Source organism: Sminthopsis crassicaudata, chromosome 5 (genome assembly GCF_048593235.1).
Source record: "Sminthopsis crassicaudata isolate SCR6 chromosome 5, ASM4859323v1, whole genome shotgun sequence".
In the NCBI taxonomy this organism is placed as follows: domain Eukaryota; kingdom Metazoa; phylum Chordata; class Mammalia; order Dasyuromorphia; family Dasyuridae; genus Sminthopsis; species Sminthopsis crassicaudata.
The window spans coordinates 1,116,884-1,167,511 of record NC_133621.1 but is presented as its reverse complement, the minus strand read 5'-3'; the positions used below and the strand labels follow the sequence as shown (position 1 = coordinate 1,167,511).

At 52.4% G+C, this 50,628-nt stretch overlaps 1 protein-coding gene and 1 long non-coding RNA gene across 2 annotated transcripts; both read right to left on the bottom strand.

Moving 5' to 3' along the window:
* Nucleotides 1-263: 263 nt before the first annotated feature.
* Nucleotides 264-1,396, bottom strand: LOC141544326 (uncharacterized). The gene is made up of 2 exons (XR_012482579.1): nucleotides 785-1,396; nucleotides 264-492 (listed from the first exon to the last, which is right to left on the bottom strand). It is a non-coding gene; the product is annotated as an uncharacterized LOC141544326 (long non-coding RNA).
* Nucleotides 1,397-4,375: 2,979 nt separating this feature from the next.
* Nucleotides 4,376-47,388, bottom strand: GLCCI1 (glucocorticoid induced 1). The gene is made up of 8 exons (XM_074271047.1): nucleotides 46,836-47,388; nucleotides 30,766-30,917; nucleotides 28,468-28,554; nucleotides 18,980-19,102; nucleotides 16,191-16,322; nucleotides 14,543-14,741; nucleotides 6,668-6,788; nucleotides 4,376-6,430 (listed from the first exon to the last, which is right to left on the bottom strand). Exons 1-8 carry the CDS (start codon nucleotides 47,104-47,106, stop codon nucleotides 6,094-6,096), a joined length of 1,422 nt encoding a protein of 473 aa, XP_074127148.1. The 5' UTR covers nucleotides 47,107-47,388; the 3' UTR covers nucleotides 4,376-6,093.
* Between the last annotated feature and the right edge of the window lie 3,240 nt (nucleotides 47,389-50,628).

The window sequence follows — 50,628 nt, the reverse complement described above, 5'->3', positions numbered from 1 at the left end:
CCCCTGGGCTTCAGTGGGTGGGCAGAGGGGGAGAGGGAGGAAAGGGGAGAACGGGGGAGGAAGGGAGAGGGGCGGTAGGGAGGGGGGGGGGAGGAAGTCAAGGGGCCCCACACAGACCCACGTGCTCCCAAGAAAGGCGCTCTGCCTGCGACGGTGGTCTCGGTGCCCGTCCGGAGCTGCCCTTGGGCTGCCCTTCTCTGAGTGACGCGTGCCCGCGGGCAGGGGCCCGGCGCACCTTTGGGTTCCCGCCTCTTGCACGGGGCCAGAGAAAAACACGGGGTTTTATTGAACCACATCATTAAAGGATGATGTTTCACGGGGCAGGGGGTCAGGCTGCGGGTCTCCGAAGGCTGGAGGAGCTGCCCCCTGCAGTCCCGCGGCCTCGGCTCTTGGCGCGGGGTCCACCGGCGACACCGTCCGCTGCCTCCCGGCTCATTCCCGGCCCCAAGACAAACGACGCCGTCCTGGAGGCCGGCCAGGTGTCAGAGGCTTCTGGGAGACACGGAGGAAGTAGAAAGGCCAGTGACATCATTCTCACCCTCCCCAAAGCCCTCCTGGCTCCCCTGTCGGGTGCTTCCAGCACATGGACAGTGAGGAAACTGAGCAAAAGGGGAAGCGACTTGACCAAGGTCACACAGCCAGAAGTGCCGCTGCCCCTCCCCCTTCTCTGGGAAGCCTTTCCCCCCTCACTTCCTGTGCGTCCCACATGGAGCTCTCTGTGTAAATGTGTCCCCCTCCCGTCTCCGGGCGCATGGTCACCCTGGCCGACACCACCTTTCCTCACCTTTCGGACCCTTGCCCGGCACTCGGAGGCCCCCGAACGTTTGCTGTCCTGGCAGACATTTCCTCACCGACTTCCCGGGCTTTCACTCGTGGCTGATGGTCGTGGGGGCTCGGGCTCTCCAGCACCCTTATGAGGAGACCAGGCGGAGGTGGGGGTCTGGGCCCAGCAGCTTCTCTCTGCTCCGGGCACTGCGGTGGCCCCCCAGGGCTCGATGGCCCTAAAGGCTCGGTGGCCCTCTAGGGCCCGGCCCTGGCTGACAGGCCAATGGCTGCCATGCTTTGGGGCCGTGAGGAGGGAGCCGCAGCCATCTGTTTGCCCAGGGCGTGGCGGCTGGGCTCGGGCCGGGCTCAGGGCCAGCTCTTCCCACAGCCAGAACCAGCCGGACTTGTGCTCTCCTGCAAAAACAGCCCTCCTCTTCCAGGCTTCGGGAAAGGGGAGAGGAGGTTTTGGGCAGAGATGACCGCTCCAGAGAGACCGGCCCGACTCCCACCTGCCCGGGCGTCAGGGAGCACAACCTAATTCTCTCGACACTGCCCCCAGACACGTCTCATCCGTGCTCTCGGCACCCACAAACAGCCGGACCCTACTGTGCACAACGGACCCCCAAGTGCCTGCTGAAGTCTGGTGACAGTGGCCACGGTCGGGGCTTCCTGGATGCCCCAAAGCCACCAAGGCTCGAGAAGATTCAGCTGCAAGTGCCAGACCACAGGCTCGGGTGGACGGCCGGAGTCTTCTCCCTGGGGCAGCTCCTCCTACCCCGCTGAGGTTTCTGACCCGGGCTCCCAGCTGTCCCCGAGACCAGCACCTTTCCAATGGTCATCACACCGACAAGCTGCCGCCTCTCCCCCCTCCTTTGCCCAGGCTGTCCCCTGGGTCCCTTGGAAGACGGGGCTGTGACAAGGAGCCTTTGCTGGCCCACTCCTCACCCCCAAGGCTGCCACCCATGGAACAGGGGGCACTCTCTGGCATTTGTGAGCTGCAGCTCAGGCACTGTGCCCTTTAGGGCGGGCACCCCAGGGGCTTAAAGTGGTTCACAGGGCTCCTGATTCTACGTCCCCACCTTGACTTGGTGCCCACAGTGATTATTGCAACCTCATTCCCAAGGTTGTCCAGAATTGCTGGGTCCCTCTGCAGCTCCCCCCAACAATGTAGCCATGTGCCCGAATTCCTGAGCCCCTTTGGATGCCTTTCTCCCTATTAACGACCGACCGGGCCGCCCACCTTGCGCAGCTCCTGGGATTGGGCCACGGCTGCTTTGTTCTGGCCGTCGTGTCTCAGTGCCGCCTGGCGCTGCGCTCTCCAGTCCCCGAAGCCCCCAGACCTCCTCAGAACTAACTCCAGTGGAGCCTTTGACAGGCTATGCAGGAGGCCGTGGAGGTGAGCAAACTAGCTGGCCAGCCTCACACCAGCTTTGTGGTGTGCCTGGAGGGAGGCCCCTGACCGTTCCCCCGCAAGTTCAAAGGCTTTTTCCTTTTCTTTTTCTAAATCTAGAAGATAGTAAAGAAACACTCCAGGAAACATCACGGTCAGCTCCCCGACCCAGGACACTGCTTTGCTTCAGGTTAAAAACACTTTATTTCCAGATAATGATAAATTCTGGAGCTGATGAGAGAAATTGGAACACTGAAGCATTGTGGGAGTTGTGAAATAATCCGACTTGCTGTAGAGCGGTTTGAACCGAGGCCCAAAGGGCCAACAACTGCAAGCTCTGACACCACTGGCCGGTATCACAGAGAAACGGCAGAGAAAAAAGGGCCTGTGGGCAAAACTTTGTGGCAGCCCTTGCGGCAAGGAACCGGAAAGTGGCTGCTGCCCGTCGGCTGGAGAACGGCTGAACAATAATATTCTGTAAGAAATGACAACAGGAGGATTTCTGGGAGGCCTGGGGAGAGGGATAGGAACCGAAGCTTAGGGAAGTGAGCAGAGCCAGGAGACCATTATACACGGCAACAAGACTGTACGATGATCAACTGTGACGGACGTGGCTCTTTAATGGCGCGATGGTCCAAGGCGATTCCAATAGACGTGGATGGAAAGAGTCCTCCGCACCCGGAGAAAACGATGGAGACTGAATGTGGATCGAAGCACTGAATTTTCACTTTTTTGTTCTTTTTTTCTTTCTCGTTTTTTCCCCTTTGGGTCTGATTTTTCTTGTACATGACAAGTGAATTGTTGAAAAGAACTGCACATATTTAACCTACAACAAATTACTAGCTGTCTTGGGGAGGAGGGAGATGAGGAAGAAAAACTTGGAACTCGAAGTCTTATGAAACAAATGCTGGAAAATATCTTTATATGTATTGGGAAAATACTGAGGAAAAACCATTTCTTCAAATCCTTTGGATATGAAATCAGGGCTGGCGGGAGTTCTGCTTCTCTATGGGACGCCCTCAAGTCTGTACCAGGTTCAAAATGGGAAACATCAGTCGTCATCCAGTGGCTTTTCTTGGGAAAGCAAGTGTGTGACCTCATGAGACCCCATGCGAGCCTTCCATGAGAATGCACGCTGGAAGTCACTGGGCTCCAGAGGCCGCCTCGGTCCTTAGTGTGCTGCTGGCAGATGGGCCAGAACATGCATCCACGTGTGAGCCCCAAACACAGCCCCTCCCCGTGTGACCCCCAAACAGCCCCACCTGTGACCCCACCAAATAGTGCACCACCCTGTGTGACCCCACCAAATAGTGCACCGGCCTGTGTGACCCCCAAACAGCCCCACCCTGTGTGACCCCACCAAATAGTGCACCACCCCGTGTGACCCCCAAACAGCCCCACCCCGTGTGACCCCACCAAATAGTGCACCACCCCGTGTGACCCCCAAACAGCCCCACCCCCGTGTGACCCCACCAAATAGTGCACCACCCCGTGTGACCCCCAAACAGCCCCACCCCGTGTGACCCCACCAAATAGTGCACCGGCCCATGTGACCCCCAAACAGCCCCACCCTGTGTGACCCCACCAAATAGTGCACCACCCCGTGTGACCCCCAAACAGCCCCACCCCATGTGACCCCACCAAATAGTGCACCACCCCGTGTGACCCCCAAACAGCCCCACCCCGTGTGACCCCACCAAATAGTGCACCACCCCGTGTGACCCCCAAACAGCCCCACCCCGTGTGACCCCACCAAATAGTGCACCACCCGTGTGACCCCCAAACAGCCCCACCCCCGTGTGACCCCACCAAATAGTGCACCACCCCGTGTGACCCCCAAACAGCCCCACCCCGTGTGACCCCACCAAATAGTGCACCGGCCCATGTGACCCCCAAACAGCCCCACCCTGTGTGACCCCACCAAATAGTGCACCACCCCGTGTGACCCCCAAACAGCCCCACCCCATGTGACCCCACCAAATAGTGCACCACCCCGTGTGACCCCCAAACAGCCCCACCCCATGTGACCCCACCAAATAGTGCACCGGCCCATGTGACCCCCAAACAGCCCCACCCTGTGTGACCCCACCAAATAGTGCACCACCCCGTGTGACCCCCAAACAGCCCCACCCCATGTGACCCCACCAAATAGTGCACCGGCCCGTGTGACCCCCAAACAGCACCAGCCCAGGTATACCTCACACATGACAACAGAACTCCTTTTTACTAATAGCTTTATTTAAATAAGACACGGGGATTTCTCTACTGGAAAAGTACAAAACAAAAGCCACATCCGTCCTCACATAAAGAAAGCCCGGTCTTGGGTCCCCGGGCTTCAGAGGACTCAACGGACAAGACCCAGACACCTCGGAAACGCCCTGAGCCCCCAGACGGGACCCCCGGCCCCCCAGCTTCCTGGGAGCTCACGGGGACGGGCGGAGGCTCCTACACGGCACGTCCAAACCTTCAGATGCACTAGACAAACGGGCAGCACGACTACTAGCTAGCTTCTCACGGGGAAGGGGAGGCGTGGAATGGCACCCAATCTCTCCAGCTGAGCTTCCTCCTCCTCCTCCTCCTCCTCCTCCTCCTCCTCCTCCTCCTCCTCTTCCTCCTCCTCCTCCTCCTCCTCCTCGCTCAGCCCGGGACACACAGGCCGCGCAGCTGCCCGGGCCACCCAGATGCTGACGCCACGAGCGGGCCCTTCCTCCCTTTCTTCAAGGCCTGACAGCATTACCGAAAAATTGGTTCCAAAGGTTCCCCCACAAAGATGACAGAAGGGGGTCCCGTCCTTCTGGCGGAACACCGACCATGTTGTGACAGAGCCAGAATAACTGCGGGGGGAATGGCGGCCCCTATTGGTGGGAGCAAGGGAGCGGAGGCTCCCTGAAGAGTGACCAGCAGACAGGCGCCCTCCCTCCTTCCCCGGAGCCAAAGGAAATCCCGCAGGCTTCCCCGGAGCCCGGGCCCTCGGCGGCCACCCGGGGCTCTCCCCCCTCGCACTCCCTCGTGGAGGAGACCGGCAGAAATGGCCGCTGACAAAAGACACGGGGGACGAGACTACAGGAAGCGCTCCCGGCTGCTGCTTGGAGCCCCCGGGACCATCCACTGTCCAGGGACGGAACCGTCTCTGGACCCGAATGTGGCTGCACTCATCTAAAGCCGGGGAGGCGGAGGTGAGAAAGCAGAAGCTTGTTCCCTTCCGGCCAGAAAAGGCAGGAACGATTTCCAAGGCGCCAGGAGCCTGCTGAGCTGTGAGCAGGCATTTCCAGGGAAATCCCTGCCTTCCGGCCCTCCCACCGGAGCACACACTGCATGCCCCCCGCCCCCCTCCTGGAGCCCTGGCTCTCAGACATGAAGAACGCCCCGCTGTGGCCCGGTGCTCCGGCCCCGAGGAGGGGCACTGGCCAGCCCTGCCCGGATCACCCTCCCGCGCGGTCTTCCGAGAAAGTAGGATGGGATGAGGGACGGTTAATGGGAGGGCCGTTACTGGGGCCCCCGTCTTCGCCTTGTGATTTACATTCCAAGTTACCTGAGTTAGACTTCAGCTGAAGTACCTGAAACGAGGCCCCAGGGAGGGCGCGGCGGCCGGGGCTCGGGTCTGGCGGCCTTTGCATCGTGTGCGTCACAAACACCCGAAGCGCGGCGTCTCCCACAGGACACAGCGCAGCCAGACAGCTTCCGTGTGGACAGGCAACTTTTGGACGCGGGAGGACTGGGACGGACCGCAGGACACGGCTGTGGTCCGGGCGGACGCACGGCTGAAAATGCTGGGTGGGCGATAGGCGGGCGCGCGGGCCGCTCGCCACACAAACAGAAGAAAACGCTCGAGTCTGGGCCCGTCCTGGCAAAGAGATGGGGCGCTCGTCCTCCGCGGTCCAGAAGGGCTCCCGCCCTCCCGGGGCTGGGGCCCGGGCCGGCTCCCGGGCCGGCTCCCCTTAGATGGCCACGTAACTCTGGGACGAGGCCCGCTCCTCGGCCTGCCGCTCGCCCAGCAGCGGGGGCGGCGGCAGCGTGACCTCCGCCACCGCGTCCACGGCGCCGGGATCGTCGGACAGGGAGGAGAAGGCCACCCGGGCCGAGAGCTGCTCGACGGCCAGGGCGCTCAGGATCGGGCTCTGGCCGGAGCCCGGGGAGCTCTTGAGCATCAGGTCCGAGGCGGGCAGGAGGGGCCCCAGGAGCCTCACGGGGCAGAAGGCGGATCCGGTGGGAATGAAGTTCACCTTGTTTTTGTCAGGACACGAGAAGAGAGGGGCCGAGATGGGCTGGCGGGCCCTGCGACAAGACAGAAAGCACCGTGACCCCGGGGCCCAGCTTCTGGAGCACAGGGACCCCCGTCTCAACGAGAAGGGGCGCGGCGGCTCTGGGGTGGGGGGGCATTTCAGAATTTCCTATTCCCCTCATAGCTGTGGGGGTGGGGGTGGCGCCTTTCCCAGGCCTCTTTCCTCCTTGACCCTCAATACGCCCAGAGGAGCAGCCTTTCCCCGTGGCCCCCAGGGGGGCGTTACTTACGCCATCTCCTCAAAAACCTTCACTCGCTCGCAGCCCTCCGGCGGCTCCCGCTTGAACATGTAGCTGTTGTTGGGTTTGGGGGAGGAGGCGTACTTGGGCAGCGGCGAGCTGCTCCCGCTGTCTGAAAAGGTAAAACGGCTGTGAGAGGCTCTCGGGAACGGACTGGCCTTCCTGGGGCCCACTGAGGGGCCTGCGCCCGAGTTCCAAGGAGAGACGGGGCCGCCCGCCCCACGCCCGGGGCACCGTAGTCCAAAGCCAGATGAACACGAGGCCCAAACCCGGGCTTTCTCAGGCACTGCCCTCAGCCTGGAGCCCAGCGGCACTTTCGGACAGCCCAGGCCGAGCTGCCCAGAGGGGACCAGCTCGGAACCCCTCCCCCCAGCTCTGGGGGGCCTGCACAGTGAGAGAAAAGCTCCAGGAAGCCCTGTGGGTGGGGGAGTCCTCAGTGAACACGTGGGCTGGAAGGAACCTCAGAGCAGCAGGGGTCGTGAGCCCCAGTCAGCCCTGTCCTAGACCTCAGTGGGAGGGGTTTGTGGTCTCTGGGCCCGCCCCAGCCCCTCCATCCTCCCCTGGGCCACTTCCTTCTCCCCTTCTGTTCGTCCTGACCCCTCGGTGAACCAACTGAACTTGAAAGCACCGTCCCCCTCGGCTGAGCCCCTCACACCCCTGACGGGTCGCCCATCGGGCCCAGCCAGGCCTCGGCCTTGGACCCTTCCCACCATTCACCTATGGCTTTACGAGCCCATGCTGCTGAAAAAACATCATGGCCCCAGCCCCTGCCACTAGGCAACCTTCCCCCCCCCCCCACTCTCCAGTCTCTTCCTGCTCAACCCTCCTCAAGCCTCCCCCTTTCTTCATCTTTCTTCCAGCAAGTGCCTTCGGCTCCTCCCTCCTGCTTCCCCCACCTCCCAGGACGAAGGGGCCTTCCTCCTGGCCCAGGCCAGCCCCAGTCTGAACCATGACCCCACCCCACGCCATCTCCGGCCCCTCGGCTTTCCTTCTCTTTTTTCTTTAACTGAGAAATCATTTATTGATCAGTAGGGTGCAGGACCTAAAAGGCCAAAAGAAAGGAGCTACAGTTTGGAGAAGCAGAAGGGGGCTCCCTTTCTCCCCTTACCCCTGCCTCTAATCCGCCTTTTGTTGGGGGGCAGCCAAGCTGGCTGGAGGCACAAGGAGCGCAGAGGGCCGCCCCGCCCCAGTTTCTCTCTCTCCCTTCCTGTGACGCGTTTGCTCCATGAATGTGGACCTGAGTATGGGGGCCGGAGACTGCCCACTCCTCCCCACGCCTTCCCGGCCTGAGGAAGCCCCCGGCCCCACATCCCAGTGCCCCTGCTCTCTCCCAGGGTCCGGGGGCTCCTTTCTGGTCGCCCCCTCTCCCCCTGCTTCTCCCCCTCTCCTCGGCTGGTGCCCCTCAGCTCCGTCCTGGGCCCTCCTCGTCTGCACCCGTACCCTTCCCTGTCAGCTCCCAGGCTCCATGGCCTGCACGACCACCTCAGTGCTGCTGCTGCTGCTTCCATGTGGCCGTGTGGCCCCGCGCTCTCTGTGGACCCCCAGCCTCGGCTCACAGCTTCTCCGCCATCCCAACCGGCAGTGGGAGAGTCTTTAACTCCCCCCTCCTCCAAAGCTCCTCCTCTTTTCCGGGAAGCCCCCCCACACTTTCCCCATTTCTGTGGAGAGCAAGGACCCTCCCCAGCCCCTCAGGGCAGCATCCCGGCCTCCTCTCTCTCACATAGTTTTGGTGATGGCAGCTACATTGGGAGCCCCTTTTAGCTAAAGTGGATTGACTCCTGAGCTATGACCAGATGGTAGGGATTTTTACACAATAAACCAAGGAATCTGAATTTTTTTCTATAGATGATGGGAAATTATTGAAGGCTTTTGAGTGGAAAAATTAACTATTCACTGTAGTGCTTTGGATGATTACGTACTTTGGAAGCAGTTAAAGAGAATTGGAAGGGGGGGGGGGAAGAAGAAGAATTGATAGGAAACCAATCTGGAAGCACATCTAAGTTAAGTTGCTCTTATTTCCACTTCAATGTTCTTAACTTTTGCATCATTGTTTCTGTCTTATGTGATATAAATGCTACTTTTTAACATCAAAACATTTCACATGGCTACAGTTTCACCTTGTAGTTAATTGTGTTCTCTCCAAAAGAAGAGCAAAATGATTCTGCCTCAGTGCATGTGATGTTTTGCTTAGTTCTTGCAATGATTTTGTACTTCTCTATCAAAGCTGACGGGGGCCAGAGCGCACTCAAAGGGAATGCAAAAAACAGCATAAAACACCTAAAGTCTCAGACACTCTCACCAACCCTGAGGACTAGGGCCCAACTCTAACACAAAAAAGCCACCAAAAACCGAGTCAACCAAAAGAAAGCACCTGCTCCCAGACAGCTACCGTGGGGATGAGCAGCAGACTCAAGACCGTGAAGTGAAAACAGCTACCTCTCCCTCAAAGGAAAAAAATAGTCACAAACCAAAAAAGAGTTCTTGGAAGAGCTTTAACAAAAGCTTTAAAAATCAAATAAGAAAGGTTGAGGGGAAAATTTGGAAACTTTCAAGAAAATTATGAAAGACCATGTGGAAAAATGACTGAAAATCTTATGGGAAAAAAAGGAACTTCTTATAAATTAATAATTGACCAAGGGGAAGCTCTGCCTTTATAAGACTCCAAGAAATAATAAAACAAAATCAAAAAATGAATAAGTAGAAGAGAAGACCTGAGAACAGATCAAAGAGAGAAAATATTTCTGAACTACCTCAAAGTTGTGATCAAAAAGAGTCTAGACAGTACATAATATTGGGAAGATTCTGGGAAGACGATGGAGCAGAAGAACCAGGGTTCCAGCTCCTGAATGGGAAAAACAAAAACAAAAAGGCAGGGGTAGTAATCCTCGATCTTAGAAAAAGTTAAAAGTTAATCAAAAGCAAAAAGGAAACTACGCTGTGTGTCGGCCACATTAAACAATATGGCTTTAGGATATTTGAAATAACCTGATGGATTAAGGTTGGAATACTGCTAGAGTACAGGAATTGATGAGTTGGCGGATGTAGAAAAATATGGAAATACTTGGACTTTATGAAGGATGCTGTTATCCACATTCAGAGAAACAGGACAAATTGGTACAGCCCTGCATAGAAGTATATATAATGTATATAGTCATCTGTGTATGACTACAGGTGCATACAAGCATGTACATATAAGTGTGTATATATATATTTATATTTATCTCTATATAAATATATCTATGCTTAGTTACAGCCTTCTTAGGGAAAGTGGGAGGAAGGAAAGGAGAAAAAAATTTTTAAGTGCACAGCAGAGAATAAAAGAAAACCTACCATTGTGGAAACAAAGATGGACAGCTCAACATAATGTGCAGTATTTACTAGACAGGCTTTCTTGGAATGGAAATTTATTGTTTCATATTTTGCAGCCTCTCGTGTTCTGCTATGCAAGTGGCAATGGTTTTTTTTCCCTTTTTCTATTTGTTTTCATAAATAAATTTTAAAAAATTATTTAGGAAAGTTGCCTTGAAGTTTCATTACTAGAAAGTAAAATAAAAATTGAAAAAATCCACTGCTTACCATAGAACGCTCCAAGAACTCACAGAAACATTCACTAGAGTTGAATTTCAAAGTTTCCAGAACATCACAAACAATAGAAAGAAAAGATTTACATACTGTAGAACTACAGTCAGGGTAACACAAGATTTAGCAGGTTCTGTATTAAAAGACTAAAAGGCATGGAACATGACATCTTCAGGAACAAGTCAACTGGGTTTGCAACCAAGCAAAGCCGAGTATAATCCTGCATGGAAATAAATGGATATTTAATTAATTAAAGGACTTTCAGTTATTTGTGAGGAAAAGAGCGGCACTGAGCAGAAAATCTGACCTACAAGAACTGGGAAAAATACCAGGGGGTCGATCTTACCAATTATAAGGGATGTCGTAAAGACAAACTGCTTCCTTCTTATATGAGAAAATATCATCTCTGCTCTAAATTGTCTTTACTAGGGTCCTTTGAAAGAGCACACATGGAAGGCCTGGGGTTGAGCTGAGCACGATGGGATGGAGAGTGGTAAAGTGGACGGCTGTCTCACACAAATGAGCTGGGAATGGAGGAGCTGGTGGAGGGGTGGGGGCGGGAGGGTGGTAATGGTAGAACTTCATCCTCATCAGAACTGGGTTACAGAAGGGCTCGTGTTATCTAGAAGAGTACAAAGAAGGTGCATTTTCTTAGTGTAGGAGAAATCGGAAATCCTAACAGCTAAAGGTGAGGTGAATAAGACTGAATATAAGAAAATCATTGCGTTTTAATGACTTAGATACAACTAGGAACTGACTGAAATTGGACATGGAAGGGCTGTCCATCAACGGGAAGCGGCTGAGCAGGCCGTGGCCCCGGCTGTGAGGGGATGCGGCCGTGTTGCGAGGAGGGATGCAGGATGCTTTTATAACAACATGGAGACCCGCACGAAGTCCTGAAAGGAGCAGGACCAAGAGAAGCTGCCTGGAGAACCGGGAAGGCCTGGGCTACTCTGCGTGGTAAACATTTAAATCCGCTGCAAAGGGAGAGGAAGGAGCTGCTGCCCACCGGGGAGAGTGGCGAACACAATGACAGCTTCCACGGAGCCTGACAAGCTGTGTGACTGCCACCGGCGGAGGGCGGGAAGGAGAAGGCGGGACATTCCGAAAAATCAATGAGAGAAGGACTGCGGACCCGGGGAGGGAGCGAGTACTGGGGAGCTCGAGAAGAGCCATCAAGTTCGGACCCCTGGTGAGGGGAAATGAGGATGGTCTCCGCAGGGATCGCGTGGTTGAGAAGACAGACAGGTCTAATGGTTCCTCCAAGTCCTTCCCACGCAACAGGAACCACAGCGAAGAGGTGGGTGACGAGGGGGGGAGGCGCCCCGGCACAGCAAGGGGGAGGGAGGAAGGGAGGGCAGCGCCGGGGGGATGAAAATAAGGCGGCGAAAAGACGGTCCTGAGGGGAGTCAGTGCCGGGGCTCCACTATCCGGGCTCCTTGTGAAGGAGGCAGCCAGGGGCCGGCAGCCCACCCGAGGGGGCACCTCTCCGTCGGGAACAGGGCGGAGGCAGCCGGGGGACCCCAAGGCTGGCCCTGGGCACTCGGGCTGTTCTCTAAGCAGCCCTTGGGGGCCCTGCCTGGACTTCAGGGGTGTCGGGAAGCCGGAACATTCGTAGTGCCCCAAGGATGAGGCAGAGCTCCCGCTGACTCCCTGCCGCGGGGAGAGCCTCCAGAGGGGGCGCCTGGAGCATCCTCGGATCGCCAGCAGCAAGGGGCGGCGGGAGGGCCCACACGGGCGGCCCGGCACAGGGGGCGCTCTGGCCCCGGGCCTGCGGGACCCCCGAAACCTCCGGGTTGGGGAAGGCTGGACCGGACCGGGCCGACATAATCTGACCAGGGGACTCGGATAAAAGCTCCTCAGGCTTCCGGGTGCCAAAGGGCTCCAGGCTGCGAGGTTCGGCCCGGGGCACTCTGGGAAGGGCCGGCTGGAGGTTCCATGGGCTGAGGGCGGATCTTGGCCTGGAGACCTTGGCTCTCTCTGGGCGCCCCTCCCACTATATGCCTCGGGCCAGGAGGAAGGTCGGAGAACGCTCCTCCTCCCCAAGACCGGCTGACCCTCACAAATGGGCCTCCCCACCGCCCCCTCACACTGGGGCTCCAGGCCTTCACTCGCCCTCTGCTCCCTCCGCTGGCCACGCCCCCACCCCGCGGCGGCTCCGCCCCCCACACGGGTGGAAGGAGATCCCCCTCTGCTGACCCAGCCCCCTCACTGACCTGTCCCCTCTCCCGCCCATCCCCCCAAGGCCCCCAAGCTCTCTTCACGCTCAGTCAAGGACTCCTTTGAAGGCGCTGTCACGGAGCCGAGGGCAATCCCCACGCAGGAGCAGCTCTGGTGCTCCGGGGCCCCAGAGCCCTGGGCAGCTGGGGGCCTTCGCCAACTGGGAGCCTGCACCTGGCGCCGGAGGTGGCTGCCCGGTCCGCTGTCCCTCGGGCCCCGGCGGTCTCCCGCCTTCCATCTCTCCCGGCCAGGCCCCCAGCACGCCCCCGGGGGCAGGAAGTGAGCCCTGAGGGCCGCGCTCCTGGGCCAAGGCCGGTGGGCTCCTTCGGTCTGGCTCGGCTGCCCTGGGTTAGGGAGAGGCTGGAGCCCTAAATGCGCACACCAGGAGTCGGGCTCTTTCCTCTGCTTCAGCCTGGTTCCCCTGCGTGGGCTGAGGGAGAGTCTGGGCTCCTTCGGCTCTGGTTCCGAAGCCCTGGGCTAGGCACGGGCCCTCCGGTCTGGGCTCCTTCGGGTCTGGCTCGGCCGCTCTGGGCTAGGGCGAGGCTGGAGCCCTAAATGCGCACACCAGGAGTCAGGCTCCTTCCTCTGCTTCAGCCTGGGCTCCTTCGGCTCTGGTTCCGAAGCCCTGGGCTAGGCACGGGCTCTCGGGCCTTCGGGTCTGCTTCCAATTGGTTCCGATGTCCCGCTGGGGCAGCCCCTGGGCTAATGCTGGGGGAGGCGAAAGAGTCCCGGCTCCTGGTGTGTAGCCGGGCCTCGTCGGGGCCGCGTCCATCGGTCCGTTCTGTCCCCGGCAGCCCTGACCCAGCCCCAGGGAAGAGGCCGGGCCTCGCGCCCTGGGCCCAGAAGCCACATTCCCCCTCACCGAGACCGCCCAGGGCCAGCTTTGCCGGGGAGTCCAGCACTGCCCCCCAGGTCGGTCTTCAGACAATGCTAAGGGGGAGCGCCTTGTCCGACCCCCGCGCAGGGGGGCTGGCCGGACGGTGGGGAGCGCAGCCGCCCCGGAGGGAGAGGGGCTGAGGGTAATCCTGCCTCGACCATTCCCTCCCTTAACACCCCAGAAGTGAGGCTCCCGAAGCCCCTTCCTAAACGCGCCCCTCCAGCGGCCAGAGGCAAGTCCCGGACCCAGGTGCGGTGGCAGTTCCCAGGGGACATCGGCCTGGGAGGAAAGGTTCTGCCCCTGAAGTGCCCCCAAAAGCTGCGGTTCCAAGCTCCCGGGGAGCTCTGAGGAGGCGCGGACCTTCCCGGGAGGAGGGCGGCCATGTCACAAACCCGCCCCGTCAGGAGACGCTGGACGAGCTGGTCACCGTCATGTGAGAAGACCGGCTACCCCTCGTGGGCCTCTTCAGAACAAAACCCCAAGCGCTCCAGACGGTGAGGGCGCCTCCCCGGGCACCAAGAGCGCCAGAAACTACCCCAGCAGAAATGCCCCTGGCCTTGGGTCCGGTCAGGATCCTGCCCGCAAGGGCTCACCCGGGGCCTCTGGGTCAGCGCCCAGCCCACTACTCAGCCCCGAAGGGCACTTGGCCAGCAAGCGGACAGCCAGAGGAAGAAGAGGGAGGGGTCTGACGGGCTTCAAGCCCCGGCACCAGTCCCCTGCATTGGCTTCCCAAAGGCCCACACGGCCATACACTTAGGCCACGTGGGGAGGCTCCTGAGTGTGGCGGAGAGATGGGTAGCCTGGGCGCCAGAAAGGGCTAGCCCCAGAACCCCACCTCAGAGCTTTCCGAAGTGTGTGTGGGAAGGCCCGCTGCCTCGGAGGAAGAAAGATGGCCAGCACACATTACACACATTACCATTATCATGATGAATTTCCCATTCATCTTTAATTAATAAAAGTTAAGTCCCAGGGCTGGTGGGCACAGACCCCGGAGGGGTACTAGGGTTCTGCCACTGGAGAAAGGAGCCGGGGGAAGGGCTAGCCCAAATCTCATTCTAGAACCCTTACCTGAAATGACAGGGAAGGCTGCCGCAGCTAGGAGAGCCCTCCCCGCACCCCGCCGCTGCCCCCCAAGAGAAAGAAGCTCCCGTGAGGGCCGCTCAGCCCGAGGCAGCGCCCGGCCCCCTCACCTTTGTCACGGTCGTAGAGCAAGTCTTCGGTGGAACACGGGCTGCCGTCCTGAGACACGCAGGGCGAGTGGCTGCTGCTGCAGCTGCTGCTGCGCTCCGGCACCGACGGCGTCTGCGTGTCTACGCTGCGGGTGCCGCTGCTGCTGCTGCGGTACTGGGCGGGCGGCGGGGCGCGACGGCCATCGGGGACGTCCAGGGGCTGGAACGCAAACAGCACCCCAAGAGGTCGCTCACATCTGGGACGGTCAGGGAGCCGACCCCCAGAAGCACCGTCCACTTGGGGTCTCTGGCCAACAAGGGACCACGTGCTCCTTGTTCACTCGTCTCCATTCCCGTAGCGCACTGAGGCCGAGCAGAGAGCACAGCTCTCTTGCCAACCCCCACTGCCCCAGCTCTAAGGGGTCCCGGGCATTCTGCCCACATGATCGCACAAGAAAGCCGGCAGATGAATCTCGGAGAAAGCCTGAGTCGGTCCCTAAGCTGGACTTCTTCAGTCAGGTTTCCCCTCATGGGGAAAAGCTGAGTCGAAACCTCATCAGGAGCCCCGGCCCTCGCCCTGCGGCCCCCTTCGGCCCCTTCTTCAAGTGGGAAGCGTCTTAAAGCTCTCGGAAAGCCCCAAAGCGCAGAGAGGGCAAAAAGGGAAAACACCGCGTCTTTGAATCCCATATTTGGACACGAGGCCTGGGCTGAGCTGCCGGGAAGGCCCCTGGGCCCTCCCGACACCCCTTCACAGCTGAGGGCCCCAGGTGGGAGGGTCTTGTGGAGCCCAGTGGGCAGGTCCCGAGGTAACAGGGAGCCGGGGTCCGCTCTCCCATCACGGAGGCTGGGGGCTGCCGGAGAGCATGACGCAATGACTCCACGGATTGTGGCCAAGTGCACTACAGAGGGGAGCCCGAAGAGATGGCGCCCGGCCCAGGGCAGGTGTTCTGCACCAACTGGCGGAGTCGCTTAGAAACCAGGCTTCCCTTTCAAACACTCGGGTCCGTCTCCCCACCCAAGGCAGCCCCTGCTCTCTCTCCCCAAAACAAGGGGGACGTTCGTGGAACTCCAGACCCGGAAGAGGCTTTAGGGGTGTCAAGTCAGGCCCGATTTTATGGAGGAGGAATTTATTTGAGCAGCGGGAGTGGGGAGTCAGAGCTCCCCTGCCACTGAGCCAGAGCCAGCCCCCTGGCCCCTCAGATACCACCCATGCCAACAAATGGGGCAACCTCCCACCCAGGACCCGCAGGAGAAGGCATGGCGGTTGTGTCCTTCCCAAAGGGACAAGTTCTCTGGAGCCAGCTCCCCTGGGGTGCCTTCAGAGGCACAGGAGACGAGGCACCCTGGGGATGAGGGGCCTGAGGGATAAAGGGGCACAGGGGACAAGGGGCCCAGGAGACACGGCTCAGAGTGCACCACACCAAACAAGGCGCCTCCATCCCAGCCAGGTGGGCTAAAGTGCGAGTCTCCCCAATAGGGCTGTCTGGGGACGGAGCTCAGGGCAGGCCCCCTGGAGCCCTGCCTCCAGCAGAGAAGAGACTAGGAACAGGCCTGCAGCACTCTGAGCCTCTTCAGATCTTGTCCACCCCCCCCTTGCCCTTCACTTGTTTCCCTCTTTCCCCCATTGTCTCTTGCCCCCTTCCCGCTTGCCCCCCACCCTTTCTCTCACCTTGCCCCCTTCCTCCCTGGCGCTGCTGTCCTTAATGAACACCTTCTCCAGCTCCGGGCTGATCCCTTCGACGCTGCAGGGCACCCGGGACACAGCTGACTTGGGCCCGGAGGCACACTTGGAGCCGGCAGCCTGAAAAGACAAGCAGCATGAGCTCGGGGGGTGGGCGTCAGGCCCCTGGGCCCGGCCTGCTTCTGGCCTCTGTCGGTTCATCCCCTGTAGCCACTCTCAGGGTCCCTTCCATGACCCAAATTAGCCCACATGGAGCTCAGGAAGCATGTGGAGGACAGAGCGCTGAGAGTCTGGGGGGTTCGGCCCTCCTAGGGGCGCGGATCAGTCTCGGGAGGAGGGATTCACCGGCCTCTTCTGGAGCAGAAATGGGGCACGGACCACTCCCAACCCCTCTTCCTCTGGGCCGGTGTCCATCAGCACCACGTATGTTTGGTCAAGGAGGAGGGGTCTGGGCCTTCAAAAGTTAACTGTGGGAAGGGGAGACGCACCCCAAACTAGGACATGGGGAAAACAAAGATCAGTGGTAAGAGCTTACAGAAGGGGGTCACCACTAATACACACCAGGCCTAGAAGGAGGGTGGACGTCTAAGGGCATCCCCCCAGAATAACCCCTTCAAATTCTGTTTTCAAATCCCCTGAAAAGTTCCTGCTTATTGAATGGGCAGGTGAGCAGGCCGGCCCAAGGAACGGTGATCTTGGGAAAGAAAGCGGCCATCGCCATCCCGGCCTTCCACCTGAGGACCAGGGACAGGTCATGGAGCTGCCCCTGAGCCAGCTTGGCCACACCCACCTCCCAACACTCCTAGGGAAGGCTGGGACTCCAAAGAGGACAACCTCCCCCGACCAGAGGACGAAATGGACCCTCAGGAAAACCACCCGCGTGATCCACAGCAAGGAAGGGCCACAGATGGAACCGAGCTTCCCCCTCAGCGCTACAGCCCGCTCTATTAAATGGAGACTCTCCTCCTTTAAAAGCATTTTCCCCCATGGACATGTAAAAGCAGTTTTTAACATCTTTTTTTTTTTTTTAAGGACATTCCAAATTCTATCCCCTTCCAGAGACAGTGAGCAAATTCCATCTAGATCATCCACGTGCAATCATGTGAACCATATTTCCATATCAGTCATTTTGTGGAAGAAAAACCAAGGGAAGGAGAAAGGGAGGCATGCAGGGATAGAGGCAAGAGAGGGAGGGAGGGGGGAAGGGAAAAAGGGAGAAGAAGAGTAAAAAGGGGGAAGGAGAGAAGGAAGAAGGGAAAAAGGGAGAGAGGAAGAGAAGGGAGGGACAGGGAGGAGGGAGGAAGCTTCCATCTGCATTCCAATTCCCTCTGGTCCTTCTCGGAGGCTGCCTTGTGCTTCCTCCTGAGCCCCTCGGGAATGGCCTATCAGGGTCCTGCTGAGAACAGCTGAGTCAGTCCCACTCTTCATTCTTCACTGACCAACGTTGCTGTGACTGTGTCCAATGCTCGCCCGGATCCGCTCACTTCACTTCCCATCAGTCCCTGTCCGTTTTCTCGGGTTTTTCTGAACTCTTTCTTCTCACCCTTTCTTATAGCACCATAATATCCCTTGCAATCACACCACAGCTCGTCCAGCTGTTCCACAACTGATGGGGAAGCTGCCGTCAGTATGGTCCAGATGGCTCCTTTCCCTTCTTTATGATCTCTCTGGGATGCAGACCTAGCAGAGGTATTAGTGGATCAAAAGGGACGCACTTGATCCCCTTCGGGGCACGGTTCCAAGCTGCTCTCCAGAAAGCTGGATCAGAACCGCTCCAACAACGCAACAGTCATCCAATTTCCTCACGCTCCTTCCGACATGCGACAATTTCCTTCACTTCGGTATTAGCCAATCTGGCAGACACGACGTGGTCCCTCGGAGTTGTTTGAATTTCTCTAATCAATAGTGATTTAGGGTATTTTTATCCGGTGACAGATGGCTTTGATTCTTTGTCTGAAAACCTCGTGTTCTATCTTTTGGCCATTTATCAATTGTAAATGATTTGTATTATTATAAATGTGAATCAATTCTCTATATTTGAAAAACAAGATCTTTATCGGGGACACGGGCTGTAAAAATTGTTTTCAGCTTTCTGCTTTCCTTCTAATCTTAGCTGCATTGGTTTTGCTCATGCAAAAACTTTTTGAATGTAACAATCTTGTTTAAATTAAATTCTCTGTTTTACATATCATAATGCTCTCTATATTTTTTGTTTGGCCCTAAATTCTTTCCTCCCCCATAGATCTGACAGGGAAACCCTTCCATTCTCCCTAATTTGCTCATGGTATCACCCTCTATATGTAAACTGGGTTCGCATTTTGACCTTATCTTAGTATATGGTGTGAGCTGTGAGTTTTGGCTACATTTAAATGGACACCTTGTAAAGAAAATCTTTAAAGTTTTCCACTAATGATCAAGGCTGATTCAGAAGTGATAACAAGTCTCACTGCATTCTGAAGATTTTGGAAATACTCTAATGTCCTCAAAGCACTGCACACATCCTAGCTCGTCTGACCTTCCCAACAATGCTGGCGATCAGTGCTACGACCCCCACCGTCAAGCTGAAAATACTGAGGCAGTGAGAAGGCGCCCTGCCCGGGGTCCCACTGTAGGTCTGAGGCCAGCCTAGAAGCCGTTCTTCCTTTCTCAGGGCCCTGGGCGTCAAAAACAGATTTAAGACGAAGCAGCAATCGAGCAGCCCAAGCCTTCTCCTACAAGAGCCCCGGCTTCCCCACAGGGATCCTGTCCCCGGCTGCAGATCGCAGCCCCCTGCTCACCTGCGTCTGGCTGCTGGCCGTGGGATGACCGTGCAGGGGGGAGTGCCGGTCCTTGTCTCGGTGCCCGTGCCGGCCACTGCTCTGCTTGCCACGCTGGAGCTGCTGCTTCAGCTTGGCGATCTGCTGGAGAAACAAGGAGATGTAGGTGAATGGAGCTGCCCTCTGGCCACATACCGTCCTGGCTCCCAGCATGCAAACAGGCACAGGGCCATGGGGTGTTAGGATTACAAGGTGCTAACTCAGGTTGTCTAAACAATTCTCTAGCTCAAAATTCACACCTTTAGTTCAAACCTTTAAAAGAAGTTTACACCTTCAGACTTCTGAAAAGGAGTTTACACCTTTAAAAAGTTCATTGGCTATGGGAGTTCTCACAAGCCCATTCTCTGCAAGGATAAAAGAAGGCAACATTGAGTCTGAAGAGCAGTCTAGACCGCGACATAAAGTTGGGACAGCAGTCTGTATTGAGTCAAAGAGAAAACGTCCCGTGGATTCACAAGTCCAGCAATCCCACACTTTTGGAGGGGAAGGCTCCAGAAGCCTCTCAAAAAACCTGCTCCAGAGGAAAAGATTATACAGAAAAGAAACCTCCTCCCAGAGAAGGATTACAACTGAGAGACAATCAGAACATTACAATTTGGGGCCCAACGTGGGGCAAGGACTTATTCCGAGCCCTTCAGAGGAGCTAGCCCGGACTTCACAATTTGGCACCTGAACAGGGACAGACACGATCCTGATTCCAGTGGAAAAGCCTTTGATCTAGATCTCCGTGGAAAAGTCTCTCTGACGCAGAAATAAGCGTGAGTAACAAGGAAACTTTGTTAAAGAGCTAAAGTAGAATTTCAGTGAAATGGGGCAAATGTTTAGAAAACAGCCTTCTGTTTCTGTTCAAGGAAAATGTTTAGAGAACAATGTCAAGGATATGAAAAGCCAAGGATTGATTATAATTTTGGAGGAGATTACTGAACTTTTAAAAACTGTGCAGGTCATATGTCCTTATTTTTCTTTGGAAAAAGAACTAGATTTAGATGAGTGGAAATTAGTAGGAGAGAGCAACTAGGAGAACACTACAATTCCAAACCAAACTTAATTTCAAAAGATACACTTCATACATACAATTTAATTCAAGTGGCTTTAAGAAATTATGTAAGTAAAGAAGATCCAACTCACTTCCAGTTGATCAATGATGGACAGAAATAACTATACCCAGAGAAGGAACACTTGGAAGCGAATGTAAATTGTTAGCACTACTGTCTATCTACCCAGGTTACTTATACCTTCGGAAGCTAATAATTAATGTGCAACAAGAAAATGGTATTTACACACATATGTTGTATCTAGGTTTTACTGTAACACATGTAAAATGTATGGGATTGCCTGCCATGGCGGGGGGGGGGGGGGGGGGAGGGAGTGGAGGGGATAATTTGGAAAAATGAATAAAATAAATAAATAAATAAATAAATAAATAAAAGAAATTATGTAAGTATTAGATTAAAGAAAAAGAAAGAGCCAGAGGGGGAGGATCCAACTAAATTAGGTGAAAAGGAAGAATCAGATAACAATGGAGTTAAGTAATTCTGAGCAACAGGAGCATTTCCCATCTCCTCCCTCAATTAACCCTTCAGGGGTGGAGGAAGAAGGAGGAGGGGAAGAGGCAGAAACAGAAACAGAATTGCCTGTGAAGAAGCCTAAGCCTATGACAAGATTAGAAAAAGCATTGGTTAAAGCTAAGAGAGAAGGACAGGATATAAGTGATTTTATACATGCATATCCTGTGATTGAAGAGATTGACTCTGTAGGTAAAAAAAGGAGAAGATATACACCTTTAGATCTGAATAAAATTAAAGATTTGAAAAAAGGTTGTACCTTTTATGGGGCTACATCAGCTTATGTTAAAAGGTTACTAGATGGTTTGTCTTATGAAGTCCTAACCCCGAATGATTGGAAATCCATAGCAAGGACATGTCTGGAACCTGGACAAAACTTATTGTGGCTTGTGGAGTTTCATGAATTATGTAAGATCCAAGTCAGATGCAATTTGGAAATAGGATTTAACACACAATTCACTTTTGAGCACTTAGCTGGTGAAGGTCACTATGGAGAGAATTCAGAACAGATTAATTATACCATGACAGTGTATGAGCAAACTGCTAAGGCTGCAATAAAAGCTTGGGGTGTCCTTCCTGGATAGAAAGATCAGGGAGAGGCTTTCACTAAAATACAGCAAGGTCCCAATGAACCTTTTGCAGATTTTGTGGGACGTTTGCAAACTGCTGTCAAAAGAACTATTGGAGAAAATGCAGCTACAGAAATAATGACCAGACATCTGGCTAAGGAAAATGCCAATGAGATTTGCAAAATAATTATATGGGGATCAGACAAAGATGCTCCTTTAGAGGAGATCATAAGACGCTGTGCTACAGTGGGAACAAATGCTTTTTACACCCGGACAATGATGAATGTGGAAAGAAGGGTCCTTCCTGGCAAGGGCCTTCTAGAGAAACTCGGCGATGTTTTCAATGTGGAAAAATTGGACATCTAAGAGCTCAGTGTAGGTATGGAGATACAGTGAGAAGACAGGGTGAGAGAAGACCTAAAACCCCATGTCCAAAATGTCACAAGAGTCTCCACTGGGCTTCTGAATGTAGATTGACCCAGGGAAATGAGAGGCGGGGCCCAGCTTCATCCCCCCAGATGGGGCATGATGGCAGCCGAGGTTACATCCAGAGAATTTTAAGACATGATCAATCAGCCAAAAGGCAATCAGATGGAAGACAGGGATTGAAATTAGGAAAAATAGAGTTGTGTGCAGTAGAGACTACCGAGATACTCCCTGGAGAAGTGAAATCTGTTCCTGTTGAGCCTATGGATCCTTTGCCTCCAGGCACAGTAGGCTTGACCATTTCACCTTCTGAGAGTGCCTACAAAACAGTGTCCATCCATACACTGATGTGGGAGACTGGAGAACGTGTATCTAATATCCCAGTCACTAACACAGGCAGACAACGTGTGATTTATCAACCAGGAGAAGTAGTAGCATCAGGCTTATTGTTACGGACCCCTAATAAGCAACCTAGTGATAGTCGCCTAGATTTTGACTCCAATGAACAAAATCCAGGAATATATTGGACAGCAGCTGTGACAGCTGACCGACCTATGCTTACTATTTATATAAACGGAATACCATTTGAAGGATTGGTAGACACGGGTGCAGATCGTACAGTTATTAGAGGTGCCAATTGGCCCAGTCACTGGCCAAAGATTAAAGCAGACACCTACATGTCTGGGGTGGGAGGATCAATAGCAGCAGAAGTTGGTGCTAGGCCTTTGAGATGGGTATTTGAAGGAGAAACAGGAGCTTTTACTCCTTTTGTGGTTGAAAAAATCTCCATCAATCTGTGGGGAAGAGACATTTTACAGCAGATAGGATTACAAATAAGCACTTCGGCTTTTTAGGCAGGGCTGCTGTTGAAGGCCTACCTGCACTTTCACCAGTTCCTATTCAGGGGAAGACTGATTCACCAGTGTGGGTAGAACAGTGGCCCTTAAGAAGTGATAAAATTCAGGCCTTATTAGACATAGTGCAAGAACAACTTGACCAAGGACACTTGCGGCCTTCTCTAAGTCCTTGGAATTCCCCAGTATTTGTGGTGAAAAAGAAATCTGGAAAATGGAGGATGTTAACTATCTAAGAAGAGTAAATGAACAGATGGAAACTAGGGGAACTCTTCAGGCTGGACTTCCATCTCCTACTCAGTTGCCAAGAGAATGGCTTCTATGGGTTACAGACATTAAGGATTGTTTCTATTCTATCCCTCTAGATAAGGAGGATATGAAAAGATTTGCTTTTTCAGTGCCTAGTGTTAATTTGGCTGAGCCTTATAAAAGATATGAATGGACAGTTTTGCCACAGGGAATGAAAAACAGCCCTACTATGTGCCAAATGTATGTTGCTGCTGCTCTTGCTCCAGTAAGAAAAGCCTTTCCAAAAGTAATATTGTTACATTACATGGATGATATTTTGGGATGTGCACCTGAGGAACAAATGTTAGAAGCATGTCTACAAAAGACCATGGAAACACTAAAGTACTACAAACTGCATATAGCTACAGAAAAAATTCAAAGACATGCTCCTTTTCAATATTTAGGATCTGAAGTATATCCTAAGACACTCACAGTACAAAAGCTTTCTTTAAGAACAGAGAAGTTGAACACCTTAAATGACTTTCAAAAATTAATAGGAGATATCCAATGGATGCGTCCAGTGTTAGGCTTAACTACCAATCAACTACAACCTCTATATGACATTTTAAGGGGAGACAGTGCTTTAAATTCACCACACCAGCTTACAAAAGAAGCTCAAGAGGCTTTGAGACAATTTGAACTGGCTTTATCCAATGTGGTTGAAAGAGTCACTCAAAAACCCTTGGAAATATCAGTTTTTGCTACAAAAGAGGCACCCACAGCAGTCCTTCATCAAGGAGACAGTGTGATTGAGTGGGTGAACCTCCCAGCACAACCAGAACAAAGGCTTACTCCTTACCCAGTGCCTGTGGCTAGGATTTTATTAAAGGCTATCAAGAGAGTAATACAATTATCTGGAATAAGTCCTGAAAAAATATACACATTCTATACTAACGCACAAATTAATGCATGCTGTGAGACCATCCCAGAATGGCAAATTTTATTGGCTACAGCTCCAAATTTTGCACATGGATCTCCATTAAAGATAACCCGGCTACTACATAATTGGCGATGGATTTTTGAAGAAAAGGTTTCTAAGGTTCCTCTTAAAGGACCAACAATCTTTACAGACACCTCCAAAGAAAATATTTGTGCTGTATACTCTCATGATTTAACCATAAAGAGAGTAGTCAGGACTCCTTTTCAGTCCATTCAGTAGAATGAATTATTTGCTATCATGCTAGCTCTTACTTATTACCCAGGAGACGTAAATATAATTACTGATTCAGCCTATTCAGTAGGTGTATACAAAGAATTGCCACAGCCCAAATAAAATTTGCAGCCTCTAATATTTATCAGCTCTTTAAGGAACTTCAAGACCAAGTGAGAAAACATCCAGGCAAGATTTATATCTTGCATGTCCACTCACATAGTGGACTTCCAGGTCCTATTTTTGATGGAAATTCAAAGGCAGATAGCCTTCTCACCATGCTAGCCAGTAGTCCTTTATTTCAGGAAGCACAAGAATCTCATTCTAAATATCATCAGACTGCTCAAGCTTTATGTTTACAATTTGGAATAACAAGAGAGGAAGCTAGGAGCATAGTAAATGGCTGTACAGCTTGTCTTCCTTTCCACGCTCCTACACTCCCTCCAGGGAAGAATCCTCGTGGTTTGAGACCAAATGGATGTGACCCACTATCAATCTTTTGGTCATCTGTCTTTTATCCACGTGGTGGTAGATACCTTTTCAGGATTCACTTTTGCAGTGCCAACAGCAAAAGAGACAGCCCGAATGGTCACTGAATTCCTTATCCAAGCATTTGCAATTATGGGTGTGCCATAAGAAATAAAAACAGATAATGGACCTGCATATAGTTCTAAAGATTTTGCGCACTTTTGTGCACAGTATAAGATTTTACATACCACTGGAATACCTTTTAATCTGCAAGGTCAGGCAATAGTAGAGAGAAGAAACAGAGACATTAAAACACTCCTCCAAAAACAAAAGAAGGGGGAGACACAAGTAGCCCTAGAGAACTTCTAAATTTAGTTTAATTTTCTAATTTTTGACAAAGATGCACTGGCTCCAGCAGACAGGTTTTATAATCCACCCGAAGAGCGGTGTCTAGTGCAAGCAGCTCCACTGTCCTTAGATAATCGCCAGGTGATGTGGAGAGATCCAGAAAGTGGTGAATGGAAGGGACCAGATCGGTTAACTGCCTGGGGGAGAAGGTTTGCTTCAGCAGGAGAAGGAATCAGATGAGTGCCAACAAGTCGTATTCACCTTGTCCATCAAAGAGAGACAGAAAAAGAGAAAGACCTCAAAACAAAGGAGAAAATCTAAGAAACATCTGACACTGAAAGAGCATGGCTGATAAGAAGACTGTTAAAGAACTTTAAAACCAGCAGGAATCATTGGACTTCCTAACACAAGATGAGACTAATGGACAATGGACTTATGGACATTTATAAATTCTCAATTTATGATTATTTGATCATGTTATTTGTTACATACTTCTAGCATGTGTTATGTTACTATGTGTTTATGTAATCTATATAATTATGTGTAATGCCTCCCATATTGACAGATTTATGTTTCAAGGCCATGACCACCCTATGTTCTAAATCAAAAGAAAGGGGGAGATGTTAGGATTACAAGGTGCTAACTCAGGTTGTCTAAACAATTCTCTAGCTCAGAATTCACACCTTTAGTTCAAACCTTTAAACGGAGTTTACAGGGGCAGCTAGGTGGCGCAGTGGATAGAGCACCAGCCTTGAATTCAGGAGGATCCAAGTTCAAATCTAGTCTCAGACACTTAACACTTCCTGGCTGTGTGACCCTGGGCAAGTCACTTAACCCCAGCTTCAGGGGGAAAAAAAAAGTTTACACCTTCAGACTTCTGAAAAGGAGTTTACACATTTAAAGGAGTTTGCACCTTTAAAAGGACCAAGTTCATTGGCTGTAGGAGTTCTCACAAGCCCATTCTCTGCAAGGATAAAAGAAGGCAACAATGAGTCTGAAGAGCAGTCTAGACTGGGACATAAAGTTGGGACAGCAGTCTGTATTGAGTCAAAGAGAAAACATCCCATGGATTCACAAGTCCAGCAATCCCACACTCTTGGAGGAAAAGATTATACAGAAAAGAAACCTCCTTCCAGAGAAGGATAACAACTGAGAGACAATCAGAACAATACAATTTGGCGCCCAACATGGGGCAAGGATTTATTCCGGACCCTTCAGAGGAGCTAGCCCGGACTTCAAAACGGGGTCCCTGGGCTGCTGGGGACTCTTGCCTGGGGGTGTCCAAGGTAAAACCTCTGGCCTCCCTGCCACCCCAGAGGCCCACAAGCTGCTCTGCCCACCCAAACACTCAGTGTATCTTGGAGGCTCGGCTCCTCCTTCCGACCAGACAAGTGACCACTCATTCCCAGCCTCTCCGGGCTCCCGCCTAAGGACTGGCTCTGCAACGGGGCCAAGAGTGCGTCCAGGTCCAAGTCCCAGCTCAGCATGACCATGGGAAGTGGATCCTCAGCTTCCTCATATAAGACAGGGACAATGAGCTGTCATGAGATTCACAAGTGACTCGTGCTGAGCAATTTTGGTGGTCTGACAGCCACGTGATCCCACAGTGGTTCGCTGGCCTATTGCTGCTGCCACGTCTCCCGGGTGCAGTAGCCCTTCCAACATCCCCAACCCCCACCCAGACCACTCTGAGACACCCCAGCTCTGACGCCACCCACAGATCTGCCATCACGCCTGGCAGGGTCTTCGAAGGGTGAAGGGAGACCCAACCAATCAACCCATCAGCCCGCATCTGTGAAATGCCTCCCAGGTGACGGACACCAGCCCAAGCCCCAAGGACAGACAGAAGGGAGGCCAGAGCCGGCCTCTGCCCAACAGAGAGGACAACCTGGGGACATGGAAGGGGAGCCCCCCAGGCAGAAACGGGGACCTCAGCCAGCTTTCTTCCTCCCCAGTTCAGCTGCTCCTCTTGGGCCGAGTGCCTACAGGAAACAGCGAGTGGGCCGGTGAGCAGCTATTTGTGGGAAAAGAAGCCCTTCTTCGAGGTCATGGTGATGTTTTAACAGTAAAGGAGAGAGTGGCCGGGCACTAGCAGTCTGTACAAATGGAGTCATTTGGAGGGGCCCCATCGCCGTGGCAGGTGAGACACCTGTATCCCCTTTCTGAAGACTTTCCTCCAGAGAACTTCTGGCCCAAATCCCGTCCTTTAAATAATGCAGCTGCAGTGTTACAATAAAAGTCAGGCCCCAGACCCGTGTCTGAGTGCTCTGGGGAAACGTGCGGTTTTCCAGGTTGCCTTTCCTGGGGAAGAAATTAATCAGTCCATAGAACCAAAAGCGCTCTTCCATGCTAAGTGTCAAGTAAATGCTGAAAGCTGGATTTACCTGTTCAGAGTCATCAGTGTGGCTGATGCAAAATAAAGACCAGCCCTAACTGAAGCAAACTAAAACAAAACAAAAATCAAAAACTTTAATTTTTAATTTAATTTGATTTAAAACCGACCCAGCTCAGCTGTCGCTGGATGTAGATGGTGCTCCCTCTGCTGACCGCTCAGAGTCCAGCTGAGATCCGATCTCGTCCCAGACACAGGTACGGGCACACATCCACCTTGAGAGGGGAGCTCAGGGAACGCTGGACAAGGGGCCAGCTCAGGCGCCCTCACGTGACCACTGAGGAGGTTTCCTTTGCTTCTGTGGCCAGCCCCGAGACAGCCGAATCTTTCCCCTTCAGACTCATGCGCTGTCCGACAACGGCTTTCTCTTCACGCCTTCGGGGCACCCGCAACGCCTCCGTGAGCTCAGGACAAGCGAGGTTTGCCTCTGGCTCCCACTCGCCGCCCGGGACTTCTCCACACAAACTCCTCCGGCTCCGCTTCCTCCACGATCCTACTCTTGCCATCCTGTTCCCTGCCCGTCTGTTGCGATGTACTTTTATTGGAGGCCACTTTTTACTGCACACATGAAGGGTTTTTATTCACCCCGGCTCCAGTTCCAGGCCACCAATGCCGTCTGACATTTTGATTATTAAAACATTTTCCAGTCACCACCAGGTTCATTCAGTAACTTACAGACTCCCTCAGTGCCCCTGTGGGGCGGGGGCCATTACTCCTGCCGTTGCTCCATTTTCTAGAGGAGAACCCCAGGGAAGACAGAGGCTACATGACTTGGGCCAAATCACGCCGCTCATAATCTGAGGCTAACCCCAGGCCTCCCGCCCTGGAAGCTTCCCCAAAATCACCCCCATGTCCCCTTGAGCATCCTGCCCTGCCCTGAGGAGAGAGCCTGGACCCTCTGACTAGCTATCTCTCCTATTGGGTCGTCCCTTTAGCCTGACCCACCCCACTGCAGCCATGAGAGCCGTGATCTGAGCCCAGGAGAGGGGAGCCTGACCAAGAAGGCCTTGGGGTCTCTCCAGTTGGAGGGAAACCTTCCACTTGGCCTCCACCGGTGCGGGGCCCTGGGAACATAAGGGAGCAACTCCCGGAGCCCAGGCAGTGGAGGATCATGGGGGGCCCAAGTGCTGGTGGAGAGGAGGGGGAGCTCAACCGCCCTGTCTGAGGTCCCAGAGGCAGGAACAAAGCCTCTGGTGGGAAAATATGGAAACGGATTTGAAGGGGGAGGGGAAAAAAGCTGAGATCAGCTGAGCGCCAAAAGGAGGCGGGCGGATCTGAATCGGGGAGAGCGCCCCAGAAAGTTCTCCGGGCTTCCTTGGAGCCAGGCCAGACACTAAATCTGGGGGGCCTCTGTCCCCCCCCGCCCCGTCCACCAAGGGGATCGCTCACCTCTTTCAGCTGATCCGAGCTGCCCCACGATGACGATCGCTGATGGGATTTCTTCTCGGGCCCCTCTTCAGCCCAGCAGCTCGGGGTCTGACGAAAGAAAAACGTGTCACCATCATGGCGTCCCCCAGAGATAGCCCCAACCCAAGACTGAACCATCTCGACACAATCTCACAATCCCACCCCGGGAGCGGACCTGAGGAAAAGCCATAAAACCAGACAAGAGGCGTCAGCATTTCTGCAGCCAGCTGGCTGCTGCGTGCCCAAGGAAACCCGCTCCACATCCCAGAAACACGAGACAGAGCTCCGAAGCTCGGAGCAGGGGACAGAAGGCCCTCACCGACGCCAAGGGGTCAGAAAATGGACTCCACAAGTCTGCGGGAACCACTGGTCCTCGGGCGAAGAAAGAAAAGGGGCAGATCTCCGCCACCCGCCGCCCCGCCACCAACAACGGAGAAGACGGGACCTTCCCGGCCTGGCCGTTTAAGAGCTGCTGAGCCGGCAGGGTAAAGCAATCCCTAGTCTGGGAAGCTCCCCGAATCGCACTCAATTGCTTCAAGTAAAACTGCACTTAGGTCGCAGCAGCCTCTGACTACCTGGCCAGGATGCTGGAGAAGGTGGAGGACGTCTGGGAGCCCTGATGGAGGCCCCCCCAAAGCAGCCTGTGCCCGTCCCTCCCCTGCTGGGGAGCCCACGATGGGGCTGGGCTGGAGGTAAGAAATGCTTGTTCCCAAATAAAAAACAAAAACAAACCCCTCAAGGCCCAGACACACGGCCTGGCCAAACACAGGCCCACAAAGCGGGTGCCTCCCAGGAGGGCGAGGGGGGCCCTTCTCCCTGACGGCGCGGTCCCCCCACTCCCCCTCGCTCTGCTCGCTCCCCTCCACGGGAGCTGGCCTTCCCAGGAGCTTCCGCCTGTCCCCTCCCTACCACGGAGCACTCGCCGGCCAGGGGAGGACCCCCGCTGAGCTCTCCCTCTCCGGCTACCCGGAAAGAGCCGTGACGCTCTGTGCCCCAAGGTCACCTGGGGGAAGAGCTCTGAGCAGTTCTCAGCTGAAAGTGCTGCTCTTCCCGGACCCTCCAATGTCTGTCTCCCTCCTTTTTGCTCTCTTTACCAGTGTGACAGGGGAAGGCAACCTCAAACTTGCTTTAATTTGGTTTCCTCTAAGTAGTAATGATTCAAAGCATTTTTTCCACGTGATCGTTAACTCCTCCTTTGAAAACTGCCTGGTCCACCTTTCAGACCGGTTGAGATGACACAAAAAGATAAAGACGAATGGGAGGGGTGGAGAAAATGAGCCACTGATACATTGTTGGTGGAATGGTGACCGGATCCAACCTCTCTGCCCCAGCAGTGCTTCGACAAAGTTGTTATTAAAGATCAAGTTATTATTAAATAAAAAATAATAAAAATGGAAATGAGAAAACCATTTTTACATGGACTTGGGAAAAGACTATTGAAAATTTTAAAATATGTAAGACACGTGGCTCTCTGTTCAGGGGAGAGGGAAGGATACTGGGAGAAATAAAGGTATTGTAAAAATAAAAAAAGGCAGCAACAAGAACTTTTTTTAAAATTTCAGTCCAGAATGCACCAAGATGACATCGAAGCCTCAGGCACAGTACCTAGCACACAGTAAGCGCTAATGTTTATTTCTTATTTGTCTATATATTTATGTTTATTCAAGTTATATATTAAAAAAGAAAACTGCCTGTTCGTATCCTTCGGCTGTTCATGTGGCAGCAAATGGCCACAGTCTTACCAGTATGAAGGAGTAGTTCTACACTTGGGATAGGAGACCCTGAAGGAAGACTTTCTGCCCGGGTTTCTGCCCAACCGACCGGCTGGCCAGGCTACCTTAGCCACTGTGCTGCCCCCTCGACAGGAAGGGCTGAAGCAAGGTCCGGCCCAGACCGAGAAGGCTCCTGGGAGGGAGCGGGTCCCGGGCCCAGCAGGGGGTGCGTGGTAGGGATCCTAGGGGAGGGGGAGCCCGAACTCTGCCCCCTTTGCCACTGCCTGAGGACACTGCGGCTCTTCTGCCTGTTCCTCAGTGTTGTCTGGGAGGCTTGGGAACTCTGGGTATCTGCACCAACTCTGGCATCTCTCCAGGACACTCGGAGGTGGGGCCGGGGGCACAGTGGGGAACTTGGGCACACGGAGCCAGGCCGACCCCTGCACCCGGTACCGGCCTGGGAAGAGGGAAGGCGGGGAGGGCGCAGAGAGCCGGATCGGCACTTCTCGGGGTGCCCCGGCCACACTGGGGGTTCACATGAGCAGCCACGACGACCCCGACACGTTACCTGAGTAGCCTTGTCTTTCATGCACAAGGGGAAGGGTCCGTGGGGGTCCCGCGGCCACTGCCCGGTGAGGTAAGGTCCCGTGATGGCGTCCAGAGAGGAGGTTCGTCTGATGGAGCTGGAGGTCCTCACGTGCTGAGAATGGGGCCGGTCGCCTGCAAGAACAAACCGGACACAAACAGGCTGGGACCAGTCTGAAGAAGGAAGACAGCAGGCGATCAGAAGCCAGGAGCCCCCCCAATGACGGCTCTCCCCACAGTAGCCGTCCCCACGGCAGGCCTCCCCACAGCAGTGCCCCCCCAATGACAGCCCTCTTCATAATAGGCCCCCCAACACCAGCCCACCCATGGCAGCCCCCACACAGTGCCCTCCAAGCCCTGTCCCCCAGGACAGCCCCCACCACCAAAGCTCTACAAGGAGGACAATTTCAGAGGACAAATGGGGGAATCACATTGTCCAGTCGTGAAGGGGGAAAAGAGAGAAGGAGGGGGCGGAAGGCTGAGCGCAGGGGGTGGCACCTAGGGACAGGGCCTTGCCTGAGGGGTCTCTACCCAGCAGCCCCAAGCAAGACCCTACCCCAAGACTAGCGGCCATCAGGCAAAGCACAGAAGAGAAGAGGGACTCCCCTCACTAGTCTCCTCCTGGCCCAGCGCTGTCCCCGGGGGTCGCTTTTAACACTGGGGTCCGGAGTGCTGGGGTGACTCCCCTCTGGCCCGCCTCAGGGCATGGCTTTCCCATCTCAGAGCCCATCCAAAGCACTGAGGAGAGGCCCCCAGCATCTGCGGGCAGGCCCCCAGTTCTCCCCCGCTTCGCCACCCAGCAGCCATTATTTGTCTCACTGACCAAGCCCTTCGCTCCCTCCACCTCGTGCCCCACACCCAGAACAGAGCCCACGGGCACCCCTGCCGTGGGGCCGGCCGCCTCTGGCAGCAGGCGCTCTGCTACTCTCCGTGACTGGTCGGTGCCAAGGGCAGGACTCCGGAGCCAAAAGGGCTGGGTCTGAACCCCCTTACTCACTGGCTGCATGAGTCTGGCCATGGCCACTGCCCACCCCCTGGGTGCCCCAAGGGCTCCCCAGCCGCTCCAGGCTGTGCCCGCCATCGCTCTCCTCCTGGCACCTCCCCAGCCATCCCAGGACTTTGGGCACAGGGACTCTCCTCTCTCCCCTCTGCTTCTCCTGGGTCTGGGGGTCCAGCCGGGCTCTGCCAACTGGGGACCTCACGGGGATGGAAGGAACCTCCCAATCAGCCTCACTGTGGTCTCCGGGCTGGACTGGGGCACCTGTTTCTTGTAGTCTGGGTTCTTCCCTGGAGAACTGCCTGTTCACGTCCTTTTAATGGCTTAGAAATAAAAGAAAGCCTTTTATTCCCACCCCTTTTAACTGGTTCCTTCTATGCCTTTCTCAGCAAGTGGCTGCCAAGGTGTCCCCTGCAGGTACCCGCTCCCTTCTGAGCTGTTCCCTTTCTACAAAAAGCGCTGTATTGCATGTATTTCAAAGAGGGGCATTTTCTCTCCCTTTGCCTTCTCCCTCGCTCCAGGACGCGTTTGTGACACGTTTTGGACCCGTTACTTTTCCGTTTGGAGTTTCTCTTGGCGAGCGGTACGAGATCCCCCTCTGAATCCCACTGTCGGCCGCCTGGCTTCCGGTTCGGCTGGCAGTTTGTGCCGATCGTGAGCAAGCTGTTCCTCCGGGGGACTCTCTGACCGTCAGTCCCCAGCTCTCTGCCTCGGCAAGGCACTGAGCGGTGATTTACACTGGAAGTCACATCCCATATGTAACTGAATGCAGGGCGGGGGGGTGTAAAAAAAACCCTAAACCAAGTCACAATCCAACACCCAGCGAATCCAAAGTCTGATCAGGGGCGAACCCCCCAGAAACACTTCGGCTCCCTTCGGGGTGGGGCCACACAAAGAGAGGTTGTGAATGGAAGTTTAAGAAGCCTGGGTCCATGATGTTCCGCTGACCCACCTTTCTTTTAAATCAGGCATGACATCATTTTCATTAAGATTTGAGAGTTCAGTTTGAAATCAGGTCTTACCAAGTCCCTTTCCTTCCTACTGTTCTCTCATTATTTTCCTTGAGATTCCTGATCTTTGGTCTAAACAAATTCTAATTTTTCTACCTCTATAATTTTTCAGCAGGGTGAATAGATAAATTAGGCGAAGTTGCCATTTTTACGATATTGGCTCATCCTAACCATGAATAATTAATATTCCTATAATGACTTTGGGTCTGTATTTCTGTAAACGAGGCTTTGTTTAGTTGCATCCGTACACTTCCTGAATGCATCCGTAGATTCTCAACTATTTTATTACACTCTATGGTTATCTGGAATGGAATTTCTCTTTCAACGCCTTCCTGCTGGGTTTTATTGGCAAAATGAAGTGGTGAATACTTATGTGGATTTATTTTATATCCTGCAATTTTGCAGAGGTTATAATTACCATTAATTTTTAGTTGAATCAGGGTTGTGTGAGCCATCATATCATTTGCAAAAGAATCAATAATTGTTTCCTCTGTGCCTGTCTGACATTCCCTCAAATTTATTTCTCTCATCTCATTGCTAACGCTAGCATCTCTTGTGCTGCATCAAATGGTTGTGGCGACGATGGCAGCTTTTCTTTACCTCTGATTTTATTAAAAAGGCTTCTCACTCATCCTCATTACGTAGAAGTCTAGGTCTGAGACAAAAACTTTTCACCACATGAAGGAAAGATCTAGTCCTGTGTTTTCGGATGCATTTTTTATGCACATGTGGTAGTTGTTTTTCAATAGAGACAGACATGTTTGGTTAAGAGTCTGCACCTCTGAAATCACATTTGTTGCTGTCGCTGTTATGTCGATTATTTTTATTGTTTTCCTAAGATTGAGCCAACTCTGAATTCCTGGTATAAGCCCAACTGATATAATCGTTTTTAGATGTTGGAGCTTCTTTACTAATCTGTTATTTAAAACTTTTGCTTCAATGGTCATTAGAGTACTGGTCAAGTTTTCTCGCTCTTTTTTTAATCTCCTTGGTGGTATTTGTATCACAGAAGGAAACTGACAGGATCCTTTTTTACATTTCAAATGAACTCTTCTTTGAGTGTTTGACAGAATTTACTTGTAAGTCTGTTAGGCCTTAAGGAGTATTCTTTGGGATTTCATTTTTTACTTCCTTTTTTTTGTGATTTACTTATTTAAGTTTTCTATTTTTTGTCCTGCTAATCTAAACATTGGGGAGGGGTAATTTCATCTCATTTAAGTCGTTGGACTTATTGGCAAGGAGACACTGGAGAACCCACCTCCCTTTTCAAAGCTTCTCTCCACCTTCTGCTCCTACCACCGTCTGCCACCCCTTTGCCTCTGTCCTCTGCCTCCTCACTCTCAAGTAGACATTGGAGCATTTTAATGCAGCAATGGAAAATGCAGATGGCTATGCATTAAAATTATTTCTTCAGCACAACAAATTGTTTCCTGATTACAGTTGTGATTAGAGGTTCTATTTAGTTGTGACTCGAGCAATCAAAATATTTCCCTAATGATTATGGAATTGCCTCATCTCAAATGAGTCAAAAGGGAAAATATTAGGTGTTCATATTAGTCCGAAAGTACCCTCGGTACTTGGCAGGGAGAAGTCCCCCCCCCACCCCAAGAGCTCCTGAGTGGAGACAGAGCCTGCTGACCACGTACTGGGCCATTTCCTGGAAAACACCAGGAGATCTAAGAACCTGGGAAAGGAATAAGGAAAAGAAGCCTACAAAGGGAGGGCAGTACGGAGTGCCAATAAAGTAAATAAATAAAGTACCTACTGGCCTAATGGGGAGAAAACAAACCTCTGCTTCTATTTGGCCTAACCAGTGTCTACTCCGGCCTACTGAATCCACAAGAAAACACTGAGCTCCCGCTCGCCGCCAGAGAACCTGAAAGTCCCTTTTGCTGCTCCACACGAGCTGAGCCCGCGACTCGGGACCAGCAGAATCTGAATCCAAAGCTGGTCTCGGACTCCGATGTCATCCTGGGCACGTCACTCAACACACTCACCTCCGTGTCATCGTCTGTAAAACAGACAGTGACTGTAGTCGGAAGGATAGAAGGGAATTTCTACGAAGCACTTGAACTTGGAGGCGCCGTGGAACTCCATGATTACTATGCCATACTACTAATGCCCGTTGCCGGGACGGTTCCCACATACACAGTAAAGTGGAAACGAGTTTCCCTGGAGACATCAAAGGGAAGAGTCTGCAGCACTTTCACACCCTGCCCCCCAGCCCCGAATGCTTGGGGTCAATGCCTCCCTGTAGGACAGGGGGACCAAGTTCCCCAAGACCACCAAGAGAGCTCCAAGATCGGCTTCCATGGGCAGCAAGCTGCCAAGTCTGGCTCTCTTGGACCAAACACATGGCGTGGGCTCGCCTCAGCCCCTCCCAAAGGCCACCTCTTAAGGCTCTGCCTAGGGGGTTCCTTGTGCAACTATTATTTGACCTGAAAGATTCAGATGTGGTTTTGTAGTTCCTCCTCGCCTGGCAGGTGGATTACCTCGCCAAATCCCAGAAGCCTCTCTGGTAAGTGGCCATGACCCAACTGGCCACATATCTGCAGCCTTTTACTGGTGTGGCAGGCATTAGAATCCACCTGGGCGCACGCCAGGTGCGCTGCGCAAGATCCCATTGGCACAGCTCCGTCATCCTCCCCGACAAGGAGGAGCACGGCCAAAACCATGGAAGGAAAATAACCAGCCTCGGCTGGAAGTCCATCCCAACCTAAGGACAGCACGGAGGGAATCGGGACAGATCCAAGATCATCTCTGCCGTGAAAAGGCCATCTGTTATTCCCTCCCCCCAGAAGCTGCCCCCTGACCTCGGCAGGCTCCGGCCCCTCCGAAGCACCACCACACAGCAGGAGCTCCCTGATCACAGGCCCGGCCTGGGACACAACAAGAACTCCCGAGGCAGCAAACTCTGGAGGGTTCCTAGGCTCTGCCAAGCCACCAAGGAAAATGCTGAGAAACAAGGGGCTTGTGACAAACGCCTCGGAGCTGTGAGGTTAGAGACCTGATCATTCCCGTGAGAAGGGAGTTATTTTGTAAGATCCAAGCCTGGGAAACCGCCCCCCAGCACCTTCTCTTGGGGCACCCCTGACCACCACCTGCTCTGCTCAATGGCCGGCCTGCAGCAATCACAGAAAAAAGTGAAACTTGTCGCCGCGTGGCCATGGCACAGTCTACACCAAACTCACCGCACAAACGGCGGCTGCCCACACACCCAGACACATGAATCTCTCTCAGGAAAAGCCTGCCTCATGATCATCCCTCCATTCTAGAGAGAACTCTGCAAGCGCTTAATTTACATTTCCATCAGCTACAAGGATCAAGGAGGAAAAATGAGATCAATCCATTGCTATTTCCTAAGTCTCTCTTACTGGAAGCAATCAGAAGTCCATGTGGTTACCAATCCCCTGGACCCAGAGCATCATCACAACTAAAATAAAATCACTCCATGCAAAAATCTGTGTTTAGGAACTAGTCTCCAAAGGGAGCCAAGCTACTGAGGCAAAATGGAAGCTTCCTCATGTTGTCAGGGAAGGTCACCAGGCACAGGCTCTGCAGACATGCCCAAAGGCAACTTCTTGAGAATCCCCATCAGGCGACAGGAAAAAGATGTCAACAAATGTTGGAGGGGATATGGGGAAACCGGGACGCTGATACATTGTTGGTGGAACTGTGAACGGATCCAGCCATTTTGGAGAGCAGTTTATTACTGTGCTCAAAAAGTTATCACACTATGCACATCCTTTGACCCAGCAGTGCTTCTACTGGGCTTATATCCCAAAGAGATTTTAAAGGAGGGAAAGGGACCCACATGGGCAAAAATGTTTGTGGCAGCCCTTTTTGTAGTAGCAAGGAACTGAAAACTGAGTGGATAACCATCAGTTGGAGAATGGTTGAGTAAATTATGGTACGTGAATGTTATGGAATATTATTGTTCTGTAAGAAATGACCAGCAGGATGATCTGGGAGAGGCCTGAAGAGACTGACAGGAACTGATGCTGAGTGAAATGAGCAGGACCAGGAGATCGTTGTACACTGACAGATGTGGCTCTCTGAACAATGCGGTGACTTGAGGCAATTCCAATAGACTCGGGATGGAAAATGCATTCACCTTCAGAGATACTATGGGGACTGAGAGTGATCAAAGCACACTGTTTTCCCTTTGAGTTTGTCTTTTTCGTGATTTTTTTCCCCTTTTGGCCTGATTTTTTGGCACAAAACAAATGTAAAATCATGTTTAAAAGAACTGAATATATTGGGGAGGGGAAAGGTAAGGGAGATAGGAAGAAAAATTCAGAACACTAAGTCTTACAAGAACAAATGCTGAGAACTATCTTGATGTGTAGTTGGAAAATAAAATACTTTTGAACACTGAAACACACAGAGAGAAGGTCCACCAGGCATGAAGGTGTGGGAGAACCCATCAGGAACTGGCCCACGCTCTCCACAAAGGGGATATTCTCTCCAGATCGTCACTGTCCAAGAAATAACAGGGGGAGGGAGGCCAGGCTATGTGTCAGAGGTGAAAGGGGACAAGAATCCAAGCCAATTTAAAGCATCTACTTTCTTGGGTTGAGGACACAAAAACAAATCTCCAGGACCTTCCCCTGGACTGGGGGCACAGGGGGGAAGAGGGACAACACTCCCAGAACCGAATCCAAACAGAATAAGCTGGGATGGGGGAGTGGGGTCCAGAAAAAGGTTCTGGGATAGCTCAGGGGGAGCACCAAGCCTTGGATAAGTGTAGCACCAGCGCCAGCTTCCCAGGAACTCTATTGGTACTAGGGGACACCAGGGCGCACAAAGCCTCAGACTCATGCCAGCTAGGCAAGCCAGCACTCCCATCTGCCTCCATTTCTCAATCTATAAAATGGGCAGGAGAAGGAAATGGCAACCCCCCCCCCAAGTACCTCTGCCAAATGAAGTCATGGAGAGCCAGACTTGCTGAAAGGACCCCAGGCACCCTCCAGGCTTTGTGCCAGGGCCTCCTGTGCCCTTCCTCTCCTTCCCACCTCTCAGCTAAGCCTTCTGGGAACATCTCTGTTCATCTCCAGACCCCGACTCAGCCGCTCATGAGACTCCCCCAAACTCCGGCACCCAGCCCCCCTCTTCCAGACTCTCCCATCACTTTTTCTTTTCATGTTCATCAGCTTCTTAAATAATTTAAACTTTTTTCATTTCAAACTTGAAATATATAGACAAAAAAAGATTTCCAAGAGTTCGGCACACCCAAAAGGAGGATTTCTTACAAAGTCACGAATTTACATTTCAGATGACTGTTTTTGAAAATTTGTGTAAGTAGCTCTTGTCATTTTCAAAGCTCCTCAGCTTTCCTTCCTTCTACATTTCCTTTTATTCTCTGCTGTGCATTCTTAATATATTTTCCTTTCCTCCTCAAATGCCCCACCCTACAGATGGCTGTGAGACACAAATATGTGTGTATAAATGTGTGCTTATGCATATATACACATATATGTGTTGGTGCTTGTGTGTGTGCGTATGTGTGTATGTAAAACCATTCTGCACACTCTATCAGTTCTTTCTCTGGATGCAGATAGTCTGCGCCTTCCTAGATCTTCTGTAATTAATTTGGGTATTTATAATAATTAAAATGAGTTATTTGTCCAAAGTTGTTCTTAAAATAGTTAGATTGTAAGATGATCAATTATGCAAATTTAGTTCTTCTCAGCAATACAGCAATCCAAGAAAATTCCGATAGACTTAGGATGGAAAATGCCGTCCGCATCCAGAGAAAGAACTATGGAGACTGAACGCAGATTGAAGCAGACCATTTCCAGTTTTTTTTTTTTTTTGTTGTTGTTGTTTTTTCTTTCTCGTGGCTTTTCCCTTTTGTTTTGATTTTTCTTGCACAGCATGTACATGTATAATCTTTATATATATCTTGCTGTCTTGAGAAGAGGGGAAGGGAAGGGAGAAAAAAATTTGGAATTCAAAAATCTTATAAAAGTAAATGCTGAAAACTACCTTTGTGTGTAATTGGAAAAAATAAAATACTATTAATTGGGAAAAAACACAATATTGCTGCTACTATATACAATGTTCTCTTCATTATTATGAAAGTCTTTCTGTGTTTTTCTACAATTACTGAGCTTATCATTTCTTATAGCACAGTAGTATTCATAACAATCATATACTACAATTGGTCCAGCCATTCTCCAATTGATGGGCATCTCTGCAATTCCCAGTTCTTTGCAACCACAAAGAGAGCTGTTAGCAATATTTTAGAACACGTGGGTTCTTTTCCTTTTTTCTGATCACCTTGGGACACCCCATTGATAACTGTATTGCCAGATCAAAGGGTACACACGGTTTTGTAACACTTTGGGTATGATTCCAGATTATTCCTTAAAATAGCTGTATCAGTTCAACTTCCCTAACAGTGAAATAATGTCCCCATTTTTCTCATCCTCTCCAGTACTTGTCACTTTCCTTTTTAGTATCTGATAAATGCAAAATGATACCTCAAGGTTCTTTTAATTTGCATCGTCTTGTCAGTAATGATTTTGTTTTCATCAGAAATCTACCTGTTCATATTCTTTCTCATTTAACAACTGGAGAATGATTGTTTTCTTCTAGATTTGGCAAAGGTTTTATATGTTTGAGACATGAGACCTTACTATTTATAAATTTTCCCCCAAAAAATCTGTTTTTCTTTTGATCTTAGTTACATTGGTTTTATTTGTAATTAGATTTTTAATTTGAAATAATTAAAATTATCCATTTTATACCTGATAATGCTCTATTTCGTGTTCATTCCTAAATTGTTCACCTGTCCATAAGTCTGATGGGTAATATGCTTTATGTTCTTCAATTTTTCTTGTAAAATCTTTTATACCCAGGGTCAGGTATCTTTTGGGGGCTTATTTTGGTAAATGGTGTAAGCTATTGGTCTAGATCTAATTTCTGCCAGACTCTTTTCCAGTTTTACCAACAATTTTTCCCAATGAATTCCCATTCCTAAAACTTAAGTCTTTATATTTGTCAAACACAAGCTTACTATGGTACTTTGCTGTTGGCATGTCTACTCTCTTCTAATCTACATTTCTTTTCTTACCCAGTATCAGACAGTTTTGATAATTATTGGTTATAATGTACTTTTAAGATCCGGTACTGCTAACCCTCTTTCCTTTACATTTTCTTATTTAGTTCCTTGGATATTTTTGATTTTTTGTTCTTCCAATGAATTTTGTTATTATTTTTTCCTAATTAAGTAAGTTTTTGGTAATTTAAGTGGGATGATGTCCGAGAGATTTGAGTTGACACCGCAGATCTCCTCCCAGAGAGCAATTGGCAGCTTCTGGAGACAACTGCATGTTACAAATTGGCGTCCACAACATGGAGCAAGGACTTTTGCTCATCCTGACAAGGATTTATTCTGAGCCCTTCAGAGGAGCTAGACTGGACCATCGCAATTTGGCGCCTGAACAGGGACAGACACGATCCTGATTCCAGTGGAAAAGCCTCCCATCCAGATCTCAGTGTCTCTGACCCAGAACCGTGAGTAACAAGGAAACTCTGTTAAAGATTAAGTGAGCATGCTAATAGATAAATAAGGAACTTAACTTGTTAAGGGCTAAACCAGCAATCTCTTATAGTGAAGTGGGGCAAACGCCTTCTGTTCAAGGAAAATGTTTAGAGAGCATCATCAAGGTTATGAAAAGCCAAGGATTGATTATAATTTTGGAGGAGATTACTGAACTTTTAAAAACTGTGCAGGTCATATGTCCTTGTTTTTCTCTGGAAGAAGAATTGGATCCAGATGAATGGGAATTAGTAGGAAAGCAATTAGGTGAACACTACAATTGCCTTTGTGACATTTTGTCCTTTGGTTCCAGACCAAACTAAGTTTCCAAAGATACATAATTCATACCTACAATTTAATCCAAATGGCTTTAAAAAAAAATGTTATTCTAAAGGAAGAGAAGAAGGAGCAAAATGGGGAAGTGTCAACTAAACTAAGTGAAAAGGATGAATCAGGTAACAATGAAGTTAAGTACAATTCTGAGCAACAGGAGCACCTCCCATCTCCTCCCTCAATTAACCCTTCAGGGGTGGAGCAAGGAGGAGGAGGGGAAGAGGCAGAAACACAAACAGAATTGCCCATGAAGCAGCCTAAGCCTAGGACAAGATTAGAAAAAGCATTGGTTAAAGCTAAGAGAGAAGGACAGGATATAAGTGATTTTGTACATGCATATCCTGTGATTGAAGATATTGACTCTGTAGGTCAAAAAAGGAGAAGATATACACCTTTAGATTTGAACAAAATTAAAGATTTGAAAAAAGGTTGTACCTTTTATGGGGCTACATCAGCTTATGTTAAAATGTTACTAGATGGTTTTATGAAGTCCTAACCCTGAATGATTGGAAATCCATAGCAAGGACATGCCTAGAACCTGGAGAAAATTTGTTATGGTTTGCGGAATTTCATGAATTATGTAAAATCCAAGTCAGATGCAATTTGGAAACAGGAGTTAACACACAATTCACTTTTGAGCACTTAGCTGGTGAAGGTCGGTATGGACAGAATTCAGAACAGATTAATTATACCATGACAGTGTATGAGCAAACTGCTAAGGCTGCAATAAAAGCTTGGGGTGTCCTCCCTGGACAGAAAGATCAGGGAGAGGCTTTCACTAAAATACAGCAAGGTCCCAATGAACCTTTTGTGGATTTTGTGGGACGTTTGCAAACTGCTGTCAAAAGAACTATTGGAGAAAATGCAGCTACAGAAATAATGACCAGACATCTGGCTAAGGAAAATGCCAATGAGATTTGCAAAAGAATTATATGGGGATTAGACAAAGATGCTCCTTTAGAGGAGATCATAAGACGCTGTGCTACAGTGGGAACAAATGCTTTTTACACCCGGACAATGATGAATGTGGAAAGGCAGGGTCCCTCCTGGCAAGGGACTTCTAGAGAAACTCGGCGATGTTTTCAATGTGGAAAAATTGGACATCTAAGAGCTCAGTGTACATATGGAGATACAGTGAGAAGACAGGGTGAGAGAAGACCTAAAACCCCATGTCCAAAATGCAACAGAGGACTCCATTGGGCATCAGAGTGCAGAATAATTCAGGGAAATGAGATGAGGGGCCCAGGTCCATGGCCCCAGGCAAAAAAGACTTGGGGCATCATGGCAGCTGATGTTATACCCAAAGAGCCTTTAGAAGGCCAGGACTCTGATTTGATAAACCAGCAGAAAAGCAATCACATGGCAGAAAGGGATTACCTGATAAGTGAGCCAAAAGGCAATCAGATTGCAAAAATGGATTACACTTGGGGAGAATACAGGCCTTTTAAACCAACAGGGCTGTGCCCAGTGCAAACAACTCCAATGTAATTGTCAGATGATGAGAAGAGATTTAGAAAGTGGTAAATAGAAGGAAATTAGATAGGTTAACTGCCTAGGGGAGAGGGTTTGCTTGTATTTCTTCAGCAGGAGAAGGAATCAGATGGGTGCCAACGAGTCATATTCACCTTGTCCATCAGAGAGAGACAGAAAAAGAGAAAGACCTCAAAACAAAGAAGAAAATCTAAGAAACATCTGACACTGAAAGAGCATGGCTGATAAGGAGACTGTTAAAGAACTTTAAAAACCAGCAGGAATCATTGGATTTCCTAACACGAGACTAATGGACAATGGACTTATGGACATTTATAAATTCTCAATTTATGATTATTTGATTATGTTATTTGTCATATACTTCTAGCGTGTGTTATGTTACTATGTTACTATGTGTTTATGTAATCTATGTAATTATGTGTAATGCCTCCCATATTGATGGATTTATGTTTCAAGGTCATGACCAACCTATGTTCTAAATCAAAAGAAAGGGGGAGATGTTAGGTTCTTACTAAGTACAAATGAGATAATGAGATGTTAGGTTCTTACTAAGTGCTAAGTCGGTACTTGACAGTTCTCTAGTTCCAGCCATGACTGGGAGTTTTACTTGTGAATTTCTGGGGAGGAGCTTGCGTGCTTAGGAGGAGCAAGTTCATTGGCTGAAGTAATTTTTTCCCAGAAGCCCATGCATTATCCCACGCCCATTCTCTGAGAGGATAAAAGAGGGAAGTCACTACTCTGGACAAGAGTTAACAGGCAACTGTCTGGAGACAAGGGCTCTCTAAAGAATCTGTCCGATAGATATGAGTTGACACAGCTATATCTCCTCCCAGAGATCGATTGTAGCTTCTGGAGACAACAGCACGTTACAGGATGACATTTAATAAATAGATTGAGGTAACACTGTTATTTATTTTATATTGGCCCTGCCACCCCATAAACAACTGATATTTCTCCAATTATTTAAAACTGACTTTATTTGGATAAAAAGGATTTTATAATTTTGTTTATACAGTTCCTGAGTTTGTTTTCACAAGTATATTCCTAGGTATTTTATACTGTCTACAGTTATTTTAATGGGCTATCTCTTACTATCTCTTCTTGCAGGGTTTTGTTGGAGACATATAGGAATGCTGATGATTTATGTGGGTTTACTTTATGTCCTGCTAATTTCTTAAAATTGTTGTTGCAACTAATTTTTAGTTTATTATGATTCTCCAAATACATTATATTATCATCTATAAAAAGAGATATTTTTTTTAACTCGTAACCCATTTTGAGTCCTTCTATTTCTTTTTTCCTCTTATTGTTGTTGCCGACATTTTTAGCAAAAACCACTTCTGTTCCTAATTAAGCACAAGGAGTGGGCTGGCAGGTCCAAAGTCCCTGCTGCCTTCCCTCCCCAGGGCCAGGAGAGGCGAGCCCACCTCCGCGCGGAGTATTGCGGAGGACAGCTGCAGAGGGCGGGGATTGCCCGAATTTAAGCCGGACTAAGTAGCCTCACTCAGCCAGGCCACACGTCTGAACCCCGGGATAACACTGAGGATGGGCCCTCGCCAGTGACCCCGAGACGCAGCCGATTCCTCCAGCCAGGGAAGAGCTGCGGGCACCTGGACGGAGAGAAGGGTCTAGTCGGCTCCAGATGAGGCTGGTCTCTGGCCACTCCGGGGCGGCCCGGCCCGCCCCAGGCCCACACCGGCCTCTGCTGCATTTCTCAGCCACGATTCTCCTAGGGAGCTTCATCTCACCTGGGCCGAACGACGGCGCCCCGATGCCGCCGAAGCGCCGGGCTCGTCTCCGACCCCGCCGTGGGAGAGCTGGAAACTCCTGCGCGGGTGTGGGGAAAAGAGAACAAAATCCCGGCTCGGTGTCGGAGGAGCAGGGGGGCGCCGCATGTCCACCAACGACAGAGACAAGGCCCTGGCGCAGCTCGGGAGCGGACTGCTGGAGGCATTGTGACGCGTTCTGAGTCCAGGCCCTGGCCCCGCCCCTTCCGTGACGTCACGCTCCGCTGACCCGTCCGTCCCTCTCATCTCCCAGCCACAAACAACAGGCAAAGCCGCCCAGGCTCGAGCCTCGGGAGCACTTGCGGTCACTGCTCGAAGGAGAAGGGCAGCTCCTGCCCCAGGAGCCCGCAGGCTGTTCCAGAAAAGGAGAGGGGCAGAGGGGAGGCGGGGACCCCTGCAGGGCTGGGGCTCTCCAGGCGGAAGCACCCACGCACTCTTGGTACCGTCTCAGCCGGCCGCGGGCATTTCTTGCCGTTCAGGTCCCCGACTGCCAGATGGAGCGGGAAGTTCTGCAAGACAGCGGGTCCCCACCTACGGGATGTCGGGGCGTCCTCCCGAGGCGTCCGCGAGAGCACCGCGGGCAGGCTTTGGGCCCAGGAGAGACAGATCCCGGCCCTGGCGTCGCCCGTGTGCCAAAGGGCTGGAGAGGGGAGTCACGGGAAACAGGCACACGCATGCACAATACGCACACACCGCACGCATGATGCTGCAGTTGTGTGGAAAGCCGAGGAAGGAAGCGGCTTCCCGGGCAGGAACGCCAAGAAGCTCTGTCCCAAAGGGAGACTGGTTTTCTCCCAGCTCCGAGCCCGAGCCTGGAAATGGCCAGGACCAATCGAATGACCGGAACGTTCCCGTTATGGCTAATACCGTTCGGGGTCGGCATCCCCGCACAAAGACTAGAGACCCCTAACTGTTAGGTTCTTACTAAGTGCTAATGAGATAATGAGAGGTTAGGTTCTTATTAGGTGCTAAGTCAGTACTTGACAATTCTCTACTTCTGGCCTTTTCTGGGAGTTTTACTTCTGTGAACTCCTGGGGAGGAGCTTGCATGCTTAGGAGGAGCAAGCTCATTGGTTGAAGTAATGTTTCCCAGAAGCCCTTGCGTTAACCCACGCCCATTCTCTGGGAGGATAAAAGAGGGCGGCACTCCAGAGATAGTCTTGTCTGGGCCAGATTTGAGGCCGCTCTCCGGAGGTAGAGAAAGAGTCTCTACACGAGGTCAGAAATGGCGGCGGCAGTTTCTGGAGACAACAGGACTTTACCACCCGTGCAGTTCTTTCAAATGAAGGCCAGTCTGGCCTCCGGCTCCTGAAGCGCCTCTCTGGAGGCCGGAGCTGGCTGTAAACAAGCCAGTACAGAGGGAAGGCGAGCCCCGCTCCAGCCGCAAAGCCCCCTCCTTCCAGGTGCCTGGCTGGGCAGGGCCTCGCTTCCGAAAGGCCGCTTCCACAAGGAGAAGCCTGATTCCGGGACAGTCTGGCTGCTCAGGACACTAATCCCTCCGGGAGTCCCCAAGGTCAGCGCAGGCCGGAGGCACGCCAGCAGAGCCCAGGGGAGGCTTAAGGGCCAGCAGGGGGGTCCACCCGTGTAAAGGGAGGAACACAAGCAGCCCTTGCCATGCCACCATCAGCTAACCGGGAGCCCGGCCCAGCTAGGAGTCCCAGAGGCCTCCAGTGTCACAGCTCCCGTAACTCGGGGAAATCTGGTCCCTGGCTCTAAGGGGAATCGGGGACTTAATCGAGTATTCCCAGGAACTGGTCGCCTTTCAGCGTTTCTGGCTTTCCACAATTGGAACAAGTCTGGGCGAGGCCGAGCCCCCACAGGAAGGAGCCTTGGGCACAAGCCTCTGGCCACTCAGCGGGAATTTCAGGAAATTGGGAGCCTCTTCCCAGGGCCCAAACGTCCCAGCCCCGACAAGCAGGAGAAAGGCTGATTAGCGTAAAAGCCTCCCCAAGGACAGGACCCCCCTCCCCGTCCGGATTTGGGGCCTCGGCATTTCCATTCCAGCGACCACTTCTTTAATCACATAAAGCAGCTCCGGCGGCGGGGCACTCTCACAGTGAAGGAAAACGGCCCGCTTGGGGCTGCACAACCAAGTCTGGCACAAACAGGTTGTAAAATCCCTCCCTCCATGGGAGCAGCAAGCGGAAGGGGAGCCGCAGGCACCCCCTGACCTCCCGGTCCTGACCTCAGGAGCTTACAGAAGCCGGCCACTCATGACGTCAATCCCACCCACGGTGCCCTTCCCCCAAGCGAGGCTGCCCAGGTGCCACCACTGGGGGAGGGGCAGCCAGGGCCCGCTGTTTTCATTCATCAGTGGCTGGAGTGACGTCACGGCAGCAGGAGTAGCAGGGCCCGGCCTGGCCCCGGGCCTGGGATCCCAGGGACCTGCTCTGCAGTCACGGGAAAGAAAATCCGCTGCTCCTGGGGGGAGGGGTCCAAGAGGGGCCCTCACGCGCGATGTGGCAAGTCCCGGGGGGAGGGCCCGGTCTGCGAGGGGGCTCGGAGCAGGCATGGCTGCGCACGCGTGGGCATTATCAGGGCGATCACGTCGTTTTCATTCATTCATTCCCGATTTGCGGGAGCTTGTCAGTTTCTGCAGCAGCTGGCGATGGGGGCGGGGCAGGGGAGGGGGCGGCCTCCCGCCGGGCACCAATTACAGGCCCCCCGCGGCGCTGCCCGGTATGACCAGGGGCAGTCCAAGCAGCCGCGGGCTCGGCTGGCCGAGAAGCCCCCGGGGGCGCTGGGGGTCCGCCAGGCGCAGGCACAGACGCGAGCCTCCCCCCCACACACACCCCATCCCCAGGGGTCCACCCCGTCAGCCCCTTCCCCATCTCCCGGGGCAGAGGCTCGTGGCCACGCCCCCACGCCGCTTTCCCCCGGCGCCCTTACCTCGGGGCTCCGGGGAGCCGCTCCTGCGCCGGGGACGGCCCTGGGGCCTCGGGGGGTCGGGGGCCGGAGGGCTGGGCCCCCCGCGCAGCAGCTGGAAGGGCACCGTGGCGCGGATGGGCTGCAGCAGGCGGCCGGCGCCCGGGGCCGTGGGGGAGCTGGCGGCGCTGCGCCGCATCCGGGGCCCGGCGGGGGGCGGCGGGGGCGGGGGCTGCGCGGGGCCGGGACCCCCGGCCGAGCCCACTGCGCCCCCAGCCGCCGCCGCTGCCGACATGGCCCGGGAAGGGGAGGGGGCGAGGAGGAGAGAGGGGAGGGCGCGCCGCGGGAGCGAGGGCGCGTGCCCGGCGGGCGTGGGCGGGGCGCGCCCCGGGGTGGGCTCGGCTCCTCGGGCTCGGGGCCGTCTCAGCCGCCGCTGCCGCCCGGGACCAGAGCCAGAGCCGGAGCCGGGCCGGGGCCGGGGCCCGGCGCCCCCATGGCGCCGCCGACAGGACCCGCTTGGGCGCCCGCTCACATCGTCCGCGTCCGCCTCCGCCTCCGCTCCCGCAGCTCTTCGGAGCAGCCGCCGTAGTCGCCGCCGCCGCCTCCTGTCACCGCCCCCCGGTGCCGCGCTTTCATTGGCCCCGGCTCGGGAGGGACGGGCGCGCCGGCCAATGGAAGGTGCAGGTGGCGCCGCGGAGGCGGGTCGTGCGCGGGAAAGAAGGGGGCGGGCGCCCGACTGACAGCCTCGGAGGGAAGGCGGGGTCTGCGCATGCGCGCTCCTTTCCTGGCCCCGCCCTCCTCCCGGGCACTCCTGCCCACGCTGGACCAGGCAGAAGCTGGAGGCTTCAGGGAAGCGGCCCCATTTCACCAGTAGAGAAATTGAGGCTAGAGACCAGCCTCTCCCAGCCCAAGTTCCTGCAGCTAGCGCAGGTCCCACAAGGACCCCCGAATGTTGAGGCGGCCAGGAAGGAACGAGGAATCGGCACTTTTCAGGCAGGAGAGGCGGGGCTCCTCCTGCGACGTCAGCTTTCCACCTGCAGGCAGGTGGCTCCAGACCTTGCCCAGCCCCCTCACTTCTGCTCCCTGGTCAGCAAGCGCTTATAGCAAAGGCTAAACAGCAACAATGCGGCGCCAGCTGTGTTCTTGGCACTGGGCATCGCGTCCGCTCGAGCTTTGGGGCAGCGGCCCGGGAGTACGCGGGAAAGGAGACCCCCGGGCAGCCTGAACGGAGGCAGAGCAGGGAGGTCGCGAATCTGGATGGGCAGCGGGACGGGGACCCTCCCCCACAGTGATGAGACCCCGAGGAGAGAGCGCGTGCGGGGCCGGTGGGCCACGGGAGTCTCCTCCGTGACCCAGTGTGGAGGCGCTCGGGAGACGGCTGTCAAACGCGCCTCGGCCGGGAGAGCATCGGCCAGCGCTAAGCGGCTCCGTGACTTGCTGGCCGCAGAGTCCGGGGGCAAGATGGAGACCCCCGGGATCCAGCGTGGGCTTAGCCCCCCACGTAAGACGGGGAGAGGCCGTGGCGGGAGGTGCGGAAGACCTGCGGCCCCGGGCCCGGCCTCCCCGGGAGACGCTCCACGCTCAGTGTCCAGGGTCCGGACAAGTCCCCTCCGCCGGCCGTGAGCTCCCTCGGAAGAAGCAGCGGTCACCGGGCCTCCCGCGGGCCGGGCACCTCGGCTGTGGTCCCGGGTTCCCCTGGGGCCGAGTTGGGTGACCGCAGAGGCTGAGGGAGAGGTGTCGCAGGAAACCCCGACCAGGAAACCTGCAGTCTACGCCTGCCCGACCACGGGGACGAGCAGTTTCCCGCCTCTCCTCCAGCTCGCTACACGCTGAGAGGGAGGTGACCCCCGGCCATGCCGGTGACCGCCAGCAATCAGCTTGGGAGGAGACACGGAACATGGAGGCAACGGGATTCATTCATAGAGGCCATCAGGGAACGGGGGCGCTGAGACCCTAGCAGGAAGAAGACGGTGAACGTACTGCCCACGCACAGGTCGAGGGAGGAGGACTATGGAAATAGGAAGAAATGGACAAGCGCAAGAAGGGAACCTTCGGAGAAGGCAGTGTCGGACTGGCCTGGGATAGTGTCCAGGTGCCCAAGGCCCCCAACAGGAAGAACGAGAGGAGAAAGGGCCTCTGGATTTAACCGTTAAGATATCCCTGGAAGTCTTGGAGAGGGCAGTCTGGGCCTACCTGGGGAGCCAAATTAGAGATTTCCAGAAGTTAGTGCAAGAAAAGAAAACCAGTGTGTTCACAGAGATTTCCCCAGAAGTGCCCGTGAGAGGAAGGAAAAGTACAGGAGGCTAGCTTAAGGGATGGCAGGGTTGGAGAAGGGCAAGGAACAATCAAGCCGGGCTGAAAAGACTGGGCAAACGGCCTGGCTCCATCCCTCAGAGAGCACCGGCAGCGGTGTGACGGCCATCGGGGACCAGCTATTCCGGACAGTTCAACTGGACTTCTTGGAGGGTAGCTTGGCGTAGGAGCTCGAGATGTGCCCTGCCCACCTGGGCGGGGGGAAGAGGGGTTATTGCTGGTCTTCACATTCTACTTACTGGCAGGTCATAATAATGACACAGATTTGGGAGAAGCCATGAACAATACAGGGAATCCAGGAAGGCCCAGGAGAGTAGAGAGTGGAAAGAGAAATGGGGTTGCTCCAAGGTAAAGGGGAGGAGTGAAGGCAGTGCAGGCACAGAGGCAGGGATGCAGACTTGTCTGGGAGTCAAGGAGGCCGATTAAATTAGACATTCTGAAACTCAAAGGAGAAATAAAATTGAAACTAAGAAAACCATTGAACTAATAAAAGAAGAGTTGGTTTGGGGGAGGGGAGGAAAATAGATAAACCTTTGGTTAATTTAATTAGAAAAAGAAAAGAAAAAAATGAATCAACATCAAAAAAATCAAAAGGGAAACAGCACCAATGGAAAAGAAATTAAAGCATTAATTTTGTCCAACTTTATGCCAGCAAATCTGACAATCTAACCAAAATGGATGAATATTTACAAAAATATAAATTGTCCAGATTAACAGAAGAGGAAATAAATTACTTAGAGAGTTCCATTTTAGAAAAAACAAAACAAAAAACTGAAGCCATTAATGAACTTCCTAAGAAATAATCTCCAGGACTAAATGGATTCACAAGGAACTCTATCAAAAATTTAAAGAATAATTAGTTCCACTTCTAGGTAAAGTATTTGGAAAAATGGATAAAGAAGTCCTGCCAAATTGCTTCTATGACACAAATATGGTCCTGATTACTAAACCTTCAAGAGCCAAAACAGATAAAATTGTTATATTGATGCAAAAAATTTAAATAAAACATTAGCAAGGAGATTACAGTAATTTATCAGCAGGTTAATACACTATGACCAAGTAGGAGTTATACGAGGAATGCACAATTGGTTTATTACCAGGAAAACTATTACCATAATCCACCATATCAAGCACAAAACCAACAGAAATCATATGATAATCTCAATAGATGCAGAAAAAGCTTCTGACAAAATATAGCATCCATTCAAATTAAAAACACTGGAGAGCATAGGGATAAAAGGAGCTTTCCTTAAAATCATAAGCAGTATTTATCTAAAACTAACAGCAAGCATGTGGAAGGAAAAGGTACAATATTTGGCAAAGATGAGATAAGAAGGGGGTCATTGTGAGGGACAAGTTGCTGGCAGGAGGCTGTTGGGTGTACAAAATGAGCTCTGCTCAGACATTCTGAACTCGGAAATCAAGCTCAGCAAGGCACCTTTAGGAAGTGCTAATCATGACGGGGATTGCATTGTAACGGGAATAAACAAGTTAAGACAGAATG

What these genes read in the sequence shown, in the direction of transcription:
- GLCCI1 (XM_074271047.1), bottom strand. Translation starts at nt 47,106, where the DNA reads ATGTCGGCAGCGGCGGCGGCTGGGGGCGCAGTGGGCTCGGCCGGGGGT. An exon ending in TGAAAGACAAGGCTACTCAG is followed by an intron (nt 28,555 to 30,765) that starts GTAACGTGTCGG and finishes TTCTTTCGTCAG; the next exon opens with ACCCCGAGCTGCTGGGCTGA. An exon ending in AAGGTTTTTGAGGAGATGGC is followed by an intron (nt 6,431 to 6,667) that starts GTAAGTAACGCC and finishes GTCTTGTCGCAG; the next exon opens with GGCCCGCCAGCCCATCTCGG.